Raw genomic sequence first — 72,089 nt, 5'->3', positions numbered from 1 at the left:
TTTCATAATTGTGCTGGGAAGATTGTCTGAAATTTGGCAGTATCAAAGCAGTAATAATAGGATCCTACTTACTAAGCAATTTGAAAAAAAAAGTGCTTGGTGCCTAACACAAATAAATGTCATTGTTTTTCTCACTACACTATGCACATACATTCGTCTACTTACACACAGGTGGTATGTGCTTATCTTTTGACCACACCTTCATGGCAATGAAAAGTAAATCCATTATGTTGTGTTTATTTTTCATACAACAATGGGATGTAATTTCAGCCATATGTTGGAAACAATGCAGACCACTCTTTTGTTCTACAAAGAAACAACCTTTAGCATCAGAAAGTGTATGTTGTACTGTTTATTTTTATGTTGTACATTGTGAAAAAAAAATAGACTTCATGACTTATTCAACAAAGAGTATGAAAATGAGGACACAAAGTACATTTCAAAAATGCAGTTATGCTCCATCTTGTCATGTATTTGATATCTATGAAATTATGAGCTCAAAATGAAATCAAACAGAAATAATGTGTGTGGAGATGGATGTAGAGCTATATTCAGGTTGCAACTACAGTTAGATTTGATGTAAACTGAAACTATTTATCAAATTATCTTTTTTGCTAACACTCTTTTAAGACTTTGTTGAAGTTATTGATGTTTTTCATATCAGAGGGAAGAATAAATGGAGGCCCCTAAGTGTTATAAATTGAATAAAGAGGGCGTTTGCCCACAAAATTCAACAAGTGCCATCAATGCTGATTTTGCTCAGTTAATATTGTGTCAGATATATTACCAAAAACTTTCAAGATTAATATGATGTGAATGTGGTTTAAATGCATTTTTGGCAAAAGTCACAATATCATCTGCTGAGAAAATATGATGCAGTGTGCTGTGTATAGTGACTGCATACATGTGTCTTTCACAGTAATGGCAATGATGTACAGTGCCGAGTTAAAGGATACCGGCATTTATTGTACTTACCCAGCCTACAGTAGCTATGAGTAAAACTAAAAAGAAAATGAAATGAGTTATTATTCTGCAACAAGCACTTTTTTAGAAAGGTCAATTTGGAGCGTATTTTCAATGGTAAAATTGAATTAATTACCAATTTTGTTTGTGGCTATGGTAATAGCAAATAGTACATAGCACATAGCAATAGTGTAGTTTCTGTGGTTATCATTGCAGCTACTGAACCATTAGCAACAGCTGAAGGATCAGATGAATTTAGAAAAAATCTTGAATAATCTTAGCATTCTGCCAGTCATGCTGTCATGGTATTCAGAATCTATCTGAACAAGGGCTTTTTTGATACTGTTTTCATTTCAGCAAAAATTTAGCTTTGATGCCACAGCAGAAGGTTTTCTGAAACAGCTCTCAGTACCTTTGAGGTTAGCTTGGGATTAATTGCGTATATTTAATTGACTATATTGTTGCAGTGATGGTTAGAACATCATCTCAGTCCATGTTGAAACCCAGTGTATGAAAGTTGATGATTTCTTATGCATAAGATATTTTTTATGTTCAATTTGCATTCTCATTCAAATGCCACAGCATATTGAAACTGTTCAAATACCTCTGCAGTTTGAGGGCTAGGGATTCACTTATGTTATCTACTCTTGTCTTTATTACAGCAAAGCATGACTGGAAATTCCCTTTCAGCTTGTTTGTCCTCTAAAATTTTTCAACTGATATTTGATTATTCATGCGGAACTTTTATTTTTGACATAGCTGGGAACAGTGTGCATTGTCAGAATATAGACACAGACTTTCTAAACCCCCAGTACTAAAATATCCAACACATCTGAGGATCTGCATAAGAAATTAAATCCCCCTGACTGCCTTTTTGAATTGTCTTGAGAATAGTGAACATCTTAACTCGAACTGACCTGCCTTTGACTACGAAGACAATTACAGAGGGATTTCATGTAAACCACATCAGGATTACAAAAGCTTTGTATCAGAGATGGTGTGACACCAACCTCCATTGCAGTTGCACTGTGGGTGTCACAAACTGGGACCTGCAAGGTGGATTTCATTCTTGGAGATCACAGGCCTGCATAGTAATCAGCAGCTGACTCTGAGAGATTTTTAAGAAACATGATTGCAGGGTTTGGCAACTCAATTTAAAAAAAGGAATGATTGGTTTTGGGGTTAAACATTAGGGCCCAACAGATATGGATTTCTTGAGGGCGATGCTGATTCCAATATTTGGCAGAAAAAAATTCCAATAACCAATTAATGGGCCGATTAATTTGAAAACTATATAATGAATAAAATAGCTTCTTTTTTGGTCCCTTAACGCTTAAAACAACAAAGATATGAATTACAGGCAGAACATTTTACTGTTTTACAATATTTTGTCCTTTAGTATTTCTTTAACTTTACAACAGAGAGGAATTCAATTATAATTTTATATTTGCATTATGCATTTTTCTTTCTATGGAGCGTGCATGAATATGCCAGTTCTATTGATGAATTTATCTTTAGATTCAGGCCATAGGTGCATGCTGTATATAAGCAACATAATGAGTGAAGTTACGGGCAAAACATTATTTCTGCAGCCCTCTGATGCCCTTTAACATTAAATCACATTTTCTCTACACCATTATTTTCTTTGCCGTGAAGTCAGGACTCATATGAACCAAAATAAAAACCAGAGTCGCCTTTCTCTGATGTAAAACATGTCATCTTTGACAGAGTTGCATTTTAGATAATATAATGGTCACAGATAGTCCGATACTAATGCCACTTCATAACAACACACGCAGTGAGTTGTTGTGTTATAGCCTGTGCCACGTTATAGTATTTAATAAATCTGAGCGTGACATGACATCAGACAGACAGTAATATTAATCATTTTAACTTTTCGGGCCTGCACTGTAAAAACCCCCTCCCCTCTGCATTCACATCGTTCCTTCTTAAATGCACCTCAACACATAGCTGACGGAGTGATGAACGGTCGTTCTGTACTCTCAAGTATTTTGTACACTTACATTATTTCTGCAGTTACTTCCTGGTTTTTAAGCTATTAGCTAACGCTATGCTAGGTTGGCATAACTACAGCAATGTTATTGCTAACATAAACAGACAGGGAGCAACTTAAGCTAGGTTAGCACAACTTCAGCGGTGCAAAGTAAATGAAAAACATGAGCGATGCAAAGAAGCACACGTCACTCATCATGACACATGGCAAAGACAGTTAAACTGAAACTGGAGACATGTTGAGTCACTGTTAATTTCACAACGTCGTTGTGAACTTACCTGTCGGCTCAGTCCACTCCTGTAATGTTGCCTGGCTGCAGCTTACTCCTCTACGTTACTGAGAAGACAGCGGTGAGGACTGAGGATTGAATGGAGTCAGGGTTCCATGTATTGGACAAACGGCACAAGGACATCATTCTGTGCGAGTCTGACACTTAACAGCATTTACTGTTTTATGAGAAATTTAGAATATATCGGCGTTTAATTGGCAAAATCCGGTCGATGATGATTATTTTGAAAACTGCTATAATGGAGCGATTTAATCAGCCGGCAGATAAACCGGTGGAGCCCTAGTTACAATACATGAGAAGACAATGGGGAAAATAGAGGCCTTTCTAATTCTTCTTATCGCTGTCTCTACTGATGACTGTGTTCATACAGTGTACTATAAACTTATATATTTCTATTGCCAATATATTTCAACTAAAGCTTTTCTTCATCACTGAAACCAGAGAGCCAAATCCTTGAATACTGACACTAATAAACTGACTCTACATTATTATATCAACACAGAATAAACAACAGTGACAGTACATACTTCCATGTATATGGCCACTAAAACTGGTGGAGGTTAGAGAATGCCTTTAAATTGTGAGAAGCACTTTGATGACCACATTACAGGTTTTTATGATTGCATGAACACTAAAAACAAAAGAATCACATAATTATCAACACCTTACACTCAAGGAGCAAAACATTAAACCAGATTTTCACCACTATGAACACAAAGTCAGCCTCACATTTTTTGCAGAACAATGCACACAGTGATTTGCAAAACACTAAACACACTTGTATACATTAGACACAGAAGTAGATCATGATGTCACTTCTTTGCAATTCCAAAGCACTGACTGACAAATCACCACACCCACATGAGCCAGCTGGTTAAACACACACATCAGGTGTGCAAATACATGATTGCTTTATTAAGACACACCAATCAGGTTTGAGCACTATAAAACCACTGTCATGCCAATGTGGGCCCTTACAACACAGATCACATTCTCACATTTTTGGACCGATTGTACAACTTGTCACAGTAATTATCCAAATGCACCAGATGCAATACATTGTCATCTGGAACAACGTGTCATTCCACCGCTCTGCTCTGGTCCAGAACTGGTTTCAACATCATCCACAGTTTACAGTACCATACCGTCCACCATATTCTCCATTTCTAAACCCCATCGAAGAGTTTTTCTGGGCATGGGGGTGGAAGGTTTATGATCTTCGGCCCCACGCTCAGGTGCCCCTCATTCAGGCCATGGAAGAGGCTTGTGACCAAATTGACGCTGCAGCTGTGCAAGGATTGATCCGTCATTCAAGACGGTTCTTCCCACGTTGTCTTGCTGATGAGGCTATTGCCTGCGATGTTGATGAAATTCTCTGGCCAGATCCAGCTAGACAAAGAGATGTGTAGTATTTAATTTATTTTATTCAGATTGCTTTTTGTTTTCTTCTTTTACTTTACAGTACTTTTAATATGTACTGGTAGTACAGTATTTTTATTTGTCTATTTTCTGGGCTTACAGTGTTGGGACATGTTTTGTTGTGATTGTTTATGTTGACAGATTTGGTTATATGAAGAGAAATATATCATATTTTCAATAATCTGCAGCACCAATCTTGTGTTGTGTTTGGTGAATTTACCATGTTGTATATTTGCACTTTCTCTGTGTACTTCATTTACAGTAATCTAATCACTGAGAGGTAGAATTGCTAAAAGTGTTTTAAGTTAAACACAGCAGTGTGTAACTGGTTCAAACAGAATTAAGCCTTATGAAATGTGTGTGTTTCATATGGTAACATAATTTTTTTTTTATTAATGTGTATATAGATTTTATTAGTGTTTCATTTTGCACAGGATATGAGGTGTTCTGCATATTGTGTGTGTGGTTGTGTTTATTGTGTGTAGTGTTTTGAAATTCTGATCCCTGTTTTCAAAATCGTGCTTAAGCGGTCATAAAAAAACTTAAGAAACAAAACATTAATGTGTTTAAGTAGAGGTGGGCAATCAGGCCAAAATATAGTGAAAGCACAACTCTCCCTATAGATTTAGGTAAACTCAAGTGATGACATGATCAGTTATGTGTACTGTTGTGTGGATAGAAAGTCATTTTCACTGATTTTATTCTGAAAGATCTGACTGGAAGTGGTACTTTGTATCTCTGCCACTTTGATGCTTATTTTAGAGTGTTGGTCTGCCCCCACTATTCTTCGTTTTCTATTTATAAAACAAGTTGTCAGAGTTGTGACAGTACTCCATGTCCCTCTCTAGTGAACTTCCTGTGGATGGACTCCGACTCCACTGCCATTCCTGCAGCTGGTGACGGCAGTCAGCCACTGCTCAAGTCAGCAATCTGGGTATAGCGATACAGGAACTAGTTTTCCACCTGCTGCAGGTTCTGGTTGGAGTGGCTCTCCACTTAGCAGCTCAATTTGTGTACCTTTTAGCAGAAAAACAGTTTACAATGAAAAATCCTAGATAATCTCACAAAATCTAAAGACTCTTTCTCACAGCCATAAATCAGGGTATGAAACAGTCAGCAGACAATGATCAAAGGCGACTCAGGTGGTAGAGTGGGTTGTCCATTGATCCTAAGGTTAGCAGTTCGATCCCCAACCCCGATGGCAGGCAGGCACTTTGCATGGAAGTTGTGTCATGTGATGGGAAACACACTGTAAAGTGCTTTGAGTACCACTTATGTAGAGAGGCGCTATATAAGTGCAGACCATTTGCCATCTTCTCCTTGTACCAGGTGGTGAACAGAAGGTGATCAAGCTAGTCAGAGCCAGTTTGGTTAGACATTATCATTTCGATTTAAATAGAGTCGTTATTAATTACTAAAACGTGAGCTAGAGTGACATTAACTTGGGACATTTTGGGACAACATGTGAACAGTGCATTATAGTAGTTGGACCCCCATGCTATATCTCTAGGAGGCAAACAACACAGTTTAAACTACACTAGATTTGTAAACAATTATAAAAGAACCAAACAGCCCCACACAATTCAGACCTGAAGCCACAGAGACCCAAGCCAAGGACCTGACCTGATCCTAAGGACAGAGTGCTCTGCAATGTTTTCAGAACCACTAGATGGCCGTAGGAGACCACAAATAAAGTCCATCCATCCATTATCTATACATCAGTTATTCCTCATTAGGGATGCGAGGGGGCTGGAGTCTATCCCAGCTAACTTGGGGTGAAGGCAGGGGACACCCTGGACAGGTCACCATCTATCACAGGGCATATATAGAGACAAACAATCACACTCACATTCACACCTATGGACAATTTAGAGTTACCAGTTAACCTCAGCATGTTTTTGGACTGTGGGAGGAAGCCATGATTTTTTGGGGGCCATTTAAAGTAACTTCTGGCTCTGGACCATAAAGCAAATATGTTGTATTCTGAAAAACACACCGACTAGTATAAAACAGTATTATGTGACAGCTATAGCTTCAAGATGCTTAGAAGATATAAAAATTTAAAATAAATCGGCATCCATGTATTACTGGCACCGACTGAGACTATAGTGTTCTGCTGTTTAAACTTGTGGGCTGAGCAGCAACCATGACAAAGAGGTAGGGGTGTACCCAGATAGGTATACACTATATACATATATGATAGTTTTATCATTTTTTAATTAGGACTTTCCTAAAATTATGCAATTCTGACTGCTATTTTTCCAATAATACTATCCTGACATTTCATTTCTACCAGAACCATTAACAGTTGCCCAACTTTTATAGGTTGTGTTTATGATTTTGTTTTGAATGATTTCAGACATATTATATTATTAGATGAATTCAGTTTCAGGTGCATCAGGGTCTTGGCTCCTCACATCATGATTGAAGGGGTTTGTATTTATAAAATTTATATTGTAATTACATCTTTTAGAATCAAAATGAAAACAGTGCAGTAATTATAAAACAGTGTGAAATTCTTGTTTACTTGACAATTCCAGCAAATAAACGGTTTCCTTTTTTAGAGAAGTTTAGCCATGTGCCATGAATCACTGGCAAATAAAAGCTCTAATTCCTATGTCTAAATGGTTGTTTAAGTCTTCCAGTGCTGCTTTGCTGTCCCAGCTCACACTCATCTCTCAAAAATGATCAGAATTAGAGCTTCAGGTTTCACATAGACATGAGTCACAGCTGAACAGAAACAGGGAGCAAGCATGTTGGACGGACTGAGAAGGGGATGGGGGTAGGCGGCAAAGCCCCTGTGAGGAAAGATACACCACTTTCCCAGGCTTTTGACAAGCCCAACAGCTGAGATACCCCACACCCATACCCACTCAGTGCTCCCACACTCAGATGTATGCGTGTATATACTGTGTGTGTTGATGTATGTGATGTTGTGCCAATTCAGGCAAATTGTGTAATGAGAAAATGGGGGGGGAGAGCAGAGGGACAATGATGTTTTGCTTCCCATCAGCAGCAGCATGACAGTGGAACAGCAGCTGTTCTCTCTCTCTCTCAACATCTGTTTTCACATTAGAAAACTGGTTACATCTTTCTTAATTTCAGTGCTTTTTAATACTACAAATGTCCACAATGTTGCCAAACACTTACATGTATTTAATTATTTAGAAGTTGAATATGCTGTTCATTCTATACATCTTTTATTGCCTCCTCATTCCTAGAAAAGGCCCAAAGATAAATCTGTTAGTTTTGTTTTTCAATAATTTGAACCATTCTGTGTGAGGGTCTTTGCCCCTGACCCATTAGTGTGGGCTCAAATTAGGATCTCTAAGATTTGATAAGCTTGTAAAGTGTTCACAGTTAATGCTAAAAATTGTAAATCAATATTTTAAAACCTGTTAAATAAACCTGTGTAAGAAATTTAAGTTTGTGCAAATTTGCAAAAGAAAAAACATCTATTGTAAAATGATAGAGGCCAAACTTGTGACTTGAATAACCATGGGACCCGTGGCATATGAGCCAAAAATATTTCAAGCTCCTAGGTTCCAGGTACTGCAAATTTCCCTGCAGGCACTCAGCCCTAAGACATTACGTTGTGATGACCTGACTAAAATAACACTCATCTTGTTGTTCACTTTGCAAATATGTTATCTCTGTGGATCAAAAATTTATGACAGAAAGAATAAAACCCAGCCTTTCTTGTTGATGGGGTTGTGCAATAAACATATGTCTCTTTTGCTCTTTGAGACACGGGATTTTTGCTACTGGCTACAACTTGCAAAAATTGGCAGCGAGAATGAATCTGATTGGATCATGGGACAGTGTTTGTTTGTTTGTTTGCTTGTCTTTTCCTTTTCCACATTTCTTTTTATTGCAGCTTTGACTGAAGGAAATACAGCTTAATGTATTGTGAATGTACATTAATTGTAACTTTAATAAATATTTTGTTAAGTATGTGTAGGCTACTTTATGCAGAGCTTGTTAACTTCCTTGCTAATGACAAGCATCAAAAACATCCACTGCAACGTTTCTTTCTTATTGCTTAAACCTAATGTTATTGACGATTGGAACCACCATTCAACTTGCACCCACACAGTGTGGTATCGCCAACAAAACAGCTGCTGGATGCTTTCTGAACAAGAGTGATCATTGGTCGCTTTATTGAAAAACTGGTATTTCACATAATATTGACCAGAACGAAAGGAGGAGCTGAGAGCAGAGGGTCCTACTTGAATAAAATAAATATATATAACCAAAGGAGGACTTTTACTGGAAGTGTATGTACACTTGATGTAAATTACAATCAACAATAATATCTGCAAAACCAGAACCTAACAAACAGAAATATACAGCAAGTAGCACACCTATCTGAAGTCCAACATGAGTTACTATCACAAAGCGAGGTCAGCAATACTGCAGTCCCTGTCTTAACCCCCACATCTCACAGTGGGTAGCTATTGTACTGTGTGCTTACTGTAGTTTGTTGAAAACATTAATTGCAGTAGGGATGACTCATGATCTTGTAGACCCTGTCTCTGTGAAGAAGGGCAGCATCAGCAGTGAAGCATAAAATGCAAAGCGAGAACCTGCATAATCCAGAAGATCATCTTGTTTAGTATCACACAGATGCAGGTTAGGGCTGGTGCCAATCCAGGAGACATTATTACTCTTTTATGTTAAGCGCATTATACCCACACAATGTTTGCATGTTGAGAAAGACTGAAGGTTGTGGTGACATTTTCACTTGTCCAGACTTAAGCACATTGTTACTTATTTGCATATGGTTTGGACTGTGCAGTAGCGACAACCCTATAAACCATTACAGATTAATGTGTGCAGTTGCTGGTTCTATTGTTTGTATAAAAAAAAAAGAAAAAATTAAAAAAAGAAAAAGAAAAAATTGGAAACTACATGACAGACATGGATCAAGAAAAGAAGGAGCCAGAGTGACTGCTTATGTAGGAGAAATTATATTTCCTACAGCTTTTCTAAGACTATTAAAGCCTAACTTTAGGAACAATGAGAGAGTTCTAATCTGACAGACATCTCTAACCCTATAATGACTGTAGCTAGAGCAAAGTGGAGATAGCATGAAACATCAGGGTTTATAGATCATTTAGTTCACAGTTCTAAGTTATTATAGTTAATGTCAGGGCTTCGATGTCTTTGTTTCCCTTCTGTTTGTTAATTTTGAACTTACTTACCTTGTGTATCTCCAGTGTTTTTTCTTTTTCGGATTGTGCATTTTCCCGGTCTTTTGGATTTCTTGCTTCACCCTCAGTAGTTTTATCTTGTGTACTAACTAGTTCTCTGCATACATACAGTATATATACAGTAAATTCCTGCATCCTCCCATGTGACTTGTCAGTTAGCCTGTTTATATTCCTGTTGGCCACCTGTGTTTCTGTTCAAATCCTTCTCTTCTTGTGTTTATTGTGCTATATTTCCTTGGACTTCTTTTCCTCATTCACGGGCTTTGCCTGAATAATTCCAGGATTTACAGACCCTTTTTGTTGCCCTGCCAGTCTTTGTTATACCATTCAGTCACTTATATTAAAGTTACTTCTTTTATTTCACCTGCCATGTATATTCACATTTAGGTTCTCCATTTGAATTAAACATAGCAGGTATATGCCATGTCTCTCCATCTCTATTTCTGCCATATATTTCTAACTTAGATTCAAGAGTTAAAAACAATGACTATGAAATGCTAGAAAGTTTTAACCATCCCAAAGAATTTGGTTTTGCTTTCCCTCCTGAGGCTATTAATAGACAACATTTGTTTGACAGTATTTGTGGTTATATTTTGCAAATTCTGTATCTGATGAAGCAGCATTTCTGTGATACAGCAAGTTGGACTTTCTGATGGTTGGAGTCATATTTGGTCGGCCTGCCTTGGATGTAACTGTCTCTACAAAGCATTTTACAACCATACATGAAACTTTGAGAAACTTGCAATGTAGTCATGATTTGATGCTGAAAACATCCCCATTTGTATAGACGAGTTTTTGTTTTTTGTTTTTTTTAATTTTCTCTAAAGCCTAGAAACATGTTTCTACTTTTAAAATGTTAAACAAGTCTGAATTTGTAGTGGAAATATTTTTGACTTCAAAACTTGAATTGTTTATGTGACCAGGACAAACTGCCCTCTGTATAAATGTTTCAGATTTATGATATGATGTTTTCTTGTTTTTGCAGTGTACATCTTCTGCTTTCACAATTGCTATTTGTTGTCCTGCCAGACTGTTTTAGCTGTTCATCATTTGACAACTGTTACTCTTCAGCTCTTGAATTCTAAAGCCCTCTTCAATTGTATACAAGGGATACAGCACCACCATGTGGTAATTAATCAAATTACAATTAAAGTTTTCTGTTCTTGTCTTAAAACTACTAATATACAAACTTTTAACTCATTTTCCTTTGCATATCAGTGCAATGAACTGTGCTGCTATCTGGTAGTTGGCAGGGTTACAAGATAAGTGTTAATTGTTTTTTTTTTTTTTTTTTAATTCACAAAATAACTTCTAATTCTCTTTTATTACACCTCTTGGCCCCTCTTCACAGCACTTTCCTTTCTTAGTACCCCTCTGTAAAAAGCAGAACTTCTAAATGTCCAATCTTTTTGAATCCTCAGCTTGAGCAATGGTAATTTTCAGAATCAATCAGCACCTTCAATTGCATATTTTATCATGTCTGCAAAAAAAAAAGTTTCATTCTGTTTGGGTTTTATCTGTGTATATATATATATATATATATATATATATATATATATATATATATATATATATATATATATATATATATATATATATATACATATATATATATACATATATATATATATATATATATATACACAGATATATATATATATATATATATATATATATATATATATATATATATGAACTGGTGAACAGTGAAGGAAGACGAGATTGAGCTTGTTGGGCAGAAGGTTTTCTTTTAAAAATCTTCCTGATTTCAGCTTGGATAAAAGCCTGGTTGTGTGCAAATTGTACAACAAAGAGTTTTCTGATCACTGCAGCACTTCAAGCCGACGGTATCACCTCAATGTAAAACATGTTGCTGTTAGCACCAGAGCTAACGTTAGCTACGAGTCATGCTAACGGCTAACAGTGTGGCCATCCCATAATAGACCACTTTTCTAGACAGTGCTTGAGTTTACAGTGTTCCACCAGAGTGTAGATAGGTATTATGAGGAGCAACCTGGAATCTGGCATTGCACAATAGTAAAAAAAACAAAAACAAAAACATTATTAATATATTTTGCAAATGTATAATAATAACTCGTGTACACCAGGCATGTGCCTGTAATGGTATATAGGAAGCAGAATGTTGATTGCTTAATTGTAGAGTGAATTAATTGGGGTGTGATGAATTAGGGAAGGACACTGACTGACTGATATGATCCAATCAGAAATCTTGTGGGTCATTCCATCTCAAATCTTCTAATTTTCAAAACCATCTCTGATTTGCCAGAATTTTTCTTTTTCTTTTATTTTTTTGCATGAAATATGGTGATTTAAGAAGATAATTGTCAAATTTCTGCTTGCTGTTTTAGAAGCTTTCCAAGGTGACATCTTTTCTAAAATACTGTTCATCACCCACTTTTGGCACAGTTTTTTATCATTGAAATTTGAGGCTACTACAATATCTCAGGAACTATTGATTATAAAAGCCCAGAATTTTAACTCTAATTTCTCGTTATGCTTTTTTTTTTGCAACAACAAGTAGATAAAATAGTTTCTGGTTATGGGTAAGTTGAAATATGAAAATAAAGTGAAGCTGTCATCAAAAGTTGCATCTTTCAGCACACATCAACAACAAAAGTGATAAAGCAGAAGTCGAATATTGATTGATTTCCTGAACCATCTGTAGTTGTATGTCACAAAAATGCAAAAGTAAACATACAGAATTTTTTTTTTGTGAAATACTTGACCACAAAAATGAAAACCAAAGTTATTTATATTGAACCTTATAACTGACTGAGCGTGTATGACAAGTTGCCCCACAAAAACAAAAGTATTGGTAAATGACCTAATCCCTTATTTAGGTACAATGAGGTTCTCAACACAGGCTCAGCTATATGCAGAAAGCTAAGTTCAGTACAATTCTATTTTATTCATATGTTGCCAATTCACAACATGTCAGAAAAAGACACTGACAGAACCAGGCTCAGGCAAGGTGGCCATCTGCCTCAACTAGTCATTCAAGTCATTTCAAGTCATCCAGGCATTTTTGTGAGTGTGAGTACACATATTTATAGTAACTCCTTATGAGTTTACCTTGAAACATCTCCTCCAATTAGTATATGCCTCTCTAATAACCTGGTAATAGTCACAAAGTGTCAATTCTGAAGATAACCACACCTCTGGAAAAGAGGAAATCACATTCTTTACTGTGACCTCCTGAGCTTTCTGTCTCCCTCCCACGAAGGCACTGGAACAACATGCAAACTACACACAAACGCCAACATGCAAACATGCGAGGCGACAGTGCTAACCACTGCCTCACCATGCCATCCATGATCAAGTATTTCATATCAAAACTGCACAGTTGCTCAGTGGGTAGCACTGTTGCCTCGCAGCTAGAAGATCCTCTGTTCCAGTTTTCTCCGGGTTCTCCAGCTTCCTCCCACAGTCCAAAAACATACTGAGGTTAATTGATGATTCTAAACTGTCCGTAGCTGTGAATGTGAGAGTGCTTGCTTGTCTCTATGTGTAGCCCTCTGTAATAGCCCTGCAGCATCTGACCGCTGCACATGCTGACTGTTTTCACTGAATTGCTAGCATTAATCTAGGCTGTTTTTAATCTCTGTTTAAACACTTGTGTGTCCTTTTTGTTTATGTATTGTTTATTTATTTTATATATTTATCTTCCTTCCTGCTGAGGCCTCTTGCCAGGTCATCATTGTAAATGAGAAATTGTTCTCAACTGACCTTACCTGATAAAATAAAGAATTAAAGAAAAGAAATTAGACTGGTGACCTGTCCAGGGTGTCCCCTGCCTTCACTCTAAGTCAGCTGGGATAGACTCCAGTCCCCCACAACCCTAATGAGGATTAAGCAGAGCACAGATAATGGATGGATGGATGTTTTGTTTGGGGGAGGCATGGTGTCATGGTGGTTAGCAGTGTCACCTCACAGCTACAAGGTCCTGGGTTTGCGGAGGTTTTCTATGTGGAGTTTGCATGTTCTCCCCATGCATGCATGGGTTTTCACCTGGTTCTCCGGCTTCATCTCAGAAAATATTTGATACATCAAGCTAGAATTTCACAGATACCATTTTAAATAACCATAGTTGTTGTTGTTTTTTTAGTATAAAGCAAATCAGACAGTCAAGCAGATCTCCTGGAGGATTTAAGATGGAATGACTCATGGCCATTTGCTGCAAGTCCTTCCCCATGTTTCCTGTCTCTCTCTCCACTGTCCTCTATTAAAAAAAGGCCAAAACAATTTAAAAAAAAAAAAAAAAAGAACATTATTGTGACTTGTGCACCCAAATTTTTTCCATTGGTACACTTCCATGAGCCAGTGAGTTTAGGAGGTTTGTGAAAGTGTGCAGTTTTCCATTTTTTTCTGAAAATTTAATTACAGGGAATGATGGAGTGTATTGCTGCTGCAGCAATGATGCTGTTGTCTGGAAACCTAATCACAGAACGCCTGTGAGTACTGATTTGTTTCAATAGTGGTAAATTAGTTTTAACAAGACATATACTGTGTGAAAAAAAACTTTTTCTGTTGTTTGAAACTGGTTTGCATTAAAAGTGAATTATAACTTAATTCTGTCAGTGGCCTCCAGCAGAGACAGATCATATACCTGAGTGTTCCATAGCGAAATTTCCCTGAGACTCATGGCTAGTCATTCTTCCTGCTGCACAACTGTTGGCTCCCACCTACCCCCTACTCCCTACATCTCATTTTGTACTATACTATATTTGAGGAGAACTAGGCAGAAATCAAGAATGATTTGAATCACTGTCAGTGATGTTCAGTGATTAAATTATTGATATTTCTGTCTAAAAAACAACAAAAAACCAAACAAAATAAACAACACATACCAGAACAAGCAAGGCTATAGCATATGCATTCTGCTTTTACAGACAATCACAGGCTTTTAGTGCAGATGCTAGTTTTAGTGCCAATAAATAATTTACTTGTGAGATTATTTTTTGCCCTCTGCAGTGCAGACAGTGTTGCTGATAGGACTCTTTGTGTGCCTTGTGACCAAGTAGGAGGGAGCAGAAAGCCATATTTACTCCTCTGCCAACTACTTCTACTACCCAGAAACCGTTCCGCTTAGCGTTAGGCTGAGTAATACACATATTGCTTTACCATCAACAAGCTCAGTCATGAGCAGTGTAGTCCAGAACCCCTACATCGGCCGAACTCCAACCAATCGGGTGAGTAGCGAATAGTGCTTAGGATGGATTGATAATGAGATAAAAAGAACTTATGTTGCATGGAGATGTTGAGAATGTCTCAAATATGGAACATTTTGAAAGGTAGGGAAAATGACAAGATCACGGTGGCCCTACACAGTTAGACCTCAGGTTCTCTAATGTCTTTACCTCCTTCTTCTATTTCTTACTCCTCCACTGTTCTTCTGTTCAGTCTCGGTGAAAGGAGCCAGATGATGTTCTATCATCATCATCAGCATGTGGAAAGAAAGTCTTAAATTATTGAGTGACTGGGGAATTTCAGATAAAGGCAATACAGCAGGTTAGGCAAATAGAGAGAGCATAGATGGTGCTCTCAATTTATTTTCATGTGTAATGGCATCATGAAGATTTGATTTCATTGAAATTGTTGTTGAAAGGTTTCCTATGTCATCAAGTTGGTAGGGATTTTTGTGGTCCCACATTTGATGCTAAGAGTCAATTAGTTGTAGGTGCTGAGTGAAAGACAATCTATGAAATGGCATCATACTGCATACTGCATGCTTGCAATTAATGATATGTAATTAAAATTATACGATTTACATTGGTTTTATAGTTGTTTTATTTACAATGCAACAGCGGCAGTTATACACCACCATACTGTATGTCTAAGCAGCCGTAGCAACCACACAAAAACACTGAAGTCAAGCATGAAAATTGCAAGGGGGATCATAGTTTATATTAATTCATGCTAAAAATATAAAGGAGACAAGTATATTTGTAGTTCTGTATTCAAACTGTGCTTACTGTTAGCAGAGACCTGACAATTACACTGAGTAACATTAGGCTTGAGGATCACCATGCTCGCCATTTTGTTTAAGATTCACAGAGATGTGCACCATGAATTCATCTGCTAGGGTCCTAGTGTCAGTGGCAAATTCATCTGTACCATCCCTAGTCATCTGAATGTAAAGATTTGGCACTAACAACCTGAACTGTGGTGTACTGATGTGTGCCCACTCAGTGCATTTTTCACACAAACAGCAAAGCACATTAGTATTTCAGATGAAATGCTTCACTCACAAATTATTCAGTGTTTGCAGTTCAATAATGCAGACAGCAACAACAGAGCAGAGACCGTTAATCACAATTGTTAAATAAGTCAGTATCCACCTGGCACTGGGAGTGTTATAATTGCCCCGGTGATTGAGTGACCCATTCAGCATGTCAGATGAACAGTTGGTATTTACAATCACAGGTCTATCATACTCCTGTGTGGTTATGACACCAAAAATGATTTTGTCATCAACTTCTAGATGCCTAAACCTGGGAGCAGCGGAGGAGTGCCACCAGGAGGTCGAGATGGCAGTGGGATTTATCGAAGCAGTAGTATCAGCAGTGGAAGTGGCGGGTCTGGAGGCAAGATACTGTCCCTGTCATCCATGAGTGAGAGTGTGCAGAGTGGCCTAAGCTGTTTCTTGTCAGAGCAAGCACTGGAGCAGGAAGAAAGGCAGCAGCGCAATCGACAGTTAGCAGAGTTTCAGCGCTTGAGAGAGGTTCGCGCAGCTGCTCAGCTCAAAAATCTGGAGGATTTCCTCAGGATGAACCATGTTTCACTCAGGGACAGCATCTCATATTCAACCGGCATGATTTACAGGTAAGATGCACTTAACCAAGAAGCAACCAATTACAGATAATTAGTGAACCAGTCGACATTCCATTTCGTATAAAAAAAAATAAACACTGGTGGAATGATTTCTTATAATCTGTCTGGTTTGGTGAAAGACAACAACTATTCACTGAAGGCCTTTACAGCAATGAGTTTAGAAGTGCCATTTACTGCAATAGTGAAAATTTGGTGGATACATTGTCCAAAAAGTAATGTGCACAATTTCAAAAGAGCAAAACAGTCAAATAACAACATGCCAAACAGGGTATAAAAACACAAAATAAAGTGTACAGTTGGTATGGTGACACTAGGCTAAATGTGTAACAAATGGTTCATGCCGTAATACTCTATAAAAATAAAAAACTTAAAAAAATGCAAAGGTACAAGTTGCATCCAAACACTGTTGCCCAAATGGGAATTAAATCAGAACCTCTGCACCCTACAAAGGTCACTATGGTTGTGATGAAGCATTTACAGTAAAAAAACAAACAAACAAGAAAAGCAGCCAGAGTGCGCAGTACTCCACCAGGGCTGCTCAGTCGTTGCATCATTTCCGATGGTGAAACCTTAAAAAAATTTGAGGCAGAAATCACGTCACCACAGAATGTGACCATTTAACATAGATTTACCCACAAACAAAATGACCTTGCGCTAAACACAGGTGTGTGTTATGCATTATGTACAAATACTAAATTGATGGGACTCAGAAACACCCCACAATTTAAACAATTGTTCCTTGTATCATTTCTGATGGATAAGCCCTGATAAGTCCGCAATGGTTGATTTGTAGTAGGATCACAATCATGTGATCATCAGCAGTGATGCCATACCGCTATCTTGCAATGATACAGAAATTCTTAACAAATCTGTGTATCCAGACTATAAACCACATCACTGCCAAAATCTAATCATTTGGTCCTTGCATCATGTCTGATCTTCTTTGAAAATTGTCCATGCCCGAATTTCAACTCAGACCCTCTTACGCTTCAAAATACAGGGTTAGCAGCAGATGCTCTATTCAGTAAGCTAGATATAGCACATGACAACCTCACATTTTGTATATGAAAAAGTGTGCTTGCCTGAAGAATAGACTTTTTAGCTATGATTTTGGAATTTTTAGTTTAGTGTTTGAGTCGCATTTTCCCCACTCCAAACATGAGGATGGCGGCTCTCTCAGAGGAACAGGAACAGATGAGGCAACAGGACCAACGAAATGTTGAGACGTGGAAGCTGGGGAGTGGTGAGGCCTGCAGTCAGTGGAGGCCTCATTTCCTTCTGGAGGAGTTCTTATGTGGCAGGACAAGGCACGAAACTGACTGCTGCTGTAGTGTGGGCCAACTGGAAAATTGACTGGAACTTTGCAATACAGAGGCTTGCTGACTTTGGAGCTGGCAGGGAATTAGCAGGCAAGTGGCAAGTAAACTCTGGACCTAGAACTGACAGGAGACTTGACAGAGAGCTAGATGATATGGAGATTGAGAGTTGTTGAGAGTCTCTACATGGTCGGGGACCTTGCGTACTTTGGGGGCTGACGTCATGGCTAGGTCAGGTTGACTAGAAAGGAGACTCCATGGCAGTATCAGTAGTGGTACGGACTTGCATGGTCATTTTCAAATTGTCCTACAGCTAAAATTTCAGCCACAGCAAGGCAAGGCAAGGCAAGGCAAGGCAAGGCAAGGCAAGGCAAGGCAAGGCAAGGCAAGGCAAGGCAAGGCAAGGCAAGGCACACTAGGACAGGGATTCTCAAAATAAAACAGGAAACAAAACAACAATTATTTAAAGACCATGCCATTCTGGTTATCCTGTTTCTGATTGCTGACATTATCCTACTTTGATTGTTGAAAGTGATCACATTAATACCAAAGAGAAATAGGTTAAAAATTGCTTTTGTAAATCAAAACTGAAAAAACAAAACAAAAAAACAATAGCATGATTGGTAAAAGAATGATAGCTGAATTATGTTGAGCTGTTTTAGTTTCAGGGTCCAGACCTTGCGCTCTCTTGTACACTCGCCTCACCTCAGCCACATTCAGCAGATGGAAATCTGTGTGAAAGGATGCAGTGCTCTCACCAATCGCCACTTGAAAAGAACCGAGCCTTATATTGAATGCAGTGCGGCATTGGTACAAAAATATATATATACTTTGTGACTTGCTAGTACATTTGATTGTGCTGGTCAGAAGTAAAGAGTATAAAGTACTACAGAGCCAGTTACCTAGAAAGCCTAAAGATGAAATGATTGCGCTTTATTGATGTATGGAATAAAATATACAAATATTGTGAAATAGAATGACTTTTCTTCCTGGTCTGCAATTTATTTTTCATGTTTGTTCTGCCAACAGAAATCTGGGAAAATCAGGGCTGAGAGTGTCCTGCCTTGGATTGGGTAAGTGTAGCATATACACGTGAGCATATCAGCATTAACAAAGAAAGACCATGAACATCACCAAACAAATTTAAGCTTTACTCAATATGCAAATCAATTGTACTGAGCTATTATGAACATTCTCATTTCTATGCCAGTGTTTCCTATGTTCTCCAGCAACTTCGGTAGGTTAAGGTCATAAGAGACCCAACTTCTTATGATTTGCAAGCTTCGAATGACATGCTCATATCCAGATGTTTTACCCCACTGCGTTGTTCATGGTCAACTGTTTGCACCATGTAGTGCCTTTACAACTCCTCACAATGGCACAAAAGAAGCTGTGCTGACATGTACAATGCGTTTTGCTAACCCCACACATGCAAATAAATAATATTCTAACCATAGGTTAGGTAAGTAAGTTTTTAAAAAAAAGGATAAAATACATATTTGATTTTGATTTTAGATCAGAATGGAACTTATCAATCATCAGTTCTACAGCTAGAAACTATTATTTCAAAATTCTGATGCTGTCTGATCAAACCAATCTAAATGCAAGATAATGACTACAGCTACATTGGACATACTATATTTCAGGCAGAAGTAAGCCAGGCAACACTGTCAACCTAAACTGTTTTTGTTTTTGTCTTAATATGTCAATATTAATATATACACTACCGTTCAAAAGGTCGGGGTCACTTAGAAATGTCCTTATTATTGAAAAACAAAAAAATAGTTTTTTCTGATGAAGATAACATTAAATGAATCAGAAATACAGTGTAGACATTGTTTATGTGGTAAATGACTATTCTAGCTGGAAACGGCTGATTTTTAATGGAATATCTCCATAGAGGTACAGAGGAACATTTCCAGCAACCATCACTCCTGTGTTCTAATGCTACATTGTGTTAGCTAATGGTGTTGAAAGGCTAATTGATGATTAGAAAACCCTTGTGCAGTTATGTTAGCACATGAATAAAAGTGTGAGTTTTCATGGAAAACATGAAATTGCCTGGGTGACCCCAAACATTTGAACAGTAATATATATAAATATCAACACCAAACGAGAAAAATGTAAAATATTGCTTCATAAAACACTCTGACATTAGAGGAAAATGGAGATAGTCTTAATGTGCTTCAGTGCATCAACATCTATTTTTGATTGTTTGTGATTGACACGCCCTTTAAATTCAAAAAGATGTAATTTATATCGTAGTTTTGTAAAGAACTTGTATGTTTAATATTAGTTATGTAAACTGGAGACACTAAAAAAAAGATAGAAGCTAAATCGTAAATATATTACCAAAATTTCAGAAGAGTAAATTTAGACTTGTCACTAATCCGACCAAAGACATGCAATCAGATGTATACACACAGTTGTGAACAAGCTTCTGGCATATTTCTGGTTGTATCTTTGCCTCCTTTGCCTGAAACCCAAATAAATAAATTTAATACTGACTTAACAAGCAAATCTTGTTGAATGTAGCCTATTGTGATGGAACTTAAGCTTTATTTATTTGATAATGGGAAATAAACATCACAGTCATCACAAAAATGTTTCAGCAAACATGAATGAATTCATGCCCAACACATTAGTACATTTTCACTCTTGTAGATTAAAATGTATAATTACTTACAAATGGTGATCTATTTTTCAACTGCAAACCAACATTTTTACCCAAATTTTAGAATGTAATAATGAAAAAAAATACCTGATGAATGTCAGTTTATTTTCTACTATCTAAACTAAAGACAAAAAACTATGAAGAATCAGTCTGACCAGTAAAGGAGAATCTTAAAGGCTTTGTCGCTGACTTTCATCTCCGTTCTGAACAATAATCTATCAACAAGGCATTGTGACTATAAACTATTCTAAATTTTTAATATCTTCTCCTCACAAATAAAAGGGTGCTTGTGAAAACAGCTTTCGCCACTCCACTTGTAGTCCGTTGCATTGAGGACCGCACACTGGTTGGAAAATGGCAGCTCAGGCGGTTGGTCATCCTTCCAGTTGCTCTCGGACACTGGGTGGTCCTTCCCAATCCAGAATCCAAACACAGTACTCTACCTCAGACCGATCCAGAATGTACCAGTGATTTCATTGTACTGTAGCCATTGCTTGACCGCTGCCAGGTCATTGACATCCTTCATCCACAGTAGGCTTGAGTGGCTTTTCTCACAGTAGTCAAGAGCTTCTTCCCAAGTTGCACTTTGGTTGATAACTTTGATTCTCATATCGCCTGAAAAGCAGGTAAAAGGCAAAAGTAAGATTTGCACAAGTAAGAATTACAGGTGGCAAGTTCACTTGCATCATCAATGTTCTGCCTCTTAGTGGACATATGATGTCCTAATCTATTCTGTCATCGTGACGACGGCATCATTTCTTACTCAGGATTTGTCTTTCACTGAAATCACCACTACAATTAGTTTTCTACTGATCTCAAGGAAAGGTTTACAGTTAATAAATGAAAAAGTTGTCTAGAGTTTATGCATGTCCTGTAGACAGGTCAATCTTAACTTTTACAACCCAACATGGGTTCCATAAATATATGTTTACCTTTGTATTGCTTACCTTTGGAGCAAAGTACTGCTGCTTCACTGTCATGTCCAAATGGTTTCATCAGTTTTGAGGAGCTTGGTGCCTGAATTGTGTCTCTGTACCTTCACTCTCTGATAAATCCGACCAGGTTCTGTAAGTCGAGCAGGTTTTGTCGACCCATTCCCATTTGTCATGTAGGAGTCCAATCCAGAAGGTTTTGTTCTTTCCTTCTTCGATCACTTTTTGGTTTTGTTCCTCACAACTGATGCTGATTAAATTATTGTAATGCTCTCTGCAGTACAGTTCTGCCTGGCACCAGTCCTTTTTCTCCTCTTCAATCAGGATGTATTGATTATCTACAAAAACAAAAATATTTCATATTTTTTTATTGTAGATATATATTTACAATGGCAACATCAGGCTTTAATTTTTTTAGTTTTATGAATCTTAATTGAATAAGTGATAAAAATTACTTATGATAAATAAGTGAGTAAATCCTAATTTTTTTTCAGTTAAGTAAATCATGATAGATTGATGGTCACGTGTTCACAGGTGAATTAGGCTGAAAATGACCCGATATTTTTAATAAAGAATAAAGAACATATTTACATATACTGTATATTACACATATGTATGTGTGCAAATGTATATTTTTTGTGATTTTTCATTGTCATGTTAAGACCCAACAAATTACCTTTTTACTTTCATGAATAGGAAAGTGGTTCAATTTAACATAAATCTGTGATTATGGATCTGAATTAAATATGTGATTGCCTAATGTGAACATAGTCGTACTGTACTGCAACATTTTAAATGACATTCAAACAAGTTCATTTTTTAAAATGGAAACAAGGGAAACTACAGAAACATAAACAAATATTGTTTGCTGGAACTTACCTTTGTAGCACATGAAGTAATGTCTGTCTGAACAATTGAAACCTTTCCATGTGTTCTTGACCATTGCTTCACATATTTGTTCTCCGTCGGTTATATCATTTACCCAACAATGGCTTATAAAATCAACATTACGGATTGTTGGACTGTTGAAATGAAGTGCACTTGTATAAAATATAATCACTATTAGATGTCACAAAGCAATAAAGTGATTCATACTTCATTTATGTGCAGCTGTTGCATATTATTAAAATAGGAATGTCTGTGGCAAAACGTAAAGTAACTTAAGTAGTGATAGCAAAAGATGGCTTGAAGAGATATATCTCTGTAACACTACCATGCATATACTGATGTTCACAAATAATGCACACAGTATTAAATGTGGACCAAGACCTGGAAAGGAGCCCTTACCTGAACACAGCAGGAAGAAAACAAGGATCATCATCACAGTTGTGGTGAGATTCATATTGTAAAAAGACTGAGTTCAGAATTTCTAATCAGAGAGAGATCCAGAAGATGTAATTTATAAAAATGAACAAATTGTTTGTACGTGGATCAGGAATAAGAAAATATTTCAGTCCCTCATTGTTAACTAACTCATGCATATCCACGCATTAAATTTAAAAAAAAATCTCTTACCTGCCGAAGAGCCAAGTGCCGTCAATTTGTCTTTAGCAGGTGTGGCACGTATACTTTCTTTGAGGGTGATGTAAGCTCACTGAAGACACAAGGTCTTTTTTTTTTTTTTTTTTTTTTTGCATGTGTGTACTTAGTAAAAGCAATGAAGGCCTGAGATTAATGATTAACTGAATGCTGACAAGTGTGGATGATATTCAAACTGTCCTTCTGTAAACGTCTTCTCTTGTGGAATATCTCACCAAGAGAAGAATTTTTACTTACTTTTGACCAGAGACCCAAAAAAAGGCAACAATTCAGAAACGGTAAAGAGAAGATCGAAGCTAAATGGTAAATATGTCGCTGAGATTTTACAGAGTAGAGTAAATTTAGCACTTGTCAGTAATCCAGCCAAATACATGCACTGTATGCATACAGTTCCCGGATCTTTATGTGGGGGGACCCATCTGCTGCTGGCCGGGCGGGTTGAGAGGGACAGAAGAGGTAGAGAAGTAGAGATAGAGATAGAGGGATGGAGGTAGAGGTAGAGGGATAGAGATAGAGGGATAGAGGTAGAGGGATAGAGATAGAGGGGTAGAGGTAGAGGGATAGAGATAGAGGGATAGAGGTAGAGGGATAGAGGTAGAGGGATAGAGGTAGAGGGGTAGAGGTAGAGGGATAGAGATAGAGGGATAGAGGTAGAGGGATAGAGATAGAGGGATAGAGGTAGAGGGATAGAGGTAGAGGGGAAGAGGTAGAGGGATAGAGGTAGAGGGATAGAGGTAGAGGGATAGAGGTAGAGGGTTAGAGATAGAGGGTTAGAGGTAGAGGGATAGAGATAGAGGGGTAGAGATAGAGGGATAGAGGTAGAGGGATAGAGGTAGAGGGATAGAGGTAGAGGGGTAGAGGTAGAGGGGTAGAGGTAGAGGGATAGAGATAGAGGTAGAGGTAGAGAAGTGGGGGGGGGACACAAGGACCATAAAACACACAGTTTAATACATGCATGATAAGACAGATGATACATGCAAAGTACACCTGACAGAAACTAATTATAGTTTACTGCTATGGTGTACAGCTCTGGCATTAAATATACTACATATATAGCTGGTGGTAAATTCAAAAATATGTAGATGAGCAAATCAAGTATAGTAAGGGCAATGCAGAGTAGATTGGTGGACATAGGCAGCTGGAAGCAGTGGGCTGGAGGAAGGTCAGCAGCAGTTATGAACAAAAGCTTGTACACTTGTTAAGACCATATATAATGTGGCAATCTAGATTTTCCAAATACTCTACAACTCAAAATTTTCAATGACGGAATCACCGAAGCACATCTGTCACTAAAAACAATCATGCATTTTGGGTCTTTGAGAGATTTATTACAGGTTTTCTGAAAAGAAGACCAAATATGCTGTGTCAAAAAGATAAAAACTGCCATGCTAAATTTTGGTTCAATGTCCCCTTCACCTCAACAAGGTGTTTTTGTTAGCCCTCTACAAGCTTCTGGCAAATTTCTGGGTGTATTTTTGGCCACCTCTATATTGCACTTTATGCAGTTCAACTAAAGTTGTTGACTTTTGGACACAGTCTTTGGGGAGACCAGCTTTAAACCTTAATTCTAGCCCAACTCATCCATCTCATTACCACTTTTGTTAGGGGTCATTGTCCTGTTTGAACCCCCAAGACCAAAGAATGTGGATGTAATTCCTGTTTTTCATTATTTTACTTATGTTCTGTAAAGCGCCAGTTCCACTGGCAGCAAAACAGCCACAGAGCATGATACTGCCACAACCATGCTTGACAGTAGGTGTGGTGTTTTACAGGTTGAGGTCCTCACCTTCAGTCCTCCAAACATATTTCTGGTCATTGTAGCCAAATAACTTATTTTTTGTTTCATCTGACCTCAAACCTTTCCTCCAGGAGGCATTTTCTTTGTTCGTGTGATCAGTAGCAAACTTCAGTCAAGCTTTAGGGTGTTGCTTGTAGATTAAAGGCTATTTTCTTGCATGGCAGCCTCTGTGCTCATGGTAATGTAAAATACTCTTGACAGCAGCTTCTCATTTATTGCACACCTGTTTTTTTATAATTATTGGTTTAACTCTTCATCCTGACCAACTGTCTCAGCACCAGGTGATAGCTTGTATTATTTTTTCCTGATCGTGGCAGTGACATATCTGTACCACAGTTGTATGCTCACAAACAAGTGTTTGAACTGTTAATTTTGGGATGTGAAACTACATTGAAATGACTCCTGGTGACATTCCTGAGTTGCTGAAGTCCATGATTTGCTTTTTCAGATCTGTGTTGAGCCACTGTAGTGTTTGTGGCTGAGTTTGATGGGTGTATCAAATGGGCCTTCTTTAAATTGGCTCAGAGGAGTCACCAGCTTTAGTCAGTACAATAGTCGTAATCACTCACAAGAAATTAAGAGATCGTGCTACTAAGAAAATTTGATTAACACAACTTTCTACATGACTAAAACTAATAATTCAAGTTGATTTATATTTTTAACCCAGCAGAATTTGTCATGTTTCCGGAAGATCAACAATAAATTTATGAACAAAACAAAATGCATTATTACTTTTTGTCACAAAGACACTTATTTGGCTAGATAACTGACAAGTGCTAAATGTACTGTAAAGAACTAAGTAGGGGCAGATGCAGGGACTGGGGAAGAAGCCCAGACAGAAATGTCTTTAGTTTTGAGAGAAAAGCAGTTTGTTTTTTTTTGTTTTTTTTTTTTGTTTACCACATTGTTAATGTGGTAAATGACTATTGTAGCTGGAAACGGCTGATTTTTAATGGAATATCTACATAGAGGTACAGAGGAACATTTCAAGCAACCATCACTCCTGTGTTCTAATGCTACATTGTGTTAGCTGCATTAGCATCATGCTGAACGGCTAATTGATGATTAGAAAAGCCTTGTGCAATTATGCTAGCACATGAATAAAAGTGTGAGTTCTCATGGAAAGCATGAATTATCTGGGTGACCCCAAACTTTTGAACTGTAGTGTATATTTATATATTTTCTGATTATCTTATCACTGACAGTCTATTTAAATTCAATCACAATGACATGTGAGCAAATGAAATGTTTCTTTTCAAAATAATGAGGAAGTCATCACTGAGGTGGACCAGATATGGAACTTCATGGTTGTTGATTAGAATCCAGTTCAAGTCTTTGGTCAGAGTCAAACAACAAAGGGCTGTTCTTGTAGTCAAGGGTGAACCTTATGGCAAAGCAGTGGGTACCTTTCCAGTGAGCACCAAAAGAATACCAGTGATCAGGATGAATTGGAAAGACTTTAAATGCAGTTAGGGGGATTAAGGAGATGGTATGATGATAAGTGAAGTACTGAAAGAAGAATACATTGCTGGGATTAAATTGCTGGTACTCATAATACAGGCAGTGCAAGGGATTGAAAATGGTTGTTATTCCAAGAGGACATGTATTTCTTGGCCGGTAATGAGTGCATAGTCTCTGGATCCTGACTTGCACACTGAAAATTGTTGCACTTAAATGAAGCAGAAGAAGAGAAATGAACCCTGAATGGAAGTATTCTAAAACTTGGGCTCTGTGCACTTTTTCTTCTTTTACTATGATCTTCTTATTGTAGGCACCTTGTCTTTGTTGATGAAATCTTCTTTGGCATGACTTCCATTTTTGGGTGGTATTTCCTTAGTTATTGACCAGAGATCCTGTTTCTGCATTTCTAAGGAATTCAACCAGCATATTTTAACCGGACATCTCCTGCCCAACTGAAACTGTCTCCCTTGTTCTTTTCCCATGTTAATTAAGCTTCAGTTGCCTAAGCTGCACAAGTGTTTCTGAAATTAGACATTAAAATTGACTTCTCAATTCCAAAGTGTTTCAAAATTTATCATCACTCCTCCGCATGTATTTCTTGGTTTTTGGGAACTGGAGACCAATGGCATCAGAATTTACAACTTCTGATTATATCACTGATTATTGTGCTTAAATATGATCAATTGTGTTGTCAGCACCATTGCCGACTGATTAAACTGAACTATTATTCTTTTTCAAGATAAAACATCTAGCAGTACCCTGATAAACAAGTGCAATTTTAACCTGAAAGTGTAGTTATGTTACATTTGGAACCAGTAACAATGGTATTAGTACCCAATTCCTGTAATGAGATGACGTTGACTGTATAAACTTGGAATTTGTGTTTTTCAGTTTGTTTAGTGGGTTGAAAAATATTCACTGTAAGTAATAAATGAGGTTACTGCTGCTGTGCCAGATCAAAACTTAACACAGCACTTGTTCCTTAATTTGGAAACACAGATGTTCCCTCTGCTGCTGTACAATGACTACAGATATATAATCAACTGAAACAAAGGAATTCCACATACAACAGCTGCAACCAGCACTCTGCACTTGTAGAAAAGGGTAAGATACCCCTTGTATCAATGGTGTATCAGTATTCATGGGTGATACAGGGCCATGATGTGCACAGTGGGTAGTATATCATGGAAGTAGATAACCCCAAACAAAATGAAAGAATGGAATGAGAAGATAGTGCAGGTTTGTTTTACTAACACAGCAGCTGGGGCTGAAATGCACAATCTGTAAGAACTCAAAGGACGTTAAAGCACACAAACTCTTACATTTTGTCTTACAACATAGCCACATTTGTTTTAATTATTTTATGGTTTATTTTTATATCATTTGAACTATTTTCTGTGTTCAAACCAAGTCAGGAAAAACCCTGTGTTCTGCTACAGCAGACACCCCTACCCACAGAGTAATAATTTTATCTTTGTGCAGGCACGTGGGTTACCTTTGGAGGCCAGATCACTGATGAGGTAAGACAGAATAAGTGAACACCTATGCGTCCTTATGTAATCCAGGCTAATGCTTAACAGGATGTACCCATGAGACAGTACAGTTGTATTAAAAAGTTTGGGAAACAAAATTACAGGAATTTTGAATCATCAGCTGTTGATAACTGGAGAAAATAAATTATCCGATTCTTCAAACCTTCAAACACTGAACAATCATGGGCTCCTCTAAGCAATTGACTGAGAATCTGCGATGAAACTATCTGATGTCTAAAAAGTAGGGAGAGACTACAAAAAGACATCACATTGCTTCAAGCTTGCAAATTCCTCTATCTGAAATTTGTGCAAATCAAGACATGATCTGAAAGAGTAAGAAAAATAGCACATATGCTGGGCAGAAAGACAAAGGGAAATCTCTATATGACTGCAAAGTAGCAGTAAAGTGTACCTGCCATTGTGCAGCACTGAAGAACAAACAAACAGAAACTGCAAGGAAATCTTACCTTCTATCTATTTCCAAAAGACAATGCCTAAAGTCTGCAGTGTTTTGGACAGAATAGCTGTGGGCAGACATAGTTCAAATTGGAATCACTGGCCACAAGCAGCAAAAATATGTTTGGAAAACAAGGTGCAGCACTTTATGAAAAGACTACCATCCCACATGTTCAGTTTCTTTTCGCTTCAAAAATCAGCAATATGCAATGTGCATAGGATTGTGTACAGCTGTATTTAGTGTTAGTTTGCTAATGCTGAAAATGTTACATGGTAACATAAACTATGGCACAATGTAAACTAAGACTCTAAGCGTGTTAATATTTAGCATATGAACACTGTTAACATTGTGCCATTAGCATGTAGCTCAAAGCAGTAGTCTTTCTGTATAAAAACTCACAGATCCACTCTACACCTTGACTTCTTAAAGCATTTTTATTGGGCCTTTTAAGTCTTTCTTCAAGACTTAGCAGAGGAGAGATAACACAAAAGAAGAAACAGGGGAACAACAAGACATTAGGGCTCTATTGTAAAGCACAAATGCAACAGCCAACACAGTGTAGTGCTTGGGTACACAAATGCAAGCATCTCAAAGTCCATTTGCTATTGTATTTCATATACACTAAAGACAAAGCAGTCAGTTAACGTAATGAGTTTAGTTGAGTACAGTATACAAAAAAATGACAAGCCGTGTTGAAATAACCTATTAAAGCAGAGCTGCACAATGAGAAATCCTGACATAACTAACAATTAATCAGTGACACCACACATAGATGGAATGAGCATAAAGACACCCTATTTTTAGTCTAATGTCAAGAATAGCTCTTTGTGGTAACACCGACATATCACTTTTCAGCAGAAGCATACTGGATTCATACGATAAGCATAGCTGAACCAATGTGTCTGAATGAAGAACTGAATCTGTCATGTTTCCTCTCATTTATTATAATGAATGGAGGCTGTAATTGTACTTTCTATGTTTAATTTTCATAACTATAGAATCTTGTGTAACCAATATGAGTTAAGTTTGTTACTGAGGATGTGGTTCCAACTTGGATCCATTAGCCAATAGCTATTAAATCCTGTTTAACCAATTCCCCACTGGCAGTTCTATACCTTAACAAGCCACATATGTGATTAACTAATATCATCTATCGGTCATAAATTTTCACTTTGGTGAACATGTAGTAATGTCAAAGTTTGATGTGATTAGCAAATTAAAACTTGCAAATTAACAAATGTGCTACAGCCCCCCTTTTTATGTGAAATTGTGCTGTCCTCAGCAGAACAGGTGCACAGAAGTCCCAGTTTTATGTTTCCTCATTTAAAGGAACTACTGAACATAAAAGTACTCTTAAGAGTACTCTTTTACTAGATCTATTAGCTTATATGTATGTTTATGTATTGAGTAAGAATTTCATAATACTTAATGTTTATATATTGTGTTTAGTTTCATTTTGATTATCTGTCTACCAGGAGTACACTGCAATACAATGTATAATTTCACATTTATACAGGCAACCTGAATATATCTTAAATACATGCAAGAGTCTTTAAACTGAACTGTTAACAATTCAGTTTAAATTAACAAAACAGTTGTTACAGTGACAACCCTACAAAGGTGCGACAAAGAGGTGAGATGCGGCAAAGAAGAAGATGAAATTGAAGAACTGCAGAAAGCCCTTGCTTATCTTCAAACTGAGGCAGGCAACTGGGAGCAACTGGCAAAGCTAAAACATTTGTTGTTGGGCCACCGCTGAAGTCAAAGTCAAGAAGCGTCACATGGCACTAGAGATACTTAAACTCCCTCGCTTGAGGAAGCAACTTCAAGCAAATTTGGAATGGATTATTATAAGTCATAATATTAATATCACCTCTGTCGATCATACCTTAATCCTGACTAATACATGATCTGGACTTTAGTGTATGACCTTATAACTCATTCATCCTGGGTGAATATCACAAATCCACATTCTTTGAAAGATTCCCTGTTCCTTTGTAACTGCATTATATACCTTTATGATAAATCCAACTTTGGTTTGAACCACTGACTGTTCTAAAGAAGGGCAAACTCTTTGTGACATTGGCCACAGCTTCCCTGAACTGTTATTTTGAAGCTGAATGGAATGGGTCTGGTTGTTCATCCTGGCAGTGCCTGACTCTGCTTTGCTCCTGGTTAATCCAAAAATGAGCAAAGAGGCTCATTTTATTTATTGTTCTATAAGGGGGCAAGGTATACTGCATGTAATCAATTCCATGGTATTGTTGCTAGTTTCCTATCTTTCTGGTGCTGCGGACATTTAATAAAATCAGATGAAAGACTTTTCCAAATGGCTAAAAGTAACACACTAATCTTCAGCTCGTGCAGGCTTTGTCAAAACCTGGATAACATTTATTTTATCTGGTTAAAGTCTGTTTTCATTGCTGTTTTTTTTTTTATTTCAGTTTGTAACTGATGTGAAATTGTGAAGCAAAGTGAATGAGAAAGTGGTTTTGGCAGCAAACTGCATCATTTGCACTCACTGCAATGTTTATGGTACAATGTAGGTGCTAAAATGTAGAAAAAAAGCCTTCCCTAAATCGCATCTCCCATCTTAGCTGCATTCAAGTACCATGTTGAATATCTGCAAATGGGATGGCACACAGTTCAGACTTGTGCCATGTTGAAAGTGATATGTTTTGTTTTTTAAAGTTATTTTTTTGGCCTTTTATCAGCTTTATTGGACAGGTGCAGTGAGAGAGAGACAGAAAACGGGAGAAGAGTGGGGGGAAGACATGCAGCAAAGGGCCGCGAGCGGGAATCGAACCCGGGCCAGCTGCATCGGGGACCAGCCCCTGTACATGGGTCGCCTGCTCAACGCGTTGAGCTATACAGGCACCCGAAAGTGATATGTTAATGTCACCTTATTTGATTGAGTAGGATTCGACAACAACTATTACATATTTAAAAGAGGCCTGAGTTATCAACCAAAAACCCATCACCAAAAACATGGTTTCATCCTTCAGGGACCCTAAATATCTTAACAAAATGACACACAAAGTGAAAATTCATCTAATGACTGTTGACTTTCTGAAGATCCCTTCAAACATGTCAGCAGAAAAGGTTTCCCAGAGGTGTAATGCAGAGTAAATACAATAGATCTATGATTTGCTCATCTTTATCATCTCAAATGTTCTTGTTAAAGGTGGCAGAGGAGCTGATGACATTGGCATATGAGAACGGAATCAATCTGTTTGACACAGCCGAAGTGTATAATGCTGGAAAGTAAGTATGGACCTATTTAAACTTGTCTTTCATACATGAACAACAGCAAGATTTGACTTAATACACTTTGTGTTCATGTTTTATCACATAAATACATCTCTTCCATGGTAGTACACCAGATACTGTTCAATAATAGCTGAAAAAGTCAACAGCAGACTGTTTAAGCACTTCAGCAGTTAGTTACAATCACACAGCAAACACATTGATAGATGTTGGACAGAGGTCACAGGGTCGAGGAAGAGATAGAAGGAAGACTCCAGATATTTATAAAAGTGTTGAGTTTTTTTCACAGTACCACAAATGCAACAAGTGACACAAACAACTAAACTGATAACTTACTTTAACTGGATTAAATATCCAGATCATTTCAAATGAACTTATGGCAACTTTCCAGCTTGCAGCTCAAAATCACACACACAAAGAAAGTCAGCATGATTGTAGCAGTGGCTGTAAAATTTAGAGTTTATTACTCTACTAACAGAGACTGTTGCCAGAAATCCAGTTCGATTCAATCCAGTTGTATTCATACAGCAGCAATATGAAACATATTTCAGAAAGAGCAGTCAGTATGTTCTATTTCATGGAGTTATAATACTAAGAGAGTGTTGTTATACTGAACTGTATAAACATAATTCTGTGTGCTAGACAGTCTTCCACCTGTTGTTGGTCCAGCTTCTTCACTTGCTCATTCTCAGTGCAAATTACAGCTCCATTCAGCCTGAACACTAAGCTTTCACACAGTAAGATGAGTGAGCGCTGTGTAGTGTAGGGATTGTCAAGTATGACAGAATGGTGATGCACACTTTACTGAAGTTAGAAGTCTCTAAGTGAACACAAGTTTCTCAGCTGGCGCTCCACTGTGAGCATTTGAGAACCAAGCATTTAGCCAGTCCCAGCATGCCCCTGATAGTCATGCAGCGTTGCATCTGTGTTTGATTTTGGCTACAAAATACGTCCTTGTTGTGCTGTGCAATAACTTTTGGATAATAGTAATTAGCTATTATTTTTGTATGTCTAAAAAATGCAAATCTTAAAGTCTAAAATGGGTGAAGTTACAGTTGCTTGGTCTATCTTTTATATACAGTCTATGCTAAGGTAGAACTTCAAGCCACTTGTTCACAGAGGAACTTGTGCCTTTAGTGTGTACTACCTGCTTGCTGTATCTGAAAAATAACCTCTGCAGACTGCAAATGACAGTAATTAAACTAACTAACAGAAAAAAGGTTTCTAACACTGATTTGCCTTTCAGTTTAGGTATTATTCCAAATTACAGTTAATGGTTTTTAATCCAAAATAAATTACTGTAATTATTTTTGGCATGTACTTGGTATCTATGGGATATTTTAGTGGCTTTTATCTTGTAAGTATTGAAGCCCAATTCTGACCTTGTGAAAAAAATCCCTTTAATTATTAAAATGAGAATCTTTCTAAAAAATATTGAGGTAATATCTAAAATAAAATGCCCTAGCATCTCCAAATAATAGATCAGTGTTCAGTTTTGATATTTTGTCTCTCAAAATAATGACTCTCAAAATAAAGAAAAATGCTATCAAAATTACTTGACATCTCAAAATAATGAAAAACTTTCTCAGTATTTTGACTAGGACCTAACATCACCAAGATGTTTTTAAAGGGGCAATACAATCCATATAATGCAGTTTTATATGTGCCAAAAGGAATATTAACTTCTACCTTGTCACTAAAAGGTTATCTTTTGCTCAAAATTACTTGATTTTACTCTTGACAAATTACGGCCTACCCCAGTTTTTGCCTGCAGAAATACCTCTCCCCTCACCTCAAGTGTCTGCAGTGCTTAACTTGTGTGAATGTTTGTCTCTGCTTTAAAGTGATTTGGAATAAGATCACATCTGTAATGTGTTTAGGTTTTTTTTTCACCTCCTGTGTGTTTTCCTTTTTGTGTCTTTAAATGTCTTCTTCTGTTTGTCTTTGTGTGTGTTCGGTTGCGGCCTCTGCCCTGACATCTGTCAACTGAGTCTCGTCACCAATCAGCCCCTCTGTGTACATATAAACTTGTTTGCAGCAAGTACAACATGTAGCTGCTTGTCTTTTGACAGGATAAAGAAAGTGTGATCGCTGTACAGTGGATGTTTGTCTCTATGTGTAGCCCTGTGATAGACTGTTCCCTGTTCAGGGTGTCCCCTGCCTTCACCCTCAGCTGGGATAGACTCCAGTCCTCCCACAACCCTAATTGTCAGGGCTGAGATTTTGAACCCAAAGTGAGAGCACACAGGAGCAGGCACAGACTATCAAAATTAACAAGATTTGAAAGAACTATATAAATGAAACAGTAAACTAAACTAGCCAAACTCTAGTAAAAAAAAAAAAACTAAGATAATACTAAGAACTGAAATGGGACTCAAAACTAACAAGATCAAACTAAGAATAAGGCTATGGGGTAAAAGACAAAAAAGGGCAAAGGCTAACAAAACAGCTTAGATCACTAAAAATACCAAATGGGAAGGGAAGGAGGTGGGCAAGCATGCTTGGAGGACTGGTGATTAGAGAACTCAGAGCAGAACTTGGAGCGATTGGAGACTAACAATTGCTCTTTCTGAAAGCTGTTTCTAAAATCTAGACACAAAAATTGAGGCGATCAAAACTTTGCAGTGACTGCTCCTAATCTCTGAAACAGTTTACCTCTTCATGTAAGAACTGCTAAGACTTTGGAAACTTTTAAGTCCCGGCTAAAAGCCAAACTCTTCTGTTTGGCACTGAATCAAAGTGGATCTTGACACAATGGTTTCATCTTTTGTTGTGTTGTATCTTTTATGTTTCATTATCATTTTGTGCTTTTATTCAGATCTGTCTCTTATTCATTGTGTTTACTTTTAATGAGTTGCTACATTTAATTATGCAGAATTATGGTTCAACTCTTGGTAAAGGTCCAGCATGATGGATTTTTTGCAAATATGATTCCTTTAAAAAAACAATACAGTGACATTTCCGTTTTGGATGTTGACTTAACATGCAATTTGGTATACAGCATTTCATTTGGACTGAGGCAAAATTCTAGTACAAATGGGCAAACTCAGACAGATGATATAAGCAGCATCAATCACAAATCTTTGTTGTCTTTGTTGGGGCATGGCAGGAAATTGTCAACGAATCTGTGCCCAGTCATCATAAATGTTGGTGGAGCTTTTTTTGTTTTAATTTTATCTAATTCTTTTTTCACCTTTTACAGAATTCTGTCTTTTGCAGCTTTAATTCTGCCACTTAGCACAATGGGTCAAAGAGCTGCAAACAAGAAACATTAGAGAGCTATACTTAGCTGGTTCACAGGTGAGGGCCAGGTTATTATAGAGTGCTTGAGATGTGTCCCATCAGGCACACCCTCAGCTACACACTGAAACAGAATGAGGGAGAACCAAAAGAGGGAGGAGGGGAGACTAGCAGAGAAAAAAACATAAACCATCCATCCGTCCATCTATCCATCATCTCTACACCGCTTAATTCTCATTAGGGTTACGGGTGGGGGTTGGAGCCTATCCCAGCTGACTTAGAGGGACACCCTGGACAGATCAACAGTCTATTACATAGAGACAAACAATCACACTCGCATTCACACCTACGGACAATTTAAAATCACCAGTTAACCTCAGCATGTTTTTGGACTGTGGGAGGAAGCCGGAGAACCTGGAGAAAACCTACGCATGCACAGGGAGAACATGCAAACTCCATGCAGAAAGATCCCAGGAAAGCCGGGACGTGAACCAGGGATCTTCTAGCTGTAAGGCAATGGTGCTCACCACTGTGCAGCCCAACCATAAACAAAAAACACAAAACATTACAACAGTGAGTTCTCAGTGTGATCACAGTTTGTCTACGAAGCCCCAGTATCAGGTATTTGCTCATCAATAAAGATTTTGGCAACTACTATGAAAAAAATTGAACACAAATGCCAAATACTGCAGTTTCTCAAATGTCCACTTGACTCTGGCTCCAAAAGTGAGTCAGTCCCCACAGAATTCCATGTTAAAATGTCCTCTTTACAGCAGAAATAAACATGATTAGAGCCTGGTATAAAAAACAAGTTTGGTCTCAATAGATAAAATGCTCCATGTCATTTATGACATTTCTACAGAATATGAATTTTTATGTAACACACTTATTTAAGTTGTAAAAAAGCTTATGCATAATGAAGGGCATGACCAACTTTACTGGTAGATCAGTATTGTCATAGGGCAACACATGGTCCATTTTTATATACAATCTATTAGACCATCACTCAACTGGGGTTGCTAAACATTTATTGAAAACATGGAAAGAGTTGACCTGGAAACAGTTATGCAGTCCAAACTACCTGAGGTTGGACACAACTGCATAAGATCCATTGGGCCGTACTGTGCCAACTCAGTCAGTTAGGCTTGGCAGTTTTCTCAATCTAATGTTAAATACAAGTAATTCATAAAATTTACGAAACACACACACACACACACACACACACACACACACACATACATGCTACAGCAAAAGATTAGGTCTCTGGCCCCTGAGTTTTTTCAGTTCAAACAGAATCCAGGAAACATGAAAAACATGCCAATATGCCTGCATAGCAACAATGTTTCCAGTGTTTACAGCCACATTTATGTGGGTCACAAAAACCTTTGGATTGTTGGGTTCTCTGTTCTGTTTAAAATCCATAAGGTCTTTACCTTACTATGTTGAGTGTTATGAGATGACATGTTGTGAATTGTCACTATGTAAATTAAAACTGAATTGAAATTGAAAAATTGGAGTACAGTTTTGTTATGTTAATTAATTCCATTTAGATATTTTTCAAGTCTAACCTGTTAAAGGTTTAATTGTAAATGGTCCATACACCAGAACGGTACTTTTTAACCTTAGTGAGTTTCTTAAAAGCACTTAACAATGAGTTTTTCAATCATTACCTTCACTAATGGACAACTGAGTACAGTTTTCTTCACCGTCAAAAGGCACAAAGAAACTAGGGGAAACTCTGACAGAGGTCTGGAAGACCCAAAGCCACAACAGAATCAGAAGACAAGTTTCTGAGTCAACAGCTTGTGTGATAGGTGGCTCACAGGACAACAGCTTCAAGCACAGCTTAAAAGTGATTGTAGTAAGCATGTCTCGGTTTCTACTGTGAAGAGAAGACTTTGAGTTGCAGCAAGAAAGCCATTGCTAAGATGTCAGAATAAGAAAAAGAGACTTGCCTGAGCCACAAAACGCCACCAATGGACTACTGAAGACTGGAAGAAGGTATTATGGAATGATGAATCAAAATCTGAAATCTTTGGTTCATCACATAGGATTTTTGTATGGCATCGAGTAGAAAAACAGATGATTCCTCAGTGTGTGTCATCAATTGTCACACATGAAGGAGGAGGCATGATGGTCTGGGGCTGTTTTGCTGGATCCAGGGTCGGTGACTTGAACAGAGTGAGAGGAACCCTGAACCAAAACAGCTACCACAGCATTCTGCAGCACCATACAGTACCCTCTGGTATGTTCCTAGTTGGTCAGTGGTTCATCCTACGGCAAGATAATGACCCAAAACATAAGTCCAAGCTATGCTAGAACTACCTTAGGAAAAAAGAACAAGATGGTAAACTTGAACAGATGGAGTGGCAAACACAGTCTCCAGACTTAAACCCCATGGAGCTGGTTTGGAATGAACTGAACAGAAGAGTGAAAGCAAAGCAACCTACAAGTGCCACACATTTGTGGGAACTTCTGCAGCAGAGGTGGGAAGAATTTCCTGAAGAATATTTGATTTCCATTATGGAAAGAATGCCACAAGTATATTCATCTGTTGGCTACTTTGATTAGTCAAAAGTTTAGAATATATTTTGGTTTCTAAATAGATTTTTAAAAATTATTATTTGTTTATTTGTCTCATTTAACAGTTTTTATTGAATTTTCCATTAACTTCATTGTGATTCATTTTGCTTGCAGCACACATTGCAGGTTAGAGAATATAAAACATAGAATTGCTGCCGCAGCATTTCGGTTGCAATATTTGAAGTTGTCCCTCCTCTTTGTTTATTTGTTCTATGCTTTCATTTCAGAGTACAATGAAATATTAACATGCATTGTAGGAGCCTAAATACGTTTAAGTTAATGTGTAACGATTAAGGTGCAGTAACTTCAGTTAGGGGAAAAGTGGGTGTGGTTAGGTAGTCAGCTGTCAGGCACAGAGAGGCCACACAGTTTTTTGACCTCTGGATTGACCTCTGTTTTCTTATTTTTTGGATTGCCTTGGAATATTTTCTGGATTTAAGAAATAGACGAATTATTTTGCACACAGTATATTTGTTGTTTGAAATTTTGAGTAAACAGTACAATTTGCACGGGTGGCCCAGTGGATTTTTTCTGGAATGTGGTACGGTGGAGAAAGGAATGTTCAGAGCGTCAAGCTGTCGGCTTCTACCTACATGCATAATTTCCAATAAAAAACTGGAAAAATTGGGGTGTTATAAAACTTTTGACCAGTAGTGTACATTACATATCATACTGCTGTATTATCTATATTTCTTGTTTATCTATAGCAATATAGGCCTTCCACAGCTGTGCACTTGGGAAAAGTGAATTTGTTTTTTACTGAACCCTGGTGCTACAGTGCTGGATGAACAGACCTACTTCTAGAGTACTTCTCTCATTTTAATCTTGAATGATATTCAGGATATCCACATGTCCACCAGCTAAATGTATGTTTATAATGTTCAATGAAGAGAAAAAAATTTATCAACTTGTTTTTATTCCTCATCATTTCATGATGTCGATGACATATGCAAAATACATTTTTGTAATAAGAATGTAGTTTGCCTGCCAAAGGCACATCTATAAAAAAAAAAAAAGATTGGCACTGCTTAAGCATTTCTTTTAATTTTGTTGTTCTGTAATAACTGAGAAATACGCTATGCCATAGTTACTTAGAAGATACCACTGGATGTCACTATTGTCAACTGTTTAGCTAGATCAGTAGTGTAGGTACCAGTAGTGCCAGTAGTTGCCCAGTATTTACAAGATGCTTACAGTATAATTTGTTTCTCCCATCCTCTAAAATATCCTGTATTACACAAATGTTTACAAAATAATGTATGTCTTCTTTCCTGTAGAAACCCCAATTGTTACTCATTTATTTCTCTGTACCTACATTTAAGTACTATTTGTAACCTGTGAAAATTCATAGAACAAAATGACGACCTAATGTTAAAGAAATTTCACTATAAATGTTGAGAAATTACTCCAACAGAGTTATTTTTTTATGAAAGCATTAAAAACACTTTCTCTGCTAATCTCCTTTCCCAGGGCTGAACTTGTCTTGGGAAGTATCATAAAGAAGAAAGGATGGAGGTATTTCTGATTTGTGTGTCTGTTTGTGCACGCTTAGTATGATAGTAGTGTCACATTAGCTTAACATAAATTTCAGTACTTTTTATTGTACTGTCATATGGATGGTCAAATGTTGCTAGGCTGGTCAGTTTATTGTGGTTGAGCTGCTGTTCAGTCCCATACTGATAAGTCTCATGACATTATAAGAGGTGACACATTTCCAACAATTTAAAACTTTTATATGTTTTATTCAACGGCACAACCCAAGTCGCACAAATATAATTCATTACCTAATGTACAGTTTAGATTTTGCCTGCTGCTTCACAGACAATTGTAAGTCCAGAAAAATTTTAAAGATATTATCTAATGAACAAAAAAATGATAAGGGAGAGATATATACAACACTGCATCGGTGCAAAGGTCATCAGTGGAAACAAAATAGAAATTCAGAAAGAGCAGGAATGAGAACCCAAATGCAAAACTGTGTAGGCAGGAAAAGTTTTGAGATGTTTTATGAAAGAATGCAAAATGTTTAATTGCAATAAAACTTACAGGTAGGATCAGAATCAGTGGAATCAGTCTCAGGAAGAGCAAACATCCGCCCCAGCTTGTTAGAGTGCAGGTAGAGGGGAAAGCAAAAAGAAAGAGACAGATAGGCAATAAATAAGAGAACAGTAGACACTGGGGAGGTTGGTGAGGCCACTAGTTACCGATCAGAAACATGCAGCTCTAGAGCCAGAGACACCGGCATAAAGACACAGGGAGACAAAGGATACAGAAGGCAGGGGGAATGATAAGCTAATGCAATATGCAATGGATGGAATAAATGCACGGAGAGTCAAGAGGTGTGTGATGTCCCCCAGTAGCATAGTCATGTAGCGGCACAACTAAAGTGTAGTTCAGGGTCACCAGGGCCTGATAGCTAAAAGGTCTGCTACACAATCTGCATTTGGAAACTCTTAGGAATACAGAGTTAACCTACTCTCTGAGAATTCAGTTCTCTATTTGGATAATATGGTACTATGAAGTCTTTAGGATATGACGGAATTTGGTCTTTAAGAGTTTTTGTATATGAGGAGAAGGATTATATATTTTACTGGAAGTCAATAAAAAGAAGTTAATCTCTTTACCACTCCTACTAAAGCATTTTGGATCAGCTGATGCTGATACTCTATCTAAGTATCACTAATACAAATGCAATAATTTCAGTTTTGTCTGAATCTAGAAGTAGAAAATAACAAGTCATCCATGCCTTTGTGTCTTTAAGACATAGTTTAAGTTTGAAATACCAATTTGTTTCATCTGGCTTCATCAACAAATATGGCTATGTGTCATCTGCATAGCAGTAGAAATGTATGCAGTACTTCCTAACAGGATTTCATAAGAAGACCATCTATACAGTGAAATGTATTGATCCTAGCACCAAACCATTAGGAACACCATGCATATATGTGTGGGCGAGACATATTGTTTATATGAGCAAAGTGGAATCTATCTGAAAAATAGGACCTAAAAAGCCCTGTTCTTCCTTTAATCCCAGTGCCATGCTCTGACCTCTGTAATAAAATTCTGTGATCAGCAAATACCTGGAAACAATGGAAATAATAATAAAACAATGTTTTCAGTCTACAGCAAAAATAAAGGAATCGGCCTCACTGTTCCAATAATTTTGGAGGGGAGTGTATGTTGTGAATTGCAGCTATATAAATAAAATTGAATTGAGACTAGTCAGAGAAACTGAAGGCATTGCAAACAAGTGTTACAAACAGGCACGGCAATAAATTGGAAACAAATTAAGGAAGGCCTGACTGGTGTGTGTCTTAGTTAAGGGTCTGACAGAGAATGTAGGTCTGAGCTGAGGCTTATGGAACAGGGAGACAATTGAAACAGGTGATTGTATTCTGTCAATAGAAGTAAATGAAGCAAAAATTAATGAAATTTTATTTCATCTGTTCAGGTAGGCAATGTCCTTGTGCTAAAACTATATGTTGTTGAGGATACTTGTTGTTTCCAGGCATCATTTCTGAGAGACCAACATTTCTGAACTGTGATCAGTTCTGATTTTTTTTTTTTGTTTGTTTATTTGTTTGTTTGTTTGTTTTTTTACGTGTTCTCACATGTAGACGTTCCAGTTTAGTCATCACCACCAAAATCTTCTGGGGCGGAAAGTATGTATATATTGTCTGTTTGTCCCTCTTTCTGTCTTTATGTGATTGAAATGAGTATTAGAAGGAGGGACCTCAGTGGCAGGACATTACATGAAATGATGTGTAATGCATTCTGAGTCATTTATTATTTCACTGAAAATGCCAAATGCAAATGCTTTTCAGAACTTTAGACTGATGAAGTAACGCAGCAACGTTTGTCTGTTCATGGGATAGAATTACATCAGTGGAGATCAGAGAGGGCTTAGGAGAAATAATGCTGTTTGAATGAACAGCTACTACTAAATGGGTAGCCCACTTTAACAGTTTTATAATGAAGGAACTCACATTGTAACAGGGAAAACTAGGTTCCCTTTTTGGTTTTATGTTATATTTCCTGAATCTTCACACGTCTTTGTTCTGAACACAGCAATAGCTATGACTAGATATGGGTTTGGGTTTGGGTGTTTTTTGCCTTCAATATGTGTATACAAAGTACACTACATAGCATTAGAAATCAGAAACTTAATTTTTACTTTTCAAGATATCAAAAGACATCATAAATTTTCCCCAGACACCCGCTTGGAAATAATTTTGATTACAAGGACAAAAGAAGTATTACTGGCTCTAACAAACTGAGAAAAATCTCATGATTCTGTTTGTGATTTTGACTGTCTAACTATACACTGCTAATTACATCATATGTCTACCGGGTTTCAAGTTTAGCTTTCTGTCATGCCACTGTAGTGAGACCACAGAGGACATTAAAGTTGTATGTATGTAAGTTTTGGCATCACAAATTACATATTTTGTTGATTTTTGAAGTAAAAAGAAGTCAATGCAATCACTCCAGCAAACAGGCATTTAGAATTTGAAGATGAATGCATTGTTCTTTTGGACATCTTGAAGAAAAAAAATGTATAAAAACAGCAACATGTTCAAAAAATTAGGCACTTTCCCACTCAGATGTAAAGATTTCCACTTTGGTCTTGGACCACTTGGAATCCCACTTCAATCACAATGTTTGCCAATACATGAATCAGCCTCATTGGTAACTACATCCCACATGAGATCTTTTTTCTTGTCTAACTGATATCAGCTACATCAGATGTATAAAGTAAGTACTTAGATATTCGTTAGAATATGACTGTGTGCTTTGTGCTTACATGTACTTAAAATAGCAATGGCATAACATAGATACATACAATAAAAAATACTACATCACACTACTGTTTGTTTTTCAGAGCAGAAATGGAAAGAGGGTTATCTCGAAAACATATAATTGAAGGTAAGAATTTTATCTACCGTTACATAACTATATATGTCTGTGTGCATGTGTGAAATCTCCCTTTTACCCTTTTACATATTAATATATATGTGTATATATATATATATATATATATATATATAGATATAGATATAGATATAGATATAGATATAGATAGATAGATAGATAGATAGATAGACAGACAGACAGACAGACAGACAGACAGACAGACAGACAGACAGACAGACAGACAGATAGATAGATAGATAGATAGATAGATAGATAGATAGATAGGCAGGCAGACAGGCAGACAGACAGACAGATAGATAGATATAGACATACATACACAAGAATGCACACATACACACACAAACAGACACATATGTATATATATACTATCAAAAGTTTGGGGTCACCCAGACAATTTCATGTTTTCCATGAAAACTCACATTTGTTAACCTGTGTTAACATAATTGCACAAAGGGTTTCTAATCATCAACTAGCCTTTCAACACGATTAGTTAACACAATATACCATTAGAGCACAGGAGTGATGGTTGCTGGAAATGTTCCTCTGTACCCCTATGTGGATATTCCATTAAAAATCAGCCGTTTCCAGCTGGTAAATGACAATAGTCATCATTATAATAGTCATATGAACAATGTCTATTACTAATGCTTTTCTTTCAAAAATAAGGACATTTCTAAGTTACCCCAAACTTTTGAACGGTAGTGTATATATCAATATATCTGTTTTTTCAATTTTTTCAATTTTTTCAATTTTTTTTTTTTTTTAATGAAACAGGTTTAAGAGCATCACTGGGCAGACTGCAGCTGGAGTATATAGATGTGGTTTTTGCGAATCGACCAGATCCTAGTACACCTATAGAAGGTAGGCGTGTTTATCCTCTAACAGGTCAGAGTGCTCTTGTTGCTTTCAGTGTGAGGAAGTTATTATTTGAGATTTTTTGCAAATTTGGCCTGGTAAAACAAGACTTGAGAATACCATGACAAGCTGAATGTTTGCTTGACCAGTAGATGGTCCTATCAAAAGGAAGCACTGAACAAATACTGTGAATAGTGTTGTGTAGTACAGCTTTTTACTTACTGTTTTTACTGCAGTTTCTTTCTAGTTTTGGTTCAGTTTGGCAGAGTCTACAGATAATAGTTACTTCTGATAAACTAAGCAAGCAGCTATTCAGCAGGAAAGAAGACACAAATACTACCACTTAAATGCAGAGAGTGTAAATAAGAGGAGCAAAACTATGGAATGGCTCAAGGTCCACTGAGTGAGCACTAACTTTAAGATTTATCGAAAAAGACAATTTTGAGTCCAATCTTAAAAGTAGAGAGGATATCTGCCTTTTGAAGGAAAATTGAGGGCTGGTTCCTCAAGACAGGAGTGTAATGGCTAAAATATTCAAAGTTCCTGTTTATTAAATCACAGAGTGCTTATTTGGATTATAGGAAATGACTGCTGAGGCTGTCATTTCAGCAGATTTATTTATTTTTTTTGTACCAGTTAGTTAGCTAAACCATTTGTCCAACAACTACCTAATGGTGTGTCTCTCATACTGCCTTTCTCGTTTCTGACTGTTCTGACTGGGGAGTACAGCTGAGTTTGGGAAATTTAAAAAATACTCTAAAAGAGCTTCACTAAGCTTCTTCCAATAAAATGATCCATTCACCAAACCATTCATCCATGAACCCAAAACCTACGCAAATAACATATTTAATATGAAAGTTTTTATGCTGTAGCTTTTCTGTCTCGTTTGACCTGAGCTCCATTTTCTTTTATAGCTGTAGGTCTTTTTTGTATGATAGTAAGCTGCATTATGATAACTTCATTTGGGCTGTTTTGGTAGAGACGGTGAGGGCAATGACACATGTGATCAACCAAGGGATGGCGATGTATTGGGGTACATCACGATGGACCTCAATGGAGATCATGGTGAGTTCTAAAATGCATTCATAGGTCAATGTGGGGTTCCTTGTACTCTGGGTGAAGATAAGATATCTATATTGCACAGATTTTCTGCAAGTAGAAAAACAACAAAACTTGCATTAGTCCAAATTATATTCAGGCTAAGTAGATCAAGTGATGCCAGTGTTGGTGCTTTCCATCAGTTTAGACTTCTTATCTTCCCCAGTTTTAGATTTTTTTCAATTATTTTTTGATATTTTAGAGATCAGGGTTTCATTTTTCTAATGTATTTTACCTTTAATTTGTTTATGATTGGATCAAAAACTGTCAATCTTTGAAAACCTGTTCGCTAACTATTCTCTGTGTTTTCTATAGGAGGCATACTCTGTGGCACGACAGTTCAACCAGATCCCACCTATATGTGAACAGGCAGAGTATCATATGTTCCAAAGGGAGAAGGTTGAAGTGCAGCTTCCTGAACTCTTCCACAAGATAGGTAAGTAAAAAATATCTCTCAGTCTCTCCAAATAATTAAAACAATAAAGAAGTCACTCTTCATTACTATTTTATATTATGTACACTCCTGAACAAAATCTTAAAACTGGGTAGTATTCGCATTTCGCACTGGTGGATCATAACCAGGTTGTAAGTAGAGCTTCAAAATGAAAAAAGAAGAAACAGGAACAAGAGGCTAAAAACAGAGTGATTTATTGAAAACTGCATGCAAACTCAAACAGGCTGTTCATCAGCTGATCAAAAGTTTACAACCATAGCCTTTAAAAGGCAGAGTGAGTACCCCAACCGTTCTTGTTGATAACCTCAAAAATTCGTTCAGGCATACTTGATGCAAGTGTTTCCAGGAGGCTGGTGGGAACGTTGCTCCATGTGGTGAAGATGGCTTCATGAAGGGCATCCATGGTCTGGAACTGACGTCTGTTTTTGTAAAACTCCCTTGTCATCCATCCTCAAATGTTCTCAATTGGATTTAGATCAGGGGAACATGCAGGATGGTCCAAAAGAGCAACATTATTCTCCTGGAAGAAGTCCTTCATCAGGTGGGTGTTGTGAACTGCAGTATTGTTCTGTTGAGAGACCCAGTCATTACTGACCAGACAAGAATCCTCAGTCTGCAACATACACTGCAACATCTCCACATAGCCAGCTGCCATTTGACGCCCCTGCACTGCCTGCAGCATGATTGTTCCATTGAAGGAAAAAACACCCCACATCATGATGGAGTCTCCTCCACTGTACTGCATAGAAAACATCTCCAGTGGGATCTCCTTGTCATGCCAGCAACGTTGGAAACCATCAGGACGGTCCAGGTAAAAAAAAATTCTCGTCAGAGAATAAAACTTTCTTCCACCTTTCAATGTCCCACGTTTGGTACTCCTTGCAAAGTCAAAACGGGCAAGTTTGTGGTGTGGGAGGAGATGTGGCCTTTGAAGACACTGTTTGTTCTTTAAGCCCATCAGCAAGGGCCATAATTTGGGTCGAGTATCAGCTTGTGTCTTCATAGACAGCCCTTCAGATCCTTCAGCTCAGCGCAGTTGAAATTTTTTGGGTTCTGGATCAGGATCATTTTAGAAATTTACAGTGTCTTACTGCATCCAACCACGGCAGCAATGGTGCATTGCAAGAGGCCTTGCTTGTGCAGCTTAACAATCCTGCCTCGTTCAGAGACAGTAGACCTTTTTGCCGGTGCCATCAGGAGGTCATGACAGTGTGAATACCAGACGAAGATGACACAAAGGCCAGATTTCTGTGCAGATTCTGCCTTTTAAAGGCTACGGTCGTAGACTTTTAGTAAGCTGATGAATAGCCTGTTCGAGTTTAAAAGCTGTTTTCAATAAATTCCCTGCTCTCTATTTTTTTTGTCTCTTGCTCCTGTTCCTTGTTTTTGCATTTTGAAGTTCTATGAACAACCTGGTTGCGATCCGCCAGTGCGAAATGTGAATCCTTGCAATTTTTCTCCCAATCTTAAGATTTTGTTCAGGGGTGTATTATGTTTTGTATTTAGAATCAGTCATGCTAATGCTTGATCTTTTTTATGAAACTGTCATGGTGGGCTGCTGTGTATGTTAACTTTGCACACTTCACTGACTTTATTTCAGTTTCAGTTCTGTTTGTTTGCTATGTTGGCCTTGTCCATCCCAGTCCCCCATATCATGAAACTAGAAATAGTCATTGAACATTAGAAATTTGCTGTGTATGATCTGGTGCATATCAAGGCCTGTTTTGGACATGCAGGCATTGGAGCTATGACATGGTCTCCATTGGCCTGTGGGATCATCTCAGGGAAATATACCAGTGAGATCCCCGCTTATTCACGTGCATCGCTTAAGGTAACACCCTTACTTGTCCTACAACAGATTGTATTGCATTCTATTGTGTCACATCTACTTTGTTTAATCTGCTTTATACCAAATTCTACTAGTAAGCACACTGGAGATAAAACAGCTAAAAGATACACAGATGCAATTAATAGCAAGTAAATATTTAAGCACAGGTGGAAATCCAGGTAGCGACTTTCTTTTTGGCCAGGCAGTGTATATTTTTGCATCATCAACGCCCCTGCTATGTGAACAAGAGACGGTCAGTCGGTGGGTTAATCACAGTGATGATGTGCTTCTTTATGACCCTCTTTATAGCTTTCATCACTAGAGAAGTAAGAACCACAAGCCTGAGGTCATTCAAAGTCTTAAAAGAGTTCTTCTTCAGAATGGGGACCGCTGTGGAGTGTTTCCATAGCTAACTCTGTCGCTGTCAATAGATCTTTGAAACAGGAGCTGAAACACACCTCCCAGCTGCTCTGCACTGCACCACAGGACATGACTACTGATGTTGTCTGGACCTGGTGCTTCTTCTCTGGACAAGAAGGAGTTGAGGTCATTGGGGATGGATGCTGGGTGCTACCTGCCACCTGGATGGTCCTGTGGATGGTGGGAGTGGTGTTCACAGCAGCCATGTTTTTAATCCTGTCAAACTGAGCGAAGACTCCCTTGAGTGAACTTTTCCTCCACCTTGCTCTTATACTTCAGCTTAGAGTTTTACCTCCCTGTTGATCTCCTTTTTTTCAGATTCATTGCCAGTGTAGAATATTATTTTCTTTTTGTTGAGAATTTCCTTGAGGTCTTTGATTATCCAGGATTTGTTGTTTGTGTAGATTGTTGCTTTTTTAGTGGGAATAATATTGTCTACACAGAAGGAGATCTACGAGGACACTGTGTCCACTTGCTTGTTAATGTTGCTGGAGGATACCTGAGGTCCATTTCACGAAGCAGGTTCAACAAACTCTGAGTGTAACCCTGAACTCTGAGTTGATCTACTCTGAGATTAGGAAACTCTGAGTTTTTGGTTTCACAACGACTGATTTGAGTTGGTTAAATCAACTCTGAGTAGTTTCACCTGGAGTTAAGCGCGTGCACCACGACTCTGAAAAGCCAGTATCAATGGAGCGCCGATTCGACGAGTCACCATGGCAACGGGGAAGCGGAGGACTACACCGCTTGAATTGGAAATCTTAATGCGCTTATATAGCGAGTTTGACCACGTTTTTAGAAAGAAGTGCAGCACCGCTGCAGCTGCAAAAGAGAGGGAGACGGCGTGGGAGAACATTGCTGCCCGGGTCAATGCGCAAGTTTAAATCACAATAATATTACAAGGGAAAACTGTTTGAATAGTAGCCTATTAAGTTATTTCATTTAGGTGCAATCCTGCAGGGGAGAAGCACATGTGGCAGGAGGTTAAGATGAAATATAAAAACATTTTTAAAATAGGTAAGAAGTCGGCATAATCTAATGGAGCTACCTCATTTTGATCATGTTTTACATTGTAAAGTAGCCTAAATATTAAGTGGCTGTTTGACTGTGCAGTGGTTTTATCCCACACACAGCCTAAATGTCTGCATCCATATCATGTTCTGTTAAATAATTAAGCCTATTTAAACTAACACAGACTTCTACTCAGCCAACTATATATATATATATATATATATATATATATATATATATATATATATATATATATATATATATATATATATATATATATATATATATATAATCACACACAACGCACAGAGCCTTAATGGCTCTGACAGGTTTATGTCCAGGGAAAACCACAAAGATGGGTAAAAGCCATTTCAGGGCCAGACACACTTTTCTGACCGTCCTGCATACAGTTGTCTTACTGAAGTGCTCTGCATCTCCTACATTATATAAAAAAACTTCCATTTGCAAAGAACCGCAGCACAACACACAATATCTGCTGGGATGTGAGAGCATGACTGCGGTTGGTGATGTTGTAAATGTAAGGACGGATTAGGTTGTGGATGTAGATTATGGACTGTGACGGGAAACGGTACCGTTCAAAAAGAGAACTGTCCGGAAATGCGAGAACATCTATGCGTGGTCTGATAACAATCTCCTGACGAATATTTAATTCTCAGCGCAGTAATTCTGCTCCTTCATCTACTGGATCGTTAATAAAAGGGAGGAGATTTTTACAAAATTGTGTAAATTAGCTAAATATATATAATGTAACATAAGTGATTGCATAAATATTCCCTGACTTTAACCCTTTGATGCACAACATGGGTCAAAAGTGACCCATATCCAATGGAAAATGGATATCTCCTGACCTATGCTGCACATCAAAGGGTTAAAGGGGTTGATTTAATTCAACAGATCTCCAGCTAGTTAATGCAAGCAATGTCACAATTAATGAAATGGAGATCACCCCGTCTGCTGCTGATATATGTCAGTAATTGTACCATGAAAACACCTGTATCTGGAAGGTTCAGTCTCTGGTTCATCGGTATTCCTGCTACAATTGCAACATGAAGACAAAAGAACACTCCAAGCAACTCAGAGAAAAGATCATTGAAAAGTATAAGTCAGGAGATGGCTACAAAAAGATTTCCAACTCACTGGACATCCCACAGAGTTCAGTTAAATCCACCATAAACATAAGGAAGGAGTATGGCACTTGTTTAAATCTGCCTAGAGCTGAATGGCCGGGCAAATAGAAGATTGGTAAGAGAGGTCAGTAAGACACCTATGACCACTCTGAAGGAGTTAAGAGCTTCAGTGGCTCAGATGGGAGAGACTGTACATACAAAAAATGTTGCCTGGGTTCTTCACCACTCAAAGCTGTATGAAAAAGTGGCAGAGAACAACCACTGTTGGAAAAAGCTCAGATGAAATCTTGCATGGAAGTTGCCCAAAGGCATGTGGTAGACTTCAAGGTCAAATGGAACAGGATTCTTTGGTCTGATGAGACAAAAACTGAGCTTTTTGGCCATCAGGCTAGATGCTATGTTTGTATGTATATGTATGTTTAACACCAAAGACTGCACATCACAACAAACACACCATCTCCACCATGGAGCATGGTAGTGGCAGCATCATGATGTGAGGGTGCTTCCTCCTGGAGGATAATCTGAATCAATCCGCAACACAACTATGACTTGGGAGAAGATTTATTTTATAGCAAGACAATGACCCCAAGCATACAGCAAAAGCTACACAGCAATGGTTCAAAGACGACAAGGTGAATGTTCTGGGGTGGCTAAGTCAAAGCCCAGATCTCGATCCAATCAAGAATTTGTGGCTGAAGTTGAAAAGAGTTGTTCACTCCCGATTCCCAAACAACCTGACACAGCTTGAGCTTTTTTGCAAGGAAGAATGGAGAAGAACTGCAGTGTTCAGATGTTCAGGCTGACTGAGACAAATCCACACAAACTCAGTACTGTGATTGCAGCCAAAAGTACGTCTACGAAATACTGACCTGAAGGGTTTGAATATTTATGCAATCATTTACTTTACTTGATATATTTTTAATTAATTGATATGATTTTGTAAAAATCTGTTTTCACTTTGATATTAAAGTAGTTTTTTGGGGGTTTTTTGGGTTTTTTTGCAAATTCTTGTCAAAAAAGCCAAATTATATTGACCATGATTTCCTGTACAAAAGGAACAAAGGGGTGAAACATTCAAGGGGGTGAATACTTTCTTACAGGCACTGTATATACTTTGCAAACTCCTCCTTGAATCTCCTCCTTCTGCTGGGAAGTCACAACCCATTCTTTCTACAAAGACCAATCAGATCATCTCTGCCACTGTTGTGTTTTTTTCCACACCTGGGGATTGTTGATCTAATCAAGGCAAGTTTTTTAATCACCTCATTTCTTAAAAATAACACCAACAGTGCAACTCATTGTGCAATTTTCAGGTGAAATCTGTCGCTCCACGTGTAGCCCTCAGCTGAAGCCTGTGGTCCTACTTGCCCCACCGCATGCACCCAGTATCCTTATGCTGGCATGTCATGTCTTTTTACTTCAATCTTTCTTATCCTGGATAATGCACTCTATAAGCTTTATGTGTTGTGGTCACACAGGCTTGTTCAATTTATACATGAATTTAATTTAAATATATTTCTCAGCTTTACCATTTGTATAGTTTAAAATCCCACGACAGAATTCCCTGAAAGATAGAAGGGTGGAGGGAGACAGCCAGAATTTCAATGTCAGTGTAGCACAGCTCTTCTCTGACGAGAACCGCCATGTTGTTTTCCTGTGGTGCTCAATGTCTTGGTCAAGTCTTAAAGTGAGGGCGAAGCTATCAGTGAGCAGCATGTCCTTATCATGTCACCTTGTTTCTGTAAATGCAAGAATTGAGACAGTCATATATTCATACTTGTGGTTAACATTGGCTTTTAGCTTGTCTTTTTTTTTTTTTTAGCTTGTCTGTTTTCTTGAGCAAAGAGTGCACGTTGGCCAGGATGATGAGGGGAGTGCTAAGTGTTTACATTTCTCCCTCTTCAGTGTGGCTCTAATTTCATGCTTTTTCTTGTTCACCCTCCTGGGTACCTTCGTTTTTCAGACAGGACACTGTCACCTTTAAGCATTTACTTTGGAATAACACGAATTTGTGTTTTGTGGTGATTCTGCTCAAGTGATGCTTTGGAACAATCTGAGAAAGCATGATACAAACACTCCCTGAGATCACAAACACCCCAGCAGAGCCTGAGATTCACAGTGTTTAAATGAACACAGTATGAACACAGGAACAAGGAGTCCAACTTAAATGGTCCTCATTATACAAAATCCAATTTCCATAGTTTTAAGGTACAATTATGAACAATGTGTGTTTTACAGTCCCACCAAATATGGAAACAAACATTCCCTTAACTCTTTCCTTCTCTACGGATTAGAAAGTCTGTCTGTCAATTAGCAGTTTAGATTCGCACCTTGTGGAGATGCCATAACAAGATGTACACTGCTCCCAGCTGATTCAATTCAGTTCAATTTTATTTATATAGCGCCAATTACAGTCAAATTGTCTCGAGACGCTTTTCAGAACCCATATGCTTGACCCCCAGAGCAAGCCAAAAGGCGACAGTCACAAGGAAAACACCCTTTAAACAGGGAAAAAAACCTCGAGCAGAACCCAGTTCTAATGTGGGGGGACCCATCTGCCTGCTGGCTGGGCGGGTTGAGAGGGACAGAAGAGGTAGAAAGGTAGAGATAGAGGGGTAGAGGTAGAGATAGAGGGATAGAGGTAGAGAGGAAGAGATAGAGGGTTAGAGGTAGAGGGTTACAGTTGGTGGGAGAACAACCACACATCTGAAGCATCCAGCTCTGGGACCAGGGACACTCGGAGAAAGGACACAGGGAGAAACAGAGTTAGTGTAATGCAATAATGGTATATATAGTAAATACAAAGGTAGTTAGAGAAGGGCTCAGTGCATCAAGAGAGGTTCCCCAGCAGCCTAGGCCTATAGTAGCATAACTAGGGGCAAACTAAAGGGACGTCAAGAGGGGAAGTCAGTTTTGAAATGAAAACACCAGCTCACCCCGTCAGGGTCCCCCAGTCAGCCCTAACTATAAGCTTTGTCAAAAAGGCAGGTTTTAAGCCTGGTCTTAAAAATAGAGAGGGTGTCCGCCTCCTGAACCCAAACAGGGAGCTGGTTCCACAGGAGAGGTGCCTGATAACTGAAGGCTCTGCCTCCCATTCTACTTTTAGAGATTCTAGGAACAACAAGTAAGCCTGCAGTCTGAGAGCGAAGAGTTCTGCTAGGATAATATGGTACTATCAGGTCTTTAAGATATGATGCAGATTGGTTGTTAAGGGCTTTATATGTCAGAAGAAGGATTTTGAATTCTATTCTAGATTTAACAGGAAGCCAATGAAGAGAAACCAATATAGGAGAAATATGATCTCTCTTGCTAACTCCCGTCAGTACTCTGGCTGCAGCATTTTGGATCAGCTGTAGATGTTTCAGAGAGCTATTGGGACAACCTGATAATAAGGAATTACAGTAGTCAAGCCTAGAAGTAACAAATGCATGGACTAGGTTTTCTGCATCACTCTGAGACAGGATGTTCCTGATTTTCACAATATTTCTCAGGTGGAAAAAGGAAGTCCTACAGATTTGTTTTATGTGTGAGTTAAAGGACATGTCCTGGTCAAAGATAATGCCGAGGTTTCTCACAGTAGTACTGGAGGCCAATGTAATGCCATCCAGAGTAACTATATGCTTTGAAAGCAATTTTCTAAGATGTTTGGGGCCAAATACAATGACTTCAGTCTTGTCTGAATTTAGTAGTAAGAAATTATAGGTCATCCAGGTCTTTATATCCTTAAGACAATCTTGCAGTCTGCCTAGCTGATTAGTTTCATCTGGCTTCATAGATAAATACAATTGAGTGTCGTCAGCGTAACAATGGAAATTAATACAGTGCTTCCTAATAATATTGCCTAAGGGAAGCATGTATAATGTGAACAGTATTGGTCCTAAGACAGTACCCTGAGGAACTCCATGATTAACCCTAGTATGCTCAGAAGAGTCATTGCTGACATGCACAAACTGGAACCTGTCTGATAAGTAGGATTTAAACCAGTCCAGTGCTGTCCCTTTAATGCCAATAGAATGTTCTAGTCGCTGTAATAAAAGTTTGTGGTCGATTGTATTGAATGCTTCACTAAGGTCCAACAAAGTAAGTATAGAGGCCAGTCCATTATCTGACGCTATGAGAAGGTCATTAGTAACTTTCACCAGAGCTGTTTCTGTGCTATGATGCACTCTGAAGCCTGACTGAAACTCTTCAAACAAGCTATTCCTTTGTAAATGTTCACATAATTGATTTGCAACTGTTCTTTCCAGAATTTTAGAGAGAAATGGGAGGTTAGAAATTGCTCTATAGTTGGCTAAAACATCTGGATCTAGAGTGGGCTTTTTAAGTAAAGGTTTGATTACAGCAACCTTAAAAGCCTGTGGTACATAGCCCGTTACTGCAGAGAGATTAATCAGATCTAACATTGAGGAATTAATTAAAGGTAAAGCCTCCTTGAACAGTCTAGTTGGGATAGGATCTAAAAGACATGTTGATGGTTTGGATGTAGAAACTATTGAAATTAGTTCAGAGAGACGTATGGGAGTAAAACATTCTAAATATCCATCTGGTCTTCCAGCCAATTCTAAAGCATCTGTACTCGATGATACATCTGTGACATTTGTAGGAAGGGCCAGATTAATTTTTTCTCTAATCATAATAATTTTATTTGTAAAGAAGCTCATAAAGTCGTTACTGCTCAAAGCTAAAGGAATACAAGGTTCAACAGAGCTCTGACTCTTTGTTAGCCTGGCTACAGTGCTGAAGAGAAACCTGGGGTTGTTCTTGTTTTCCTCTATTAAAGATGAATAATATGTTGTTCTGGCATTACATTCCTTATCTTCTTCCTCTCTACCACTGACTGAACAGAGTAGATGCAGAGGTGTGCTGTGGCACTCTTGGTAAAATTGTAAGAGCTATGATATTGAACCTTATAAAGGAGGACGTCTGTGTAGTTTCTCATTCATCCAGGTCATGGCTATCCAAAGGTGTTTAAATCAATCCAACTGGACTTTAAGAAGGTTCCTTGAAGATGTTTCACCTCTCATCCAAGAGGTTTCTTCAGTTCTGGTGGTGGTTGATGTTGCCTCAGCTTATAACCTCTGTGAGGTGTGGTCAGTGCTATTCATATTCCGACGACCATTGCCAAGGCCCGTCTGGCTCCTCAATGATGGTCGTTGGGAGCCAGGGAGCCTCCAGTCTCGGGCAAACAAAAACACAAGGGCAGAAGAACTCAGCTGGAGACAGAAACCAGGGTGTCCAACTGCAGATAACACACAAGACAGATGGGTGAGGAACTGATCAGACAGAGAACTTACCCAACCAGAGAAGGATGTCCTCGCCAAAGGATTAAACTTCGCCGTCACCCCACAGCATTTACCGGTTGTGGACCTCATTACGGCCACAGAGTCAGCCATCAATTCAATTCAATTCAATTCAATTTTATTTATATAGCGCCAATTACAGTCAAATTGTCTCGAGACGCTTTACAGAACCCGTATGCCTGACCCCCAGAGCAAGCCAAAAGGCGACAGTGGCAACACCCTTTTAACAGGGGAAAAAAACCTCGAGCAGAACCCGGCTCTAATGTGGGGGAACCCATCTGCCTGCTGGCCGGGCGGGTTGAGAGGGACAGAAGAGGTAGAGAGGTAGAGATAGAGGGATAGAGGTAGAGGCGAAGAGGTAGAGGGATAGAGATAGAGATAGAGAGGTAGGGGGGGACACAAGGACCATAAAACGCACAGTATAATACATGCATGATAAGACAGATGATACATGCAAAGTACAACTAACATGGAAACTAATTATAGTTTACTGCTATGGTGTACGGCTCTGGCATTAAATATACTACATATATAGCTGGTGGTAAATTCAAAAATATGTAGATGAGCAAATCAAGTATAGTAAGGGCAATGCAGAGTAGATTGGTGGAAATGGGCAGCTGGAGGTGAGAGAACATCCACACATCTGAAGCATCCAGCTCTGGGACCAGGGACGCTCAGAGAAAGGACACAGCCTATCCTCAACAGAAGCAGAGGGGCTAAGGCTAAAGGTAACAGCAGCCCTTTCTGAAGCTAAGGTCCCCCCTTCCAACCTCTCCACCCAAGAAAGGAAGGCAGTGACGGCACTGAGTAAGGACCAGAACATTGCCATTTTTCCAGCAGATAAAGGAAGATGCACTGTGATCCTGAACACAACGGATTACCATACCAAGGTAATGTCTTTACTTAGTGACAGCAGCACTTATGAAACCCTGAAGCACGACCCAACCAGCAGCTACAAAAAGAAGGTTGTGGATTGCCTACAGAAGCTACAGAAGGAGGAAACAATAAACCACTTGCAATACCATCACCTGTACCCTGTAGATGCCATTCCATGCATATATGTTCTCCCCAAAATTCATAAAGAAGGAGCCCCCCTCAGACCTATCATCAGCAGCATTAACTCTGTCACCTACAACATCTCTAAACATGTAGCCACCATCTTGGCCCCGCTGGTGGGGAAGAATCCCCACCATGTACAGAACTCCTTGGACTTTGTGGAAAAGGTGAGAGGACTGAGATTGGATACAGATGAGACCATGGTATCCTACGATGTCACCTCCTTGTTCACGTGTTCCCACAATGGAGGCGGTGGAAACAGTGAGACAGCGGCTTTTACAAGACAACACCCTCAGCGACAGAACAAACCTCAACCCAGACCAGATTTGCCAACTTTTGGACCTCTGCCTGAACACCACCTATTGCCAGCACAGAGGGAGCTTCTATAGGCAGAAACATGAATGTGCCATGGGCTCGCCAGTGTCTCCTATTGTGGCCAATCTGTACATGGAGGAAGTGGCACACAGGGCCCTGACCTCATTCAACGGAGCAACGCCGAGCCACTGGCTCCGATACGTGGACGACACATGGGTCAAGATCAGAATTCAGGAGGTGCAAACTTTCACCGAACACATCAACTCTGTGGACAGCAACATCAAGTTCATCAGAGAGGATGTAAAGGACATCAGTTTGCCCTTTTTGGATTGTGAGGTTCACACAGAAGAGGACAGAAGTCTGAGTGTTGGGGTATACAGGAAACCAACACACACGGACCAGTACCTGCTTTTTGACTCTCACCACCCACCGGAGCACAAGCTAGGGGTCATCAGGACCCTGCAACTCAGGGCCGACAAGTTACCCACCAGTACCCAAGTCCAGGAAAAAGAACACAAACACCTGAAAGGGGCACTGAAAACTTGTGGATATCCTGATTGGACCTTTGTGAAGGCTCACACAAGATCCAGAAAGGAGAACAACCCCGTGAGGACTGAAGAGAAGGAGAACAGCTGAAACAACAGAGTGATCCAGTATGTGTCTGGACTGTCTGAAAAACTGAGGAGGATCTTCAACAAACACCAGATCCCTGTCTTTTTTAAGCCAAATAACACCCTCAGACAAAGACTGGTCCACCCAAAATACCCCACACCACACAGTCAGAAGAGCAACCTAGTGTATGCAGTTAAATGCAGCAAGGAAGGCTCAGATCTCTACAGAGGGGAAACCAAACAGCCACTTAACAAGCGAATGGCTCAACACAGAAGAGCCAATTCCTCAGGACAGGATTCGGCGGTCTTCCTTCACCTCAAGGAAGAGGGACACTCATTTCAGGACACCAATGTTCAGATTTTGGACAGGGAGGAAGATGGTTTGAGAGAGGTGTGAATGAAGCCATCCATGTTAAAGTGGAGAAGCCATCTCTGAACAGGGGGGTGGTCTGCGACATCATCTTTCGCCGATTTACAATCAGGTCCTTTCAAAACTCCCCAAAAGAACTACTCAGCAGAATGACTCATGTGAAGTGGCTCATGCTAATGACCACCATTAATGCTAATGGTGGCTAACCAGGGCTCAGTGAAACTCGCATTTCAACGACCCCCATTGTCACTCCCTGGCTCCCAATGATCATCATTGAGGAGCCAGACGGGCCTTGGCAATGGTCGTTGGAATACGACTAGCACTGACCCCACCTCACAGAGGTTATAAGCTGAAGCAACATCAACCACCACCAGAACTGAAGAAGTCTCTTGGATGAGAGGTGAAACGTCTTCAAGGAACCTTCTTAAAGTCCAAGGAACCTTCTTAAAGTCCAGTTGGATTGATTTAAACAACTTTGGACATAAAGGAAGACGTTGGGGAGATCTGTAGAGGCTGGTGTAGCAGCGATGTGGTAAACGTGGAATGGGCAGAATGAATCAACACTCGCTCAGTTATAAAGCATTGTAAGTGGGTGGGCTTGGACTAAAGTAGTAAACGTTTGGACAGAAAAGGGCCTTGTTCCACATTGACTCTGTGCCTGTCTGAACTAACGCAAAACTATGTTTCAGACAGGACATTTCATATTTTGCCATTTATTTCGGAATGACATGCATTTGTGTTTGATGGTGACTCTGCTCAAGTGATGCTCTGGAACAATCTGAGCAAGCATGACACAAACAGTCCCTGAGATCACAAACCTTGAAACCTTCGTTCCCAAAGGGTTAGGCAATCAAAAAAAGAAGGAAAATACATAATTGGGAAGTAACTGAAACAGGACATGGAAAGCACACAGAGACAAACAGCTGATGGAACACTGAATATAATACTGACAAAACCCAGACTACAGATGACTGAATTTGGCAGGATGGGGTTGGGAAGGCACAGGCAGGAATCTGTATGGTGGTGAGTGGTGTGTGTGTGGAGAGAAAAGTCCAGCAGTAAAATGGATCCAATGGCTTTGGTCACGGAAAAGACATGATACATGCAGTGGAATCCAAACTGATAAACTAGTGAAGGACGAAGCTGGGGATGTGGTCAAAGAATGTTTCTGCGATGACAATCTGGCACCGAGTGATTGTGTGAATCAGGGTTTTATAGAGAGGAGTGCTGGTTAGGAGCAGGTGAGCAGCTCCAGCACAGGGGTTCATATTTGTGTACATAGACTGAGGGAGAGAGGAAGGAGGAGGTGAGATTGCAGCAAACCAGGACAGAGGCAGGGACCCTGAAAGTTTGCGTGTCCTCTCCATGTGTGGGTCTGTTCAGAGGCCAATTCAGATATGTGTGATTTCCAGAGAATTATGGTGCCTCATTAAAAAAGAGGATGTTAGTTTGCATCCAAGACCCTGTATCCATGCAGCCTAAATGACATCAATTTTACCATGTGGAGCCAAATACCCAATGACTGAATTCTACAAGAGACCACAACACATAGCTCTATAACATCAGTAAAAGAGCACACTGATCAGACGTAACAGTATGACCACCTGTCTAATATTGTGTTGGTCCTCTTTATGCTGTTAAAACTCCTCTGACTCAGTGGGGCATGGACACAGGACCTCCGGGGATGCCCTGTGGTACCAGGATGGTGGCAGTGAATCCTGTGGGTAGCAAGGAGGGACCTACCTAGAACAGGCTTTTCCTGGCACATCCCACATGCTCAGTAAGATTTGGATGTGGGGAGTGTGGAACCCGGGTGAACACCTTAGCTCTGTCATGTTCCCCGGGCCACTCCTGAACAGTTTTTGTGATGTGTAGGGGTGCATTGTCCTGCTGACGGTGGCAACTGGCATTAAGGACTGCTGTTGCCATGCGGGGTGGGAGTTTCGGGGTTGCTTGACCAGCAATGCTTAGGTGAGTGGTACATGTCAAACATCCACATGAATATCAGGACTCAAGGTTTTCCGCAGAACTTTGCATTATAACAAGATGATCGGTGTTATTCACTTCACCTGTCAGTGGTCATAATGTTGTGGCAGATCAGTGTACATATTAAGGCAGATCTATGCATACCCATGTTTACTGTTGTTACAATAGCTGTGAATGTGGATGCCACAGTCCATGAATAGGAAAGCATTCTGATGTGTGCGTTGCTAGCTAGAGGTTTTGTCAGTACAACTGATGTGCAGGTTCAGAACAGCTAAAGCTTCAAATCTGAAAGGCAATCTTTGCCGTGGAAGTTTCTGATGCTTCAGGTCTGAGGAAACCAGTCACTCCTTTGTTCTCTGCAGAGTTAGCACCTCAGCGTTAACATGCTCTGTTGCTCGTGTTGCTCCTATTGTAGTTAATGGCCAGACATTGTGTTGTGGCTGTTGGGCTAACTGAACTCAGTTACACTCAGTTAGAACCGTGTTTCTGCTAACGAGGGACCTCCAGGCAGGCTTTCGAGGGAACAAAGTTTGGTGCATCTCTCCTGGCCGGAGCCGGTGAGGGAGACAGGACTAAACAAGGGGAGAGAACCAATGAGGAAAGACAGTTGAGGTAAGAGAGAGAACAAAAGGTGCACTGCAGTTTTGTTCCCATTCTGTGGGTGGGAAGTCCAGGTGTCAGGTTACCTAAGGAGACTGGATGAGCATTGTGACCTTTTACCTTTCAAAGTAAAAGTTCAGTTTAAATCATAAAAATGAATGAATTCATCAATGGAAATTCAATTCAGCATTTTTTTTGTTTTTGTTATATCTTCATTTTTGAATATAAAAAGAGCAAATAATACAGTTTCAGATGGGTTGACACTGATACATTTATTTTCAGTTTAGACTTTAGAATTGCTCGTCTTGTTACAAAATAGCTTACTAAAAAAATTTGTTATTATAGCTATTCTTACTAGAAGTCATAGTCTTGCCTTTGATCTTGACCTCTGTGTTGTGCTGTCTGCAACAGGGTTACCAGTGGATGAAGGACAAGATCCTGAGTGAGGAGGGACACCGTCAGCAAGTGAAGTTAAAAGAGCTACAGGCAGTTGCTGAGCGACTAGGCTGCACTCTGCCACAACTGGCAATTGGTAAAACAAATGTGTGGCTCTGTCTTTATGTCTATCATATCCTACTACGTACTTAATATTTTTTCAACAGCACTGCCTGATGTTTCTGTTCTAAGAGCTTTAATAAAATTAGTTGTCTTGACTAATTATAGCAAATTGTATCCATAGGTACGTTCTGTGGTCACGTTAAACAATGAAGAAAAGTATAAATGTCCTCCACTGCTATTTTTTATTCATAAAACACGAATAAATGTGCGACGACTAAATTTCAGCCTTTAATTCCCTAGCCCATATTGTAGTAAGGATGACTTCACAACAGTGGCTGACGGACTGCATTCACAGGTTCTTTCTCTGCTGCAAATTCCCACAGCCTGGTGTCTAAGGAGCGAAAGGGTGAATTCTGTCCTCCTGGGAGCTTCCAAAACGGAGCAGCTGATGGAGAATATCAGAGCAATACAGGTCAGAAAGCATACAGGCAGCAGGTAGATCCACTTTGTGAATAGTCCTATAACCACAGCTAACATTAAACAATATATTTTTAGTTCTGATAATTCCTCTTTATTTGGACTTTTGACAGAAACTCCAACGGGTGTATAATGAACACATTAGATCCACAGCCTCAACTCCCACATTGTCACTGCATTACAGTCCTTACAACAAGTGTAATGCAGTAACAGCATACAAATGCTGTGTGACTGTGACTAACCTCAGTCTCACACATCAATCCAAGCTCCTACCGATCCACCCCACCTTTCAAGATACGTGTTAGCCTGTCCAGTCCTGTGCCCTTTGTAGGTCCAACAAACAGAAAGGTGTCGAGCTGCCTTTACAACAGCAAACCCTTTCTAAATTTAAACCTTCAGATCATACCAAGAACTAAATATGTTAAGAAATATTTATTCAGCAATGAGTATGAGCCTTATAGTTTAAGCCTTTAACTAGCCCTTGCCCAGCTATTTTCTTACAGTCATTAAGTACTGATAGTTGCTGTGTGACACTTAGGTTTACATAAGGAGCAGTCAAAACACAGAGTAGGATACAACATTTTTTGAGTCAGTTTTTGTGTTATTTTTTCCATCCCTACCGCTAAATCTTGCCTCTCTTCCAAAGTCTCTTTCACAGCTCCCTACCTAAAATCTCTGCAGTCTAAAATGTCTACAGCATTCACTCCTCTCTGTTCTGCTGCTATTACAGATAGGTCTGAGGTAATCACACACCTAAACACCAAGACTCTCCAAATGACTCACCTTTGTTGTCAAGTCGTAATATTTCACAGTGTTCTACAACTTATTGTAAATTGTGTTCATTAAAACAGAAACATTTACAAACTATAACAGATCACAGTTTTTCTAATTCCTTTTCTAAACACAAACCACCCAATTCATTGTTGATAATGACCCTGTTCCTATCACAGTGGTGCAATAAGGGCAATGAACGACTCAGCATCTCAGTAAAAACCCAAAATTTTAAGGACAAGGTTATCTTTATTATCCCCTAGGGGCAATTTGTCCTACAGTCAGAAGTACACCACAGTGGTACACAATTTCACCACACTCTAAAACCACACAACAGACCAAAGATATTACAGCACAATGAAATAATATATAATAAACACAAATAGATTAAAATAGTAAAATCATCATCAGTCATAAACCAAAGAATATGATGATGGAAAAAAATATAAAGATTATAAAATCGCATGGTGCTGTTTAAAATGACAATGGTAGCAGAGACAAATGACTTTTTAAGTCTATTGGTCCTGCATATGTAGAGACTATACTTGCAACCAGAAGGGAGCAATTTAAACTCACCACACAGCGCGATGTCTGCTCTCAGCCAAGACTGACCGCGCCTTTTTTAAGGTTCTGTCTTTGTAAAGCGATAACATATTTCTCAGGTCAGTCCCTGCTATTTTCTTACTAACTTCTTCAATTCCTTTCAACCTCTTCTTCTTTTTCAGGGTAACTGGCCCAAACCCGTAGATAAAAGCAAAAGTTAAAACACATTCAATGAAACAAGAATTAAACATTTTCATAAAAGAGGCTGGACACGCACTGGACTCGTATAGGTAAAAATCCAATGGTTTGTCATACAAAAAAGCACAATAATCCAGCAAAGGTATCCAAAACATATAGGCAAGTTTGGTGGTCAACACAGGCAGGGTCAAAAACACAAGAAGTACTCGAGATCACAAAGGTAAAGGCTGGGACACTGGGGACAGAGTTTTGAGTTCTTTTGTTCAGACATAGCATAATTGCGTGATGATGGCGGATTTTGACAGCTGGCATTTTCGGCACACCCAGTAGAGCAGCCAGATTCACCGGGCCAACCATGCCCACGTCATAATATAATGGCATGTCGTGGTGAGCCCAACGGACCCGACCACCCCACCAGGCATGCCTCACCCCCCACCAGCTGACACGTCACACGCTGTCAGTGAGACGCTTCTAATGAAGGCGAGAGCTTTTGCCGAAATTGTCAAGAAGGTAATCAGCATCTATCTAATCATGCTATGTCTGAACAAAAGAACTCAAAACTAATGTATTAACAAGAAGACATGATGAATGTTTTTGAGCAAATATTCCTGAAGTCAAGTGTAATGAAGATCATACCACCTTGCAGTAATTCAAAAGCAAAAGAAATTAGATGGGGTACCTGTTCTTGATAGTGATGGTGTGAAGTCCACAGTGGTCTTTGTAGGGCCAGTGACTTGTCCTTTTTGTCCAGAAAGAAAAAACAGCTCCCACAAGGGATGATGAGGGTCTGTGTGTTTAACACGGAACGTGAGTTTTACCAAGTTGGTGTGGTGGGTCATTCACCAGAAGAGCTTTCCAATGAGGGCTGTGATGTCTAAGGGCTGAGTAATGGGAACAGAGTCCAGGTGAAGCTCTCTGTCAAAATTAGCATCGACACCAGATTCCACCAACACCACCTGAGAACCAGAAGCAGAGGGACAAGGCAGAGTTACAGTCGGCAAAGAGTGAGAGGGGGTTTCAGTAGTATTGGCCAGACTCACCAGGACCCTCTTTTTCGCTTACAAGCCCTCCCTTTTATCACTGAGTTGAGCATGTTCTCTCTCTCTCTCATGAAATTGTTTGTTGATTTTAACTGGATTTTAACTTTATCAGGACAGGTTGGTGAGCAGGTTGAGATGAGTTAGAAGTGAAGAAGTGGAAGTAAAGGTCTGCCTCAAGGATGTAGTCAGTCAAAGCCTGCTTCCCTCTCTAGTTGAGATTAACACTACTTTGAGAAAATGCAATAATGCATTCTTTCTTCTCATTTCACAGGTCCTTCCAAAGTTATCACTGTCCATTGTATCTGAGGTAAATGGCATCTTGGGAAACAAGCCCTACAGTAAAAAGGATTTCAGATCTTAGAACCACCTCTGATGCATTGTTGCACTATCCACGTTTTTTTGTAAAAGCAGCCTTTGAATGAGAGACATCAACACACATGAATAATTTGTAGAAAACTGTAAAAAAAAAAAAAAAAAAAAACTTCAAACTGTTTATAAGAAAATGCACAATCTGCTTTGTTGATGATGTTTGCAATTTTGCCACTTAATGATACAAAGTTTTGTAAACTACACTATACCACTAAACCACAAAAAAAATCAGTTTGAGTTTAGCTGCAACATGGTGTACCAAACCAGACTTCATCACAAAGTCTTGTTTCTTCAGCATGTTGCATATGTACTGGCATGATGGATTTGTTGTCTTTATGTCAAATTAAACATGTGTTGCGCAACATATGAAAAGCTATGACCAAGAAATCGTGTGATTCATTAGCATTTTCAGTGTAATAACATCACGCATGCCTTAACTGTAATATTTTTGGTACTTGTATTTGTATTTTGTTTTACTCATTAACTGTTGTCAAAGTTCAAACTTTTGATCTTGTTAAATTAATTCATGTTAATCTCTTGGTTTTGTCAGGCAAAGTTAAATTTAATCTACCTTTAGTAATTCTGTGTGGTATTTTATTAAGTTGAACTCAATCAAGATCTTTACTGTGACCATCTGTAATAGTCATTCTGTTGGGAAAGCATGAAGAGTTCACACATTCCATCATGGGGGTCCCGATGCTGCAACCAGACTGTATCTGTTATGCAATCACCATCAAAGTCATTTATCAAAGGTTGCTGAATTGTGGCACATTCATTGAAGAGCCAACTGTCTACAGCTATGACTAAAATGGATGTAGCATTTGTTCATCGTGTACACAATTTTTGTTGCATCATTCCTGGTAGAGTTGCATTTGAGAATTTTAACAAGTTTAATAATTCATGGTATATTTTTGGAGTCTTTTGTTCATCATCTTATTAGAAATTTTGGTTTGGTAAAAGTAAAAATGTCCTTTTTTTCAAATCTAGCTCCTGTTAATAAGCAGATTTATTGCTTTTCAGATTAATCACAAATGACTGTTATACACAGTGCCAAAGCTTATTTGTTTTGGCGTCACTGTTCCTCAGTTGTTACTAGATTTGGGGCAGTTTCTTCAGGTGGAAGTTTAAAAAAAAAACATATCTCAGCAAGACAGGTCAATTGAAATTATTAATCTGGATTATACTGTTTGATTTGTCAGGATATTGGAATTTGAACATGGTGTGATTGAGAGACAAGAACATAAAAACCCACACAGAAGTTCTATTTTACTTGTGTACACATTTACTTCTAACACTAAGCACTGCAGTAGACCCAAATGGGAAAGGGAAAGCAGGTATACAAAGTTCAAATTGGTGAATAAATGACTGATAAAGTTCTGGATTATTATAAGTGACCTGATGTACAGATTAGGTTACTGTTACCTGAGAAGTAAAGATTCAAATCAGCAGCTCTTTTGTGAATTGATTTCTAATGTTAGAAAATACCCAGGTTTAAGCAAGCTGATGGAGTGTTCATTGGCAGAGGACTTGGAGAGTCCTCTTCTTATGTTATAGAGTTGGATTCATGCCAAAAACTGAATGTTCACTGTTTAGAATACATAAATATGAAACTGTCAGGTGTAGTATGAGCCAGAGTCTGGGTATGGTTAAGGTCAAACAGTGGAGATCTCGTTACAAATTGGTGTCATGTGGGGCTTTCTGGACCGCTTGTGTGGCCAATTACACTGATTGCAGAAGTCTGGGAGACATGGACAAAACTTTGAACTTTAAATGTTAACAGATTCAAACAGTTTCATCTTAGAATAACTATTATTTTTAAGTTGAAGTGATGGATATTTGATATTGTGTAGAATTAAAAACAACTATGTGAGATAGACTGAGAATGTGAGAATAATTAGCGTTGAAATACAACCTTAAAGCAAAAGAAGTGACTGATTAGTGCAACTGCAAAATAAGGCTTGAAACGTCTTAATTTTAGCCATGGACTGTGTTTAATGCAACATGACTCCATATAGTAAGGGAAAAAAAACAAGACATAAGACTTCATATTGATAGGAGTGCGTACGAGGGCATCAGCATCAGCTGTGGAAACTGCAGTTTGCTCAGAACACAGCATGTCTGGCTGGGCCAATGTCAGCTCGGGAAATGGAATGAATGTTTAGATTTAAAAATTACAGAATACAAACATAAAATATCAGATTCTTTCCAAGTCAGGGGTTATTAGAGGTAAAACCAGAACTGAAAATGTATTATTTTAAAAATTGATTACCAAAATTCAACCCATAAACCCCGCCCCCCGGCGTTACATAACTTGAAACTAGGGGTTGAGTCTGAGGTTGTGTGTGTGTGTGTGTGTGTGTGTGTGTGTGTGTGTGTGTGTGTGTGTGTGTGTGTGTGTGTTGGGGGGGGGGGGGGTGTCAGCCATCTGGGTTGGTCCGGAGGAGGAGGAGAAGGGGGGGGATTGGCCGGGGTCTTCGTTCCTTACCAGGGGTTGACATGGACCGTCACCACGGTCGGTCAGAGGAGGGGAAGGAAGGAAGGAAGGAAGTAAGTAAGTAAAGTTTATTTATATAGCACTTTTCACAGAAATGAAGTTCACAAAGTGCTTCACAGTAAAATCGATCAGCGAAAAAACAAGGAGTGACACAACCATAAGCACAAACACAGAAAACAAACAAAATTGTCACAGCAACACCACCTAGCTAAAGGCTTGACTGAAAAGCCAGGTCTTCAGCTGTCTTTTAAAGGACTCAACAGAATCTGAGGTGTGCAGAGATGTTGGCAAAGCATTCCATAGCCTCGGGGCCACTACTTGAAAGGCTCGATCCCCTCTGGTTTTAAAGCGGGTATGGGGAATGACTAGCAATCCTTGGCCTGAGGATCTCAGAGAACGTTTTGGTTTGTAGAAATTTAAAATATCAGAAATATAGGCTGGAGCCTGTCCATTTAGAGCTCTAAAAGTGATAACTAAAATTTTAAAATGAATCCTAAAATGAACTGGGAGCCAGTGAAGTTCTTTTAAAATGGGAGTGATGTGATCTCTTTTTTTAGTGCGGGTTAAGAGCCTTGCAGCAGAGTTTTGAACAGCCTGTAGGCGATGAAGTTCTTTCTGGCTCAGACAGGTAAAAAGGCTGTTACAGTAATCTAAGCGTGAGGAAATGAAGGCGTGGATGATCATTTCAAGCTCCGCTTTAGACACCAGAGCTCTCAGTTTAGAAATATTCCTGAGCTGGAAAAAGCAGTTTCTAATTAAATTTTTTGTATGCTGCTCCAGAGACAAGGCAGAGTCAAAGACAACACCCAGATTACGAAGACTAGACTGGATGGACGAGCCTAAGGTGCCTAAGTGATGCCTAATCAGGGGAATCCTATTTTCTGGGGCAACAATTAGTGTCTCAGTCTTATCTAAGTTCAATTTAAGAAGACTTCCAGTTAACCACTGATTTATACTGGTCAAACAGCTGGTTAAGGAAGACAGTTTATGCAACTCAGTATCCTTGAAGGAGCAGTATAACTGGATATCATCTGCATACAGATGGTAAGAAATATCCTTAAACTGACTAATTAACTTTCCAAGAGGGAGAATATACAATAAAAACAAAATTGGTCCTAAAACCGAGCCCTGTGGTACCCCACATGTCAGGTGTGCCGTTTCAGAGAGAATCTGATTAGCAAGGACACAGAAACTTCTGTCAGAGAGGTAAGATGTAAACCATTTTATGACAGAACCAGACAACCCTACCTGTTCAAGTCTATTTATCATTATGTTATGATCAACAGTGTCAAAAGCAGATGACAGGTCCAATAAAACCAGAACCATGTATTCACCAGAGTCAGCTGCCATCATAATGTCACTGGAGACTCTGATCAAGGCCGTTTCAGTAGAATGATTCCTGCGGAAACCCGACTGAAATCTGTCAAGAACATAAAATTTTTCTAAAAACGCAATGAGATTTTCTGCTACCACTTTTTCCATTATCTTAGACAGAAATGGAAGTTTGGAAATAGGCCTGTAGTTTAGAGGTAGTGAGGGGTCTAGATTCGGCTTTTTAAGTATTGGTTCAACAACCGCATGTTTAAAAAAGCTGGGAACCACACCAGTTGAGAGTGAAACATTTATCAATTTCACAATTGTGGGGCCAATAATGTTAAAAACAGTATTAAACAACTTCGTAGGGAGAACATCTGCAGGAGATGAGGAGGGTTTCATTTTCTGAAGCAGAGCAGTGATATCCTGTAGGGTCACAGGGCTAAAGGATGACCACTTACAAGACAAAGATATACCAAAGTCAGCATTTAAAGAGGACAGTGGAAAAATATTCTCTCTAATGTTCCTGACCTTGTCAACAAAAAATTGAAGGAATTCATTACTGTCTGCTTGACAATACACAGGAAGTTTAGGAACAACAGGTGAAACAAGTGAGGTAATCGTGTCGAATAGGACTCTAGGGTTTTTCTTATTTGAAGAGATAATTTGTGAGAAATACCGGGTCCTGGCAGCTCTCAACATTTCATTTAAAGAGGCTCTGAGTTCCTTTAGGTGGAGTCTGTGGACCTCAAGCTGTGTTGACTTCCACAGCCGTTCAACCTGTCGACAGTTTCTCCTAAAAGAGCGGATGGAGTCATTTACCCAAGGTTGAGGTGCATTTACTGGTGCAAAGCTGGATTTCACTGGTGCCACTCTGTCTAAAATAGCTATACAGTGACTATTGAAAGTTTGGGTAAAAACGTCAGGGTTGTTAATTTCCATCAGTACCTGTGGAGCAAACAAGGCTGAGAAGCCATCTGCAACTTCCTGATTAATAATCCTCCTTTCAGTTTTCAGTTTCACAGGGGGAGAAACTGTGGGGAAGTCAATGTTAAAAAGCACACAGCAATGATCACTGATGTGAAAAGTCCTTCACACACACGTTCCCAACATTTAGGCCAAGTGAGAAGACAAGGTCCAAGGTATGACCCTTAACATGTGTTGGTCCAGAGACATGCTGAGTAAAGTTAAAAGAGTCAGTGATGGATAAAAAGTCAACAGTGGAGTTACATGTGACATCATCAATATGAATGTTAAAATCCCCAATGATTAAAACCCTCTCCAGTTTAATAATTGATGATAGGAAGTCTGTAAAATCAGTAAAAAAGGCACCCACAGGGCCAGGAGGGCGATAAACTAAAACACAATAAAATGTGTTAAAAGACCCGACTTTTATCATCTGACATTCAAAGGAAGAGAAAGGTTCAGAGTTTACCAGCCTGCTCAAGAAGCTGTCATGGTACACAATGGCAAGACCTCCACCACGGCGCGCCGTCCGAGGCGTCCCGATAACGGAGCAGCCAGGTGGACAGAGCTCCTTTAAATGGAAAAACTCCTTTTCCCTCTGCCACGTTTCCACCAGGAACATAAAATCCATACGTTCACTCACAAAAAGTTCATTAAGAGTGAGGGATTTGTTAGAGATGGAGCGAGCGTTCAGTAATGCCATCCGAATCCCCGATGACAGATCAGCTGATTCCACCGCTGGATGGAGTGGCACTGACAGCAAACACCTGTTGTGGTCACGTGGTTTCCAGCTGGTCCGAGTACTCAGTCTCTTGGGTGGTCTGTTTGTAATAACAGCTGGAATAGGATGATGTGGTGGTGGAGAAGATGCTGAAAAAGGCCAGCAAGGGGGGCTAGCGCTAGCAGTAACAGACTGGGATGGAGCTGAAGACGGGGGCTCGGGGGAGGGTGTGTGATGAGTGAGTAGTCAGTCCTGTGGAAGTGATTGAACAGCGTGTTGGATGTTGGCCGTTAGCACTGAGCTACCTAGCTTGTTTGGAAGTGTTCCATCTGAGCGGTAGAATGACGGGCGGTTCCAGAAGAGGTTGAAGTTGTCGATGAAGCCCATGTTGTGTGTTCTGCAAGCCGAGAGGAGCCAGCTGTTCAGACCAAGGATCCTACTAAAGAGTCCGCATCCACGGTTGAACGGAGGAATTGGTCCACTGATGAAGACAGCCTTGCCACAGGTACGCAGACACTGGAACAGTTTGAGGTACTCTGACTTTGTAATTTCTGACTGCCGGCGGGATGCATCCACGCAACCGACGTGAACAATAATTCTCCGGACTGTTGAAGGGAGTGACTGGAGAATTTCAGGGAGTTTGTCGAGGATGATTTGAACTGTGGCCCCAGGGAAGCAGCGCGTTATTGCATTAAAGAAGCGGATATTTCTTGTGATAGAGTCCCCAATTATTAGCGTGGTTGGAAGGAAAAGAGGCCGAGGCAAAAACGGGTACGAGTTTCCGAGGTCGGCGAATGAAGACGGTGATTTTGAGGGTGATTTCGGCTGCGGTGGTGGAGCGCCGGCTGGCAGAGCGGCAGAAGCAGCGCGCTGCGGAGCTGGTGTAAACTGTGGCATGGAGCGACGGCGAGCTCCGGGAAGAGTTGAATGATTAAAATTGTTTTTGGAAGGTAGGGACAGTGACGATGGAGTTTGGGATCCATTTGCCAGGGAAGGAAAGTCGTTGAGGTCGAGGATGTTGTACTTATTGTCCAGCTGGATGCTATGCAGCGGTACTTGAGGGGGCTGTTTTGCTCTCCGGTGACGGGGAGCGACCAGGGTCCAGGACGCAGGCTCGCATGGAGTGGAAGTGGCGAGAGTCTTCGGTTTGGCTCCCTGCCGAGCCCAGGTGGCGTCCAGTTCGGCGATCGGTGGAGGGACGGCGGCTGCCAGATCGGGTGAGGAGACATCAGACGCCGGTAGGGAGGCAGCCACAGCTGGAGCGGCCTCGATGACGGGGCTGGTGGACGATGTGAACTCCGGTTGAGTCGAACGGAGAATGATGGTGTCCATTTAGAGTTCGGCTTCACGGATCTGGTGGAGTGTGGATATACGTTGTTCCAATTCTGCGATCTTTTCCGCGAGGAGGGAGCAGCTAACGCAGCGGGAGGGAGAGGTGAGTGGCGCCATGACACTGCCAAAAAAATGGTATGTTGTACACAGTAAGAGGCTTATTAATCTAATCTGAAAATGCAGAGACAGACTGAGGATTTGAAGTCGTCTCTGTAAAGATGCGATCCGCTCAGCCCACCCACATATCTCTATCACAGCACCGAGCGTTTAGCGCCCAGTGTGCCCTTTGAGCAGAGGTAGTCCCTCATTAGCTTCCACTCATCTCTGTGGACTCACAAAACGCACACACATTAATTAGTGTGTGGGTTTGAAGGTTAAAGAGGCTTCCCAGAGGACCTGGACTTATTAGAACAGACTTATTGTATGCTTTGGAACCTCGATGACGCCCTGAGGCAGCGAAGGAAGGAAGGAAGGAAGGAAGGAAGGAAGGAAAGAAGGAAAGAAAGAAGGAAGGAAGGAAAGGGGTGGGGGGGTCAGCCGGCGTCTTTGTTTCTTAGGGGGTGGGGGTTGTTCTGGACCCCGCGGGGGGGAAAGTGGGGTCAGCTTCTTTGCCGTCGCTGTTGCCGCTTCCGCCGCCGCTGCCACCGCCTCTGCCGCTGCCACCGCCGCTGCCGCCGCCGCTGCCGCCACCGCTGCCGCCGCCACTGCCACCCTTCTTGCGGTGTAGCAGTGGCACAAGTGGGACAGTAGCAAATCATGCAGCCAGAACACACGTGAATCAGACACCGGTGGCATACCATGTTTACCTTGACGTCTTTGCTCCTGGGGCAGACCAGGCATCGTTTCCTTTTTTTTCCTGAGGCTGACCAGAAGACCCACGCGGTCTTCATCTCCACGGCGGTCTCCACTGTGTCCCGCGCTCCCCAGCGCCGGTGGCAGCCTGGCTGCGGCGGCGGCAGCGGCGGCAGCAGCAAACCTGTTACAGCGGATCTTTGATGCCCTGGGAACGGTAGACGGTCTCGTCGCGCCCGACACAGGCTCAGTCAGGGCTCTGCCCAGCTGTTCCAGGAATAACCTTCGCTTGTTGAGTTTTCCGCTCATCCATTCGGGGTGAAGTTCGTGCCAAAGGACAAAGGCGTTGCAGGCCGAGACGTCCACCATGTTGTGAAATAAGGCCATGGGCCAGTGACGCATTTTTCTTCTACAGCTGTAGGTGGCCGCGACCTTGTCGAGGTTGTCCACCTCTCCCTTGGTACGATTGTACTTGAGAACGGCAGCGGGTTTCCCTCCTCCTCCTCCTCCTCCTCCTCCCCCCGCGAGCCCGGGTGGATCAGCGGCGGCAGGGACGACTACGCTCTGATCCGTGGTGAGAATAAGGACGTTTTTGTTCTTCTTGGCCACGTACAAGATCAGTCCGAGCCGAGGGCCTCCTCCTCCTCCTCCTCCTCCTCCCTGCCTTTGCAATCGTGCATTTCTGGGGGTATTTCGGGTCTGTTGCGCCGAAGGGTGCCGAGGATGGCGAGTCCTCATTCCCTGAAGAGGCGGACCGCCAGCTGACGCGAGGTGAAAAAGTTGTCGCACGTCACGGTCTGACCCGAACCCAGCCTCTGCGTCGGGTCCATGACAACGCGACAAGCCAGGTTCTTCTCCGGTGGACCTCGTTTGTCGGGTTTTCCCAGGTACATTTGCATCTGCCACGCGTAGCTGGACCTGGCATTGCAGGCGACCCATATCTTGAGCCCGTACCTGGCCGGTTTGTTGGGCATGTACTGCCTGAATGGACATCGGCCTGTGTTGTTGTTGTTGTTGTTGTTGTTGTTGTTGTTGTTG

General features: G+C 39.6%; 2 protein-coding genes across 2 annotated transcripts; one reads left to right on the top strand and one right to left on the bottom strand.

Annotated features, from left to right (window-relative positions):
• The first annotated feature begins 14,984 nt into the window (after nucleotides 1-14,984).
• Nucleotides 14,985-64,348, top strand: LOC111588286 (voltage-gated potassium channel subunit beta-2-like). The gene is made up of 15 exons (XM_023298568.3): nucleotides 14,985-15,108; nucleotides 16,401-16,741; nucleotides 19,096-19,139; nucleotides 27,953-27,990; nucleotides 31,644-31,723; nucleotides 39,020-39,064; nucleotides 41,167-41,211; nucleotides 42,432-42,475; nucleotides 43,259-43,345; nucleotides 44,319-44,404; nucleotides 44,753-44,873; nucleotides 46,628-46,722; nucleotides 59,948-60,068; nucleotides 60,418-60,506; nucleotides 63,335-64,348. Exons 1-15 carry the CDS (start codon nucleotides 15,058-15,060, stop codon nucleotides 63,422-63,424), a joined length of 1,377 nt encoding a protein of 458 aa, XP_023154336.1. The 5' UTR covers nucleotides 14,985-15,057; the 3' UTR covers nucleotides 63,425-64,348.
• A 7,364-nt stretch (nucleotides 64,349-71,712) lies between these two features.
• Nucleotides 71,713-72,055, bottom strand: LOC118469569 (piggyBac transposable element-derived protein 4-like). The gene has a single exon (XM_035943068.2). The coding sequence runs from the start codon at nucleotides 72,023-72,025 to the stop codon at nucleotides 71,786-71,788; it is 240 nt and encodes a 79-aa protein (XP_035798961.1). The 5' UTR covers nucleotides 72,026-72,055; the 3' UTR covers nucleotides 71,713-71,785.
• Nucleotides 72,056-72,089: the final 34 nt, after the last annotated feature.

The sequence above is a fragment of the Amphiprion ocellaris genome, chromosome 8, assembly GCF_022539595.1.
Source record: "Amphiprion ocellaris isolate individual 3 ecotype Okinawa chromosome 8, ASM2253959v1, whole genome shotgun sequence".
Taxonomy (NCBI): Eukaryota; Metazoa; Chordata; class Actinopteri; family Pomacentridae; genus Amphiprion; species Amphiprion ocellaris.
The sequence above is the reverse complement of the archived record's forward strand: the minus strand, read 5'-3'. Positions and strand labels throughout refer to the sequence as shown.

Excerpts from the sequence above, each read along its gene's own strand:
- LOC111588286 (XM_023298568.3), top strand. The coding sequence starts at position 15,058 with ATGAGCAGTGTAGTCCAGAACCCCTACATCGGCCGAACTCCAACCAAT. Across the intron at positions 43,346-44,318 it reads TCCTAGTACACCTATAGAAG|AGACGGTGAGGGCAATGACA; the intron begins GTAGGCGTGTTT and ends CTGTTTTGGTAG. Across the intron at positions 44,405-44,752 it reads GGACCTCAATGGAGATCATG|GAGGCATACTCTGTGGCACG; the intron begins GTGAGTTCTAAA and ends TGTTTTCTATAG.
- LOC118469569 (XM_035943068.2), bottom strand. The coding sequence starts at position 72,025 with ATGCCCAACAAACCGGCCAGGTACGGGCTCAAGATATGGGTCGCCTGC.